We start from the raw sequence: 72,089 nt of genomic DNA, 5'->3' as shown, positions 1-72,089 counted from the left end.
ATGTGGTCCCTTTACCTACCTCCTCCTTCTTTCCTTGTCCCAAGCTCCCTCCCCAACTTTTACTCACCTTATTTCCCCACCTTTCCTCTTCCATCCCATCCCTTCTCGTAACTCCTATGTAAGGAATACACCACACTTGCATACTGCAGTATTCTGTTTTGTAGTTGAAATAAAGACGCAACGGATTGCTTAATCAATTTCATGGGTAGATTAAACAGTTTGGTAAGTACTTTTCTACTTACTGTAAAATAAAAGAAAGAATAAAACTTTTTAAAGTTTTATTTCTCTCTGAATGTCAGCTAAACCAGTCATATAAAAAAGAGCAACTAAAACAAAAAATTAACTATGTATTTTTTTGCCCGAATTGAGATAGCAGCTTACATTACACTACAGAATAAAATATCTCTAAGAAAACGCGTCGATTAGGTTGGAGGTGTTTGCAGAGAAGTTAAGGTATCAAAATCCAGCAAATAAGTGAGGCTGCGGAATGCTTGGTGTCAACAACGAGCTCGATAAACGATGCAAAGGAGTTATATATCAAACTATATCTGCTTTCTTGTCATTTTTGTTTGTTTGTATGTACTGTTGCCATTTGTTTAGAGTTGAACGAACGATCGACAGAGAATCAATCAGTACGGGAGGCAGGAATCATGTAAGCGTAAAATACAAACGGATTCCGACAACAAACAATTTCAAAGGTCTGTGACCTCGAGCCCACTGCTTGAGCTCTGCGCAGTCGGCAATGAAGTTAACTGACATTGTATGAAAAATAGTAACTAACTGCCAAAGTCTCTAGAAATTATAAAACGAGAAGAGTGTGTGTTTTAGTGGTATACTATAATAATGTGCGGTAAATGGTACATTAGGACAATACTGACGCTTATAAACCAGTCAGCAATGTAAATACGTAATGTTTTATCCGCTAGGCGTACTTAAAGTCACACGAATGTCTTTCTGACATAATACAAAACAAAAAGTTTTCTCTGAAGCGGTAGCTTGTTAAATACACCTAGAGACGTAGATAGTAATGAAAATTCGAAACCGTTCTTTAGATTCGATTGATATCACTTGTGAAACACTGTCGCCAATTAAAACTACGTGCGACAATGACATAAGGCCGGGAACTTGCCGTCTGAGACCAAAACCCTGCCAGTTTCTTTAAAATTCTTGCCCATCTCTTGAAAAATGGCTTCTGTTCCTAGCTTTTCCCACCATAGCCTTCAACGTTTTGTTAGAGCGTCGTATGTCGTACTCCAGTGCAACACAACAACGGCATTCCGCTGAGTGCCAAGCTAGTCTCCTCTTCGAAACCCGAGATACTTATTCTAAAACAAACTTAATCGTTTTCCTTTTCTAAAGAAAGCAAGTTTTCTCTTCTCTTCTAAACAAGTCTCCTCTTCTAAAACAAACCAGGCTTCTTTACTGAAACAAATTAGGTTTCTCTTCCAGACCAGGCAACTCTTTCTGACTGCATTCAATCGCAGCTAGGTGAAGTCGAACGTGGGCAAATTGTTGATACTCTTGTTGGGTGGTTCTACACTGAAGCGTCAAAGAAACTGATATAGGCATCCGTACTCAAATACACCGATAAGAAAGTGGTTGTTGTTGTTGTTGTGGTCTTCTGAATCTGCTTAGTGTATTCATCTCTTGGTCTCCCTCTACGATTTTTACCCTCCACGCTGCCCTCCAATGCTAAATTTGTGATCCCGTGATGCCTCAGAACATGTCCTACCAACCGGTCCCTTCTTCTTGTCAAGTTGTGCCACAAATTCCTCTTCTCCCCAATTCTATGCAATACCTCCTTATTAGTTACGTGATCTACCCATCTAATCTTCAGCATTCTTCTGTAGCACCAAATTTTGAAAACTTCTATTCTCTTCTTGTCCAAACTATTTATCGTCCATGTTTCACTTCCATACATGGCTACACTCCATACAAATACTTTCAGAAACGACTTCCTGACACTTAAATCAATATTCGATGTTAACAAATTTCTCTTCTTCAGAAACGCTTTCCTTGCCATTGCCAGACTACATTTTATATCCTCTCTACTTCGATCATCATCAGTTATTTTGCTCCCCAAGTAGCAAAACTCCTTTACTACTTTAAGTTTCTCATTCCCTAATCTAATTCCCTCAGCATCCCTGTAGTTAATTCGAGTACATTCCAATATATTCGTTTCGCTTTTGTTGATGTTCATCTTATATCCTCCTTTCAAGACACTGTCCATTCCGTTCAACTGCTCTTCCAAGTCCTTTGCTGCCTCTGACAGAATTACAATGTCATCGGTGAACCTTGAAGTTTTTATTTCTTCTCCATGGATTTTAATACCTACTCCGAATTTTTCTTTTGTCTCCTTTATTCCTTGCTCAACATACAGATTTAATAACGCTGAGGAGAGGCTACAACCCTGTCTCACTCCATTCCCAACCACTGCATCCCTTTCATGTAACTCGACTCCTATAACTGATATCTGGTTTCTGTACAAATTGTAAATAGCCATTCACTCCCTGTATTTTACCCCTGCCACCTTCAGAATTTGAAAGAGAGTATTCCAGTCTACATTGTCAAAAGCTTTCTCTGAGTCTACAAATGCTAGAAACGTAGGTTTACCTTTTTTTAATCTAGCTTCTAAGATAAGTCGTAGGGTCAGTATTGCCTCTCGTGTTGCGATATTTCTACGGAATCGAAACAGATCTTCCCCGAGGTCGGCTTCTACCAGTTTTTCCATACGTCTCTAAAGAATTCGCGTTAGTATTTTGCAGACGTTACTTATTAAACTGATAGTTCGATAATTTTCACATCTGTCAACACCTCCTAGCTATGGGAATGGCATTATTATATTCTTCTTGAAGCCTGATGGTATTTTGCTCACCATATGGTAGAGTTTTGTCAGGACTGTCTCTCCCAAGGCTGTCAGTAGTTCTAATGGAATGTTGTCTACTCCCGAGGCCTTGTTTTGACTTACGTCTTTCAGTGCTCTGTCAAACTCTTCACGCAGTATCATATCTCCCAATTCATCTTCATCTATATCCTTTTCCATTTCCATAAAATTGCCCTCAAGTACCTCGCCCTCGTATACACTCTCTATATACTCCTTCCACCTTTCTGCTTTCCCTTCTTTGCTTAGAATTGGGTTTCCATTAAAGCTCTTGATATTCATACAAGTGGTTCTCTGTTCCCCAAAGGTCTCTTTAATTTTCCTATAGGCAGTATCTGCCTTACCCCTAGTGAGATAAGCCTCTACATCCTTACATTTGTCCTCTAGCCATCCCTGTTTAGCCATTTTGCACTTTCTGTCGATCTCATTTTTGAGACGTTTGTATTCCTTTTTGTCTGCTTCATTTACTGCATTTTTATATTTTCTCCTTTCATCAGTTAAATTCAGTATTTCTTCTGTCACTCAAGGATTTCTACTAGCCCTCGTATTTTTACCTACTTAACCCTCTGCTGCCTTCACTACTTCATCCCTCAAAGCTACCCATTCTTCTTCTATTGTACTTCTTTCCCTCATTCTTGTCAATTGTTTCCTTATGCTCTCCCTGAAACACTGAACAATCTCTTGTTTAGTCAGGTTATCCAGGTCCCATTTGCTTAAACTCCCACCATTTTGCAGTTTCTTCATTTTAATCTACAGTTCATAACCAATAGATTGTGGTCAGAGTCGACATCTGCCCCTGGAAATGTCTTACAATTTAAAACGTGGTTCCTAAATCTCTGTCTTACCATTATATAACCTATCTGAAACCTGTCAGTATCTCCAGGCTTCTTGCATGTACACAACCTTCTTTTATGATTCTTGAGCCAAGTGTTAGCTATGATTAAGTTGTGCTTTTACCAGGCGGCTTCCTCTTTCATTTCTTACCCCCAATCCATATTCACCTACTACGTTTCCTTCTCTTCCTTTTCCTACTATCGAATTCCAGTCACCCATGACTATTAAATTTTCGTCTCCCTTCACTATCTGAATAATTTCTTTTATGTCATCATACATTTCTTCAATTTCTTCGTTATCTGCAGAGGTAGTTGGCATCTAAACTTGTACTACTGTAGTAGGCGTGGGCTTCGTGTCTATCTTGGCCACAATAATGCGTTCACTATGCTGTTTATAGTACCTTGCCCGCACCCTTATTTTTTATTCATTAATAAAACTATTCCTGCATTACCCCTATTTGATTTTGTATTCATAACTCTGTGTTCACCTGATCAAAAGTCTTGTTCGTCCTGCCACCGATCTTCACTAATTCCCACTATAACTTTAACCTATCCATTTCCCTTTTTAAATTTTCTAACCTACCTGCTCGATCAAGGGATCTGACATTCCACGCTCCGATTCGTAGAACGCCAGCTTTCTTTCTCCTGATAACGACGTCCTCTTGAGTAGTCCCCGCCCGGAGATCCGAATGGGGGACTATTTTACCTCCGGAATATTTTACCCATGAGGACGCCATCATCATTTAACCATGCAGTACAGCTGCATGCCAGCGGGAAAAATTACGGCTGTGGTTTCCCCTTGCTTTCAGCCGTTCACAGAACCAGCACAGCAAGGCCGTTTTCGTTAGTGTTACAAGGCCAGATCAGTCAATCATCCAGACTGTTACCCCTGCAACTACTGAAAAGGCTGCTGCCCCTCTTCAGGAACCACACGTTTGTCTGGCCTCTCAACAGATACCCCTCCGTTGTGGTTGCACCTACCGTACGGCTATCTGTATCGCTGAAGTACGTGAGCCTCCCTACCAACGGCAAGGTCTATGGTTCATGGTTGGTATGGGCATGCATATTCAAATACAGACATATGTAAACAGGCAGAATACGGCGCTGCCGTCGGCAACGCCTATATAAGACATCAAATATCTGGCGCAGTTGTTAGATCGGTTATTGCTGCTACAACAGGAGGTTATCCAGATTTAAGCGAAGGTGAACGTGGTGTTACAGTCGGCGTGCGAATGATGGGACATGAGGTAGCGATGAAGTGGGGGGTTTCCCGCATGACCTCTTCACAAGAGTATTATTAATATGAGGCATCCGGTAAAACATCAAATCTCCGACATTGCTGCGTCCGGAAAAAGATCCTGCAAGAACGGGACCAACGACGACTGCAGAGAATCGTTCAGGGTGCAGAAGTGCAACCCTTTCGCAAGTTGCTGCTGATTTCAATGCTGGGCCAACAACAAGTGTCAACGTGCGAACCATTCAACGAGTCATCATTGATTTGGGCTTTCAGAGGCGAAGGCCCACTCGTGTTCTCTTGACGTTTGCAGACAGAAGGCCGTACGCCTCGCCTGGGTCCGTCAACACCGACTTTGGACTGTTGATGACTGGAAACATGTTGCCCGGTCGGACGAGTCTCGTTTCAAATTGTATCGAGCGGATGGGCCTGTACGGGTGTGGAGATAACCTCATGAATGCATGGACCCTGCATGTCAACAGGGCACTGTTCAAGCTGGCGGAGGCTCAGTAATGGTGTGGGGCGTGTGCAGTTGGAGTGATATGGACCCCTGATACTTCTAGATACGACTCTGACAGGTGACACGAACGTCAGGGCCATGTCTGATCACCTGCATCCATTCATGTCCATTTTGCATTCCGACGGACTTGGGCAGTGCCAACAGGACAATACGACAATCCAGGCGCCCAGAATTGCTACAGAGTGACTCCAGGAATATTATTCTGAGTTTAAACACTTCCACTGGCCACCAAGGTCTCCAGTTTTGTAACGTGCTGTTCAGAAGACATCTCCAACCCCACGTATTCTTACCGATTTATGGACAGCTCTGCAGGATTCATGGTGTCAGTTCCCTGCAGCACTACTTCAGACATTACGTGTTGCGGGATTTCTGCGTGCTCGCGATATGAGGCAAGTGTACCAGTTTCTTTGCTCTTCAGTGTATAACCAGGGGACCCGAAGTGTTTGGTCTTTCAAGATTTGTACCATATACAGAAAAAGCGGGAAACGTGAATTACTAAGTCAAACGAGGACAGAAGTGTGTGTCCAGAGATCGTGACAACCTTTCACTGAAGCGGATTGAGACGAAAAATAAGAGGATTACAGCTGCAAATGTCAATGAGGAACTGCATGTCGCACTCACGAATGTGGTCAGCACTAAGACAACTCGAAGGGATCTCCATAAGCACGGAACAGTAGGGTGACCTGGAATTCCAGAACAGCTCATCAGTGATGCAAATACCCATAACAGGAGAACGTGATGCCGAAGCCGTAAAACTTGAACTGTGAAGCAATGGAAGAAACTCATTTGCTCGGATGAGTCTTGTTTCGTATTGTTGCTAACTTCTGGCCGATTGTTCGTGCCAAGAGTGAAACAGCGCTGGAGTCCGTGATGATATGGGCAGCCATATCGTGGTATTCCATCGGCCCCAAGCACCTTACTGCCGAGAATTACGTGGCGGTTTTGGCTGATCAGGTCTATTCCACAACGTTGTTCCCCAATTGTGATGTTGTGTTTCGAGACGGTAGTTGCCCTCTTCACACAGCTCGCATCGTTCAAGACCAGTTTTTTGAACACTGGGATGAAATGTCCCATCTCCCCTGTCCTCCACAGTCACCAGGTATCAATATTGTTGAGCCTTTGTGTTTTACTTTGTAAAGAAATTTGCATGATCGCTATCCAACTCCATCACCGTTAGCAACACTTGCCACAATTCTGCAAGAAGTATGGCATAAGATTCCCTTGGAAACCATACAGGACCAGTATTTCTTGATTCTGAGACGACCAAAAGCTGTTTGGAATGCAAACGATTTTCCTACATCGTATTAGCACGCTACTGTGCTGGGTTTTTGGTGTTTCTGCATTTTTGTGCAAACACTGTATAGCTTCCTTGGAGCAGAATTGCATTGTTTCACATTCATGGAGAAAAGTACTCGCCTGGAAATATCTTTTCGTTAAGGCTACAGGGGATTTCCATTCTTTTCCTCGTCATCTTCTGAGTTATCCAAGTCCATCCTCACAGCAATGCCGTGATTAGTGAGGCACAGTAGATGTCTTGCCCTGCTCAACGCTTGGCGCCGTAGCTGCAAGTGTTTTCTTGCTGTTGGAGACAATGCGCTGTAGTAATGAAAGGAGCCCGCTGCTGAATTATCCGTTCACGAAACAACATCCACCCGCACAATGATGCAGTGGTTATCAATGCTCTATTGTAGTCGTCAAAGGAGCTGTATTATCCAAACACGAAGCAAGGTCCGCCCTCACAGTTAGGCAGTGGTTGTAGTCATCAAACGGGCCCACCGCTGAGTTATCCAGGTACCAAGGCCCACCCTGACAGTTGTGGTTATGGAGGCACGGTTGAGGTCGTGGCCTGCTCTGCATGCAGTTGACGCCAGGTAGTGTTCTCGCAGTTGTCGAAAGGGCACCGCAGTCATCAGAAGAGACCGCTGCTGGCGCAGCCGGTGTCCACCAGCTATCGACCAGAGCTACGGTAGGTTGTTTGGCCAGGAGCAGCGGAAAGAGCGCGACTTTTTATTTTTACTGTTTTTCGGGAAGTACCGATACAGCAATCTCGACCTTGGATATGTTATGCTACAGGTTGTTTTCGACATATTAGAGAATACATTATTTTAATTCATACCCTGGTACGAAGTTTCGTAGGATTAACAAAACATAGATTCCGACATAAAACAAATTTTAACATACCCATCGAGCAAAGGACGAAAATTTAACACAAGTTACACATAGATACTATAGTATAAGAATTGTAGACGAAAACAACAAGAAGTGGTAAGTCACCATTTGTACACATTTGGGATACTCCCAGTTCAGTTAATATTAATGACTATGTGGGCCTAGCTGAAGTAACGATAAAATAATCATTTGGATGTCCCGTAAGATTGTTTCAGAAGCTGCAGATACGGACTTAAATATTTGTACAGATCTAGAAGTACCATCTACACGAAACATGAGAGCATTATAAGAGAACTAGGCTTAGGTATTACAGTCATACGTATAGACGCACTTGCTGGTACAGAGTGACATAGACGTGTTCCAATAGTCCATTAACATTTGAAAATTGACCAATTCACCAAATAACGTAGGTAGAGAGATAAGACTTGACATATGTACATTAAATGACATCGGGTTTTATTGAAACAAAAATGAATGCGACCGGCAAACGGATGGCATTGGACAGTGTCAGCGTGGCGGCTGTGCGGTACGCTTATCCCATATGTTACACTATTGCATCATACCTATCCTAGCTAATAAACACCTGCCGGAAGGTACGAGTTTTATGCAGGATGGCGTCTCCCTCCCTCCCCCCCCCCCTATTGTCACAGGTGTGAAAAATCTCTTGGGCACATCGTTTGATGAAGATCATGTGCTGATGCACCGTCATGCTTCGCCACTCAGAGCTTGGCCACACAGGTGGCCAGACCTCAGTCCGCGTGATTTTTGGTTGTGGCGTTACTTGAAGTCACAAATCTACCGCGATTGTCCTCATTAGGGATGCTAAAAGACATCCGATGGCAGTTTCTCACTATATCTACTGATGTGTTGTACAGTGATGTTTACAACATTGTCCCTTGGCTAAAGGTAATGTTGACGAATGACGATCGACATGCTGAGCATTTACCACAAACAAAATCGTCTAATTGTGATAATTATTGTTTTAGTACCACAAGGAGCGCCACTGTTGGTCATTTTGCGCACTTTTTTGGTTTCAGTAAAACTGCATGTTACTTCAAGCACAGATGTTGGTGTATAGATTTCTACTTAAATTTTTCCGTAAAGTATTGTATTTTCGAATATTAACGGACTTTTGGGTCACCCTGTACATTTACAGGCTAATCGTTCCGTAGCCTGCTGAATGATACATGGGAAGATAGTCAGTGCTCTTGTCTTCCTCTGGAGTTCTAATTACCACGAACGTTAGATTAGCATAGCATGGTGGTATATCTGACTGTTGATACTATTGACAAACTTGGACAGCATTTTATACGTTACTTTAGCGTTGGACGTTGAGAAGGTTGGTAGGCTGCTTGGGAACTGGCGACCAAGACACCGAAGGTAATTTTCAAATACGTCTATGTGATCAATGTTGATGTGATCTGCGTTCTGAAGACATTGTCGGATTTGGATCTTTGTTCGAGCAAGTAGAGGTGTTAGTTGAACTTTCAAAGATTAAATTTTGGCGATGTTGTGATTGCTATGAAGCTCCTCTGTATTTTTATTAGATCTTCGTACCCCGACTCTTGGGACGAGTTATCGCATACTGACTGACTCTGGTTATAGATATTTGATACATTTCGTTTGCCAATCCGATGACGACCGGTTTCTGAGTATTGGAATCGTATCTATGACAGGAAGTTTATCCTATTTAATAACTCCATGCAAATGTTCTTCATTTGTTACGGCATCTACTTATTCATTTTCAGTTATTCCAGAATGGCCTTTCATCCATATCATCAAGATGCGGAGATAGTTCCTCTTCACCTGCGACACAACTACTATAATTATTGCAAAGAAGGTGTTGCTACAATCATTATGGTGGTTTCTGATCAGTTGGAGGGCCAACGTACTATAAAATACTATTATTGTGTTTGCAGTGACAGTCTGTGCGAGCTCGGCTGTCATAATAGTAGGGTCTAGATCCAGGTTCTAGAGTACTTGCCTTTTGCCTTTAGGTAGCCAATAGACAGAACCAGCGCCGTCACTAGACTTGAACTCATCTGTACACACTACGCACGCACTGTGATAGTGAGACAGGAGTGTTACTGCATTTGCTTTGTTGGAGTGCTGCATTAAATTGTTCTGGCATCAGTCTACAGAGTCCATGTTTCGTATGGTCTGTTGTAGTGCGGTATGACAGGATTCTTCCTTACTTTGCACCTTTATGCACGAATCTCCATATATTCAGCCAACAGGTGGAAGTTGTTACTTATCCGATATCTTACGCACGCATCAGGATGTCAATTCGAGAGGCACTCTTGGAGCAACGGCAGGAGGAAGACGATTGCCAGATGTCGGCTTAGTGGGAGGATACCACGGAGGTAGTGGCAGTAATTTCGCGGAGGATGGACGGGCTATTGTTGTCCTGGTGCCTGAAAAGTCTGTAGTTGGAATGCTTGGGTAGTATTTGTGTCTTGTGCTGTGTTTCCTGTACTCGGGACTCTCAAAGTGAAACACGCTTATTTAACAGCCTTCAGATTTGTTCTTTTGAGAATGACTTGTCTGGATGTTCCAGCTGACAGTTCATGTGGAATGTTATGTACTGTAATTATGTAATTCACGTATCTGTATTGCATTTGTAGTGTAGTGTTGGTTTCCTGATGAAGTTGACGAACATGTTACTTCCATTTTTTTGAAGATCGTCTTGCCTAAACTTTAGCCAATAATCAAACCTTATTTTTATTTTATTATTATTGTTTCCTTGTATGTACAGAAATTCAAGATACAGATCAGTTATGTTTGATAATAAAGTCGTTTTAGCTACTAAAATAATTCCACCTAAAAACGCCAGCCCCTTCCACTACTCAGTCTATTTCTCCTGCAAAATGTGGCCTATCATGGTTTCACTTTGGTCAGTGCCTTCCTCCTACAGACCAAACACACTGAGGTCCTCCTGCATAACTTGCAGAACTAACACTCGTGCAAGGAAGAACGTTGCAAATGAGAATGTTGGTTCCGGTATTCGAACCGGTTCTCTCTGACATGTACGTAGTGTTTCACTGCAACACCCCCATCCTCAGTATATAGTGGTCAATAATTTGGAAGAACTAGTGGTATGCGATATTAGATACACATACATCGTGAAATCTCTGTCACACGAATATCTCAACTATTTTATTGTTTAAATTTCTTTGAATAATTTTCTTTGATTAATTACTGGAATTATTGGAATTATTGGAATTATTATTAACATCTTGTAGATATTGCAGTGCCTCCACAGCATCGTTGGTGGGGAAATCCCGTGCAGTACACTCAACTCACCGTGCATATTGGCTTTTTTCTCCGTGGATCTGTCTGTAATATCTGAAAAGTGTGTGTAGGTGATGACCTATTCACACTTTTTAGATATTACAGACAGCTGCATGATTAAAATGTGTAGAGTTCTATTTGTACTGTCGATAAAGACACGAGAGTTGATTACTCCATTTAAACGTAACCTAAATGTCTTCCCAAGTTAATGTCTCCATCTGATGGGAAGACCACTAGCAACAATGTATTCGCTGATATCTAGATATATGCCACCCATCCTAACTGATAAAAACTAGTCTAACATGTCCTGTTCTGCGCCTTTTTCAAGACGTTGGAGGGAGACTGGGTCAATGCCTCGTCAGGATGTTTCATTGGTCCACTTGTGACTTGGCAATATCATGTGACTGGACCTTAGAATCCTATAGGTGACCTTATTGATTTTTAGGTAGACACTGCCCAGCGTCAGTGACTCGTTGTTAACCAGTGGCATAAAAGCGTCAGAAAAGAAATTACAAGTGGCTAATACACTTGAAGAAGCGAAGGGCTAGGTCGCCTCTAGGGGAAAGATTACGCCTTCTGAGGTATGGAGAGTTGTGACAAAGGGGTTTGTCCACTGAAGATGTGCCTTCTAGATGTGACAACGACAGCGTTGATGGCGACAGCTTAAATTCTTCAGGTCACTGAAAGTTCTGCTAGCACCGGAAAGTGTCATCCGTGGTCGCTCCCTTATATATGAGACTAGGCAACACTGTGGTGGACATCCATCACTGTGTCGACCTTTGGGCCTATTCTATAAGAATGACAGGCTCAAACGTCCTAACGAGACATAGGGACGTAGACGATGCTGCGTGTTTCTTAGTTTCTGGCGTAGAAATGTCTACTGCGGCATTGCCTTTCACGTATGTGATGAAAGGCAGGTTCCAACGACGCGCCGGCGGTGTCAGTCATTAGCTAATAGCACGATTAAATAAAAATTCCATTACCGCCTACTACGGACATAGTTAACGTTTATTAGCCATTTATGTTTCAAACGTTCACACTAAGCATTCTGTTTCGCCATACTGGGCCGAAAGGAATGGACGCCAGATGGCAGATATCGTATTTGTTGCAGAATTCGTGGGAATGTTGAGATTGAACTATGAACTAACTTCTCCAACGGTATTTTATAGCCACTCCACATCTGCAGAAACTTGTCTTCTGCAGTACTTGTCCATATTTGGCAGAAATAATAGACCACATCAACTTTTACCACCCACTGTGATTTTAAAAAAGTGGCTCACAAGATTTAGGTGTGTACAATAGACTGGTTATATAAGGGTTGAAGGACTCTTGTGATGTTCAAGGATTTCGGTGCATCAATTGTTCAATGTTCTGTACGTCTGAATCAACAAATATCGTGTTTGGCTATGTTCTTATATCGCTGTCCCACTGACTAGCTGTATACTGTGAGATGTCGGTTGAACTGTTCAGCAATCCCCTAAGATGTTTCATGCACAGTCCCCAGTGACCTACAGGGAAGGGAAGCTCCCCGTAAGATCATGCAAATTTAAGAGAAACAGAGTCACACAATAGGTAACGTCTTATTGAATGAGAATTAGTAGAGGTGGCCCAGTTAAGCATGACAATATGGATGCCACAGATGACAGAGCTGTATTAATGAAAGGACACATCCAAACACAAAGGGAAAGTGGAAGTCACTATAACCAGTGGCACGGTTGTCTAAGAGCACAAGAGCGCATGAACACCCTAACTTTTGACATCTTGCAGATTTATTGCCTATTTTCTTTGAATGCTGTTGGACGTAATGTGGATGCGGTAATCTGAAATACACGGCACTAAATCTACCGCGTTATGCTACATTGTTCCTCTAGATACTGTGAAACTTTGCACCAGGGTCACGAGCACATCTCCAGTTACACACGTTTTAAGGAGCTTTTGCGCATGCGCGACTGGCGTGACGTATTTGTCTTACGGGAAATACATACAGATTTGAAAAACAAAACAGCTAGCTCTTACTTCTCAACTACAAGTTTACGTCAATGCAGTCAGGTAGCAGCACACTGCAGCAGACTTTTATCCCTATTCACATGGCATATTTCCCTAGATATGCTAATCCACTCACTGTAAAGTAAAAGTAGATCGGACATCAGTATATGTTATAGTTATACTGATAGAAAATCTGTTTTGTAGAATTCTGAGTGAGATACAGTATATTAAGTTTTGGATTTCATTGTATGATAAACCATTTCAGGCGCTGAGAAACATACAGCACGTTGTGAGCCTGTAGCATTTATTCGTGCTTCTGACATCTCTTGATCTTATGGTTGGCCAGCAGGCCCACATTGTACGCATATATGAACATTCATGAAAAGCTGTCTCAATTATTTCTCTGATATTCACTTAAATGTGGAATCGAAAACAGTGTGCTTTTGGCTCTTACGGCTCTCAGCACCTCATTCGTATTCTAGTCAAGTGATCTTGTGGGTGAAGAGAAGTACTTGAATTTAATTATTTACGCAAACGGCAGTTTGAGTTTGGAGTCGGTTGTTCACAATGCAGGAATCGGCTTTCTTTTGCAGTGTTAACATGAACTCTGTCGGATCTGTTTTGAATGCTAAAGGGAAATAAATATGCTTGGAAAAGTTAGCCACAAAGAAACTAAGGCTTCCCAGACCAAATCCGTTGTCCTAGCAAGTGATGAAATTAAATAAACGTGACTACAAGCGAACATTTAACAAATAAGTGTATAATAACGGTAAGTTAGTGTGTCGGTCAAACGTAAGGATGACTGATTTTCAGCCAGGAAGTTAATTTATTAACTAATGCATGTATTCGGGATCTTGAACATTTGTTCGAAAAAATGAAAAAAGCACGAAAACTCCCACTTACACAAAAGTGTGAAACAGGGGCTGGTGAACTTTTAAACATTATTTCGTTCTTGCCATAAACTTTACTTAATTATTTATAAAATAACAAAATTCCACAAAAACAATTCTTTCTTCTTTTCAGACAAGTTATTCCTATCATTTTGTTATGATAACTGTATAAATATATTGATAAGCATAATTATTATACAGCAGATGCTGTTAATTTCACAGTCTCATATTTATCTGAATTTAAAAATTTTTGAACACCCAGAATGTACACTTAACTTGCCGCCACTGACTATAACAATTTAGTTTATTGCAATACGACATGAAATAAGATGGTTTACCAACTCAGTTACACATATAAAAGTTTAATAGCTGGTTTGTAATTATAGATTATAGCCTTGAAAGAGGCGAATGGACACATGAAAACAGAACATGAAACTATATCGTGGATACGTCTAGTAATTGCATAAATGATCAGTGATTTAAGGAAAGAATCCCGGGAAAGCAAGAGGGAACATCAACAGATTCGTCAAAGCACGTGATGGGTTTACTTAGCTGGCTGTGAATGTGAAAGCTGCATAGTTAAACTCCTATGCGATTTAACTAACGACACATCCTCTTCGCCTCGGTGATTGCATCCATGGCTCATTCTTACCAGTCCTAAAGGATGTATGATAGACGGTAGCGGTAGTGGCTGGAAATTCTGAGTGCATCTCGACATGCATGCTGTGCTCTATGTCGGAGACATCCCTCTCTGCAGTTTTCTGCAACAACCTGGAGCAAGCGTTCTCTTCGACGTCTCTACTGCAAGTGTGTTCTGAATTTACTGTCTAAAACTTAGCTATATCTCCCAGTGAATCTCTCTCACTACGATTTCCAATTCTGGACAGTCGAAACCCTTGCACGGAGACATACGCAGGAAAATGTCCCTCCTACAATAAATAACTGCTATGAACCAGTGGCACTCTCTCTTACTCAGATTTAACTGAAATTTCCTGTGTGGCGCGACCGTGACCAATGGCTGGTCACACCATCTCAAGCTCTGAACTTTTCACCTGTCATACAGGTCTTAACTCATCGTAATTGATTCCTTATAGCGTACCACACAATGCAGTTTCGATGGAAAGCAGGTCGCTCGCATTCACAGAATCTGTGCGGCCGCAGGACACTGAAACTTCCCTGTTCCGCACCTACTCATGGGCGGCTTTCAGTGCCAAATATGTTTATAAAACTCTGATCGTTCTAAGTTAGTTTCCCTTCTCGAACTAGCTAAAGAAAGCCACAACCTGCAAAAATAACAGGTCTCGCTGACCGCAATAAAAGAGAATAAAGGAGAAGAAGAAATAATTAGCAGTGTAATCATTGACAGAAGCGAATAATGTCTGGAGTTTTCATGCAGCGTAAAAGAATTGATTGTAGTGACTATTGGAATGTGTGTATTACATTACATGACAGTTTGGGAGTAAACTCTCATCAGCAATAGATTATACTTCATTGCACATAACAGTGCTCTCTTTCAAACTTGCTGAACATGTCACTTTTCTAAGTAAGTGATAGCACACGGTAGTATTTACCGAATATCTGTGACATGACATGGAAAAGTCTATAGCTATTTCGCTGTTACTGTCCAACTTAAATTATTAAATGTGGATAGTGTAAGAGTACATCAACTTTTGTCTAATATGACATTGGCTCCTAGTGTATTTTCTAATTATGTGACCCCAGACGCAGTACCCACTCTGTAAACATTTTGCTGTTCCTTCAGAAAGATTCCTTCCGAAAGGCAGTTTACTCAAAAACTGCTATCAACGATTTGTAATTTGTTAAATGTAATCATATACCATTCAGATGTAGATGATTTTGTTTTACTGAATACGCTATCCTCGAAATGTATCTATGAATTAACTGTGTTGGTCTTGATTGAGAGGGGTTATATACAAGACGCTGCAGAATACTAATGGAATTTCTCCTCCCTAACACAGCATCGATACCATACTCAGAAGCATTAATTGAAAGTAGTATTAACTGTAATATGCGTCAGAAGACATGAGGCTTAAAATAGCTTTGGCTTTAATGTGAGATTTGCCTTGTCACTAACCGGAGATGGATAAGAAATGCTATTACAATATAGTCAGTTTCATGTATATATGCAGTCGACCACCGTGGAATGGTTTTCGACTAGTAGTGAATTTTACCTACACCACTGGCCTTTAGAATTGATACACCACGAAGATGACGTGCTACAGACGCGAAATTTAACCGACAGATGCTGTGACACGCAAATGATTAGTTTTTCACAGCATTCACACAAGGTTGGCGCCAGTGGAGACACCTACAATGTGCTGACATGAGGAAACTTTCCAACCGATTTCTCAAACAGCAGTTGACCGGCGTTGCCTGGTGAAACGTTGTTGTGATGCCTCGTGTAAGGAGGAGAAATGCGTACCATCACGTTTCCGACTTTGATAAAGGTCGGATTGTAGCCTATGGCGATTGCGGTTTATCGTATCGCAACATTGCTGCTCGCGTTGGTCGAGATCCAATGACTGTTAGCAGAATAGGGAATCGGTGGGTTCAGGAGGGTAATACGGAACGCCGTGTTGGATCCCAACAGCCTCGTATAACGAGCAGTCGAGACGACAGGCATCTTATCCGCATGGCTGTAACGGGTCGTGCAGCCACGTCTCGATCCCTGATCAACAGATGGGGACAACTACCATCTGCACGAACAGTTCGACGACGTTTGCAGCAGCATGGACTATCATCTCGGAGACCATGGCTGCGGTTACCCTTGACGCTGCATCACAGACAGGAGCGCCTGCGATGGTGAACTCAGCGGCGAACCCTGGGTGCACGAATGGCAAAACGTCATTTTTCCGGATGAATCCAGGTTCTGTTTACAGCATCATGATGTTCGCATCCGTGTTTGGCGGCATCACGGTGAACGCACATTGGAAACGTGTATTCGTCATCGCCATCCTGGCGTGTCACCCGGCGTGATGGTATGGGGTGCCATTGGTTACACGTCTCGGTCACCTCTTGTTCGCATTGCCGGCGCTTTGAACAGCGGACGTTACATTTCAGGTGTGTTACGACCTGTGGCTCTACCCTTCATTCGATCCCTTCGAAACCCTACATTTCAGCAGAATAATGTACAACCGCATGTTGCAGGTCCTGTACGGGCCTTTCTGGATACAGAAAATGTTCGACTGCTGCCCTGGCCAGCACGTTCTCCAGATATCTCACCAATTGAAAACGTCTGGTGAATGGTGGCCGAGCAACTGGGTCGTCACAATACGCCAGTCACTACTCTTGATGAACTGTGGTATCGTGTTGAAGCTGCATGGGCAGCTGTACCTGTACACGTCATCCAAGCTCTGTTTGACTGAATGCCCATGCGTATCAAGGCCGTTATTACGGCCAGAGATGGTTGTTCTGGGTACTGATTTCTCAGGATCTATGCAGCAAAACTGCGCGAAATTGTAATCACATGTCAGTTCTAGTATAATATATTTGTCCAATGAATACCTGTTTATCACCTGCATTTCTTCTCGGTGTAGCAATTTAAATGGTCAGTAGTGTATAAACGACTTAAATGACCCGAAACTCAGTAAAATTGTTATGATCAGACACTGTACTGAAGGCTGTCAAGTGAATTATTGGGGTTTATTTACTAATACTTGGAGAATGGGGTTTAAAAATTGGACTGTATCTAATAAAATTTACGTTTAAATAACACAAGCATCTCGTAAATGGGAGAAAAGACTCTGTAGATTATCAGTGGAATTTAATTAATTGAGACTGTAACAATAAACGTGATTCACTTGACCAGGCGACACGTTTCGTTTAATTTGCAGTGCAATCTCGATTATACCGTGCCTACAGCAGTCGTAATTATTAACGGCGTCGTTGGTCAAGGTACGAATACATAGGGTCTCGAAGGCGTCATCCGATCTCGCGATGGGCAGGGGTCTTCATGTTTTGCCTCATTATACTGTAGTATGGGGGTTTAAGGGTTTTCTGTGTCCGACACCGGTAGCTGAGTGGTCAGCGTGACGGACTGTCAAACCTAAAGGCCCGGGTTCGATTCCCGGCTGGGTCGGAGATTTTCTCCGCTCAGGGACTGGGTGTTGTGTTGTGTTGTCCTAACCATCATCATTTCTCTCCATCGACGCACAAGTCCCCGAAGAGGCGTCAAGTCGAAAGACTCGCACCAGACGAACAGTCTACCCGACGGGAGGCCCTCGTCACGTGATATTATTATTATTGTAGTCTGTTTCCACAAGAGTAATCAGGTTTACATCGAATTACTAAACCTCGGTTAGTCCATTTCCCCAACAAAGTGGAACAGAAAAAAAACCACCTTAACAGTTATCTTACAAATAACAAAATATTCAAAAAGCCAAATGAAGGGACATTTGGAACAATCAGAAGTCACCAAGAATTCAAAATATAAAAAAAAATTGATGATTTGGATGATTATTACACTGTCCATTACAGAATTTCATATTGAAATTGTTGGCTTTAAATGCCAACAAGACTTAATTTTTGGCAATATGTTGAAGTTAGTCGAGTGAAAGTTAGTTATATACTCAAGACATTAACAACGAGCGTCAGTGGAGGAATTATGAATTGATGACACAGTGTAGATGAATTGTCATTCCCTTCCTCTCACCATTTGTGACGTGTGAAGAGTATATCTGTATTGTGTGTATGGTAGTGATGACTCCTGATATATTTTAGTATATTTTCGGGTTGGTGCAGATGAGATGATGTGAGTGGGTCACATCCAGGGCGGGCAGCTAGACAGTCCTCTTAAAGAGGGTCAACGGAGCTGGCAATTATAGGTCTTCTTGCCAGACACGGCATTTTATGCTTGCATATCAAGAGATGCTAAGAAGACGTCTGAATTTAACCCAGAGTATTAGAGCATAGTCAGCGAATAAGGAACTACACGCCGCCATCTACCTATGTTTGCTGTTACTGCTTTCAAAATGTCTTACAGTTCTATGGTTAAAACCGCCCCAGTAAAGCGCTAACTCATAAGCAGGCCGTGGCGTTTTTTTATACGGAGGCAGAGAATGTTTGCCCTACAAAATAATATTTTGCATGAAGTAAGCGAGAACTGAGAAAGAATGGATTATGCATCAAGAAGAAACAGATCCAGAAAGACTCCCATAAATCAATTGAGATTATGGCAGAAAAGTTAAGTGTGCACATGGTCAGTACATAAAAAGACGAAGCAGATATATTTGACACATCTCATGTGATTTTACCCCAGGGTATTGCCGTTTTGCTTCAGTATGAATGTATTCGGGACGCTCACTAATGGTTATTTAATTCTGCGTTACTTTAAAGTTACGAACAACACGATGAAAAAGGTTCAGTTTGTGTATTGATTTATTTCCTCCGGAAATAGTGTATACTGTTTTCTATGTTTTCTGTGTCCTATATAAAAATTCTTCTATTTCTGGAAAGAAGAGCCAGAAACCTTACTATTTTACTGTCTGTTTACGTCCTTCAGAAGACGTCATCTACAGGAAAAAGTTACTGCTGCAGTAGAAAGTCTTTGCGAACTTTCTCGACACAAGAGCGGGTTGCGAAAAACTGGAGTGAAAGCCTGCACTATACGGTGGACGCTTAAACTTCGAGAAAAGTAACTTCAGAAGCGTCTGTTCCAGCGCTGCTCATCTTCTCTCCGGACAAAAATTTATTTACTTTTCGTCGTGCAAGCAGAAAACGTCTCTTCTATAACACAGCCTGGTAGATATCATAAGTAGCCGCTGCAGAGTGCATGTTTTATTGTTTAATGTCACCGTACTCATCTTTATTGCTTCCAGCTCAGAAAATGCATGTGATTTGTGATGTAACTTCATTCTAACATTGGTCTTAGCCCGAGCTGTTTAAGTTGTGGGTGCTGTTAGAACTGCCTGATAGTGACCTGCTAATAAGGTAATCATAATGCAGTTTTGTTTGGAGGATGTAAGTAATGAACGGTGATGTGAAAGTAACTGTTGTCAGCAACGCCAGTTTCTAACAAACAAACTGTGTACTGGGATCAGGTAATTGTATCTCAGTATTCATACTTTTACGGTACGAATACTATGTGTAGCTCGATGCTGCGAAATGCAATTGAAGTATTTTCTATAAAACTAATTTTTCGAGGTGGTCTGTGTAGGGTCACTTAACACTGACAGTTGACATGAAAAAAGAGTGTTACTCAAAACATTAAACAGTTATTCGTATAACAGTGAGCAACAAAAATCGAACCCCTAATAAATTCGCTACTCGACAATATTTTGTGAAAGACTCCTACACAACTTTCACGACTGGCAGATGTACACTAAGGGGACAAAAGTCGTGGTATAGCGATATGCACGCCAGCCTTTGTAGCCGAGCGGTTCTAGTCGCTTCAGTCCGGAACCGCGCTACTGCTATAGTTGCATGTTCGAATCCTGCCTCGGGCATGGATGTGTGTGATGTCCTTTAGGTTAGTTAGGTTTAAGTAGTTCTCCGTCTAGGGGACTGATGACCTCAGATGTTAAGTCCCATAGTGCTTAGAGCCATTTGAACCATTTTTTGAGCGATATGCGCATATCCAGATGTCGGGAGTATCGCGCACACAAGGTATAAAAGGGCAGTGCATTGGCGGGGCTGTCGTTTGTACCCTGTATATTCACGTGAAAAGGTTTCCAACGTGATCATGGGCGCACGACGACAATTAACAGACTTTGAACGCAGAATGGTAATTTCAGCTAGATGCATGGTACATTCCGTTTCGGAAATCGTTAGGGAATTCAATATTCCGAGATCCACAGTAGCAAAGAAGTGCCGAGAGTGTCAAATTTCAGGACAGAGCGGCGAAATTTGGCGTTAATGAGCTATGTCAATAGACGACCGAGGCGAGTGCCTTTGGTAAGAGTACGCCATCGCCTGCAGAACTTCTCCTGGGCTCCTGACCATATTGGTTGGATCCTAGACGATTGGAAAACCTTGGCTTGCTCAAATGAATTCTGATTTCAGTTGGAGGAGCAGACGGTAGAACTCAAGTGTGGCACAGACGCTTCGAAGTCTTGGACCCAGGTTCTGAACAAGGAACGAGCAAGCTGGTGGTGACTCCATAATGATATGGCTGTGCTTACATGGAATGGACGGGTTCCGTGGCCCAACTGAACTGATCGTTGACTGCAAATGATTATGTTCGCCTACTTGGTGACTATCTGCAACCATACATGGCACTTATGTCTCCAAAGAACGATGGGAGTTTTATGGATTACAATGCGCCATGTCACCGGGCCACAATTGTTCGTGATTGGTTTGAAGAACTTTCTGGACAGTTCAAGAGAATCATTTGGCCATCCAGATAGCACGACAAGAATACCATCGGAAATTTATTTGACACAATAGGGAGGTCAGTTCATGCACAAATTCACAATTATGGACGGCTATAGAGGCAGCGTGGCTCAATATTTCTGCAGCGGACGTCCAACAAATTGTTGAGCCCAGCAACGTTGAGTTTCTGCACTACACCGGCCAAAACAGGTCCGACACGATGTTAGGAGGTATCGCCTGACTTTTGCCACTCAGTGTATGCTGTACTACTGACTGTTGCTCCCTTTCGTGAGATGGTTATCTAGCAGAGCAGTATACGTTTCACTGCAGTACAGTACTGTAATGCAACTGTGCTTGTGTAAAATGCCTTATATAGTCTATGAGATGGTATCTAGAATTGATACCTATATCCTTTCTCAGTCTTTTGAAGAAGCACTTGGAAGTTTTCGTAGAAAAATACGCGATTGCCAGTGCCCCAGCACAGAGCAGCATAATCGGTTCAGTTAAAACAAGTGATATAACAGCCGCTAGAAAATCGTTAATAATTTCAACAACTAAAATGTCACAACGTGTACCAAATTCTTTAGCTTTGTGCACACAAGTTCAGGCACGATAAATAGTAAGAGAATCAGTTCTAACAAGTGCACAAGTTTCAATACAATAAATCTCAAAAGATCTTAAATAAAGACATTTGATTACAAATAGTTCGTCAATTAAACCAAGCACGTTGTGGTAACTCAGACGTCGCTCGGTCGCTTAAAATCTAAAACACACAGAGAGGAAACACTGAAACGACATAACTACAAATCGCACACCAAAAGATCTTCCAAGGCCCTTAAAAATTTAACTAAACAATACAAGTTTGCATACCTCTGTACAGTAATTTTTAATTGAAAAAGCACTGTAGATACTTAAAAACATACAAAACGATTGCCGGGTTTAACACATGGACCATTAAACGAAAAAATAATTTCTTGTAAATGAATAAATGCGGAAATGAGACTTCCACAAAACTATCAACATTAAAATATAAAATTTCATTTGCCTTTAACAAGTAGGCTTAATAACCTGGAATGTCCGCTCCGAGAGCTGAATAGTCAGCGTGACGGATTGTCGTCCAACGGGCCCGGGTTAGATTCCCAGATGGGTCGGGGATTTTCTCAGGTCAGGGACTGGGTGTTGTGCTTTCTGCATCATCATTTCATCCCCATCTGGCGCGCAGGTCGCCCAATGTGGCGTCGAATGTAATAAGACCTGCACCAAGACGGCCGGAACTGCGCCGCAAGGGGCATCCCGGCCAATGACGCCAAACGCTCATTTCTACACTAACTTGGAACATAATTTTTCATACAGAATACTGAACCACATAAAAGCCTAAGACAAATTTTATTGTTACTGATGAAGCTAAGCAGCATTATACGATAGGAGCTAAACTGATTTTGGTGAATGGAAAACAAATTTCGCGATTGACAACAGCCTTTCCGGCCCTTTAGCAGCACGGAACGAATGTACTCATCGCTTTCTTGGTATGCCTACGTTTGACTGTAAGTAAATACTGGCAGCTCAGCATCCACAACCAACGCAGCAGAAATGAGAACCAAGCTGACTCTGAAGACAAAAACCTCCGACCATGAGGGCAGAGGGAAAAAATAATTCCGTAACTGTTGTATGCACACTATTTACACCGCCACCAGTAACACGACGAATGGGACATCAGTCCTCAGTGAGCGACTCCAGTTATTGTCATAAATGGCAGACAAACATTCTGAGCAGGAAGGAGTGAGCACGTGGTTAAGGGGACTTGGCGGGCAACTAAGCTCACCCTGATAACGTTCCGGCAAATGTATCACTTGAGAACGACGAGCAAAGAACATTAATGACCGGGAGATATCGATTCTAACGCATTCATGGCTCAGGGGGAGCCGCACTATTAGTGACTAAAATCCAGATATACATTCTATTTAGACTCGGAAATAAGCGCGGCCGTGTTTCGTTGATTGAAAAACCTTAACACCGTCTAACATTCTGCGTGGCGTCTGTTGTTCTATGTCACGTCTCCCTACCACGCTCAACGACGCTCTGAGCGTGTTTTTTAGGGAATTGACTAGTTTGAACCTGGGACCTGTTGCTGGTAAGGAGACGCCAGATCACACATGACATATAGAGTTCAGAAGAGTTCAGTGAGACTAGCGATGACATAACCAAATACTTAATGATTTCAACGTCAGCTCCACTGCACTCCCTGTAAAAGAATCTTAATACTAACTAAATTTAGTGGAAGGGGTTCAAGGCTTTCCTATTATTAGTTAGCTGGTAAAATAACGTCGAAAAAGCAGTTAAGTTTACCATTGGAAATTTTATTCAACTCACAAAACATTGTTTATAAATTGCACTATTGATAAAAGGAAATGTTTTAATACAGGTTGATAAAAACCACTTGCGTTCAACAAAAATGGGAACGAATATTCCCTGAATGGGTTTCCAAGTTCTACAATGGATCGAAGGATGACCTATGCCATATCACATCTATAATCTAGGTTAAAATTAAGTTTCACAAAAGAGAAAACTATCAAAATGGTCTACAGTGACCCTCAATTATCTTTAATTACTTATCTAACTTGTCGTAAATTACAGTGGCTGATGTGACTTCTCAATAATTATATAACAGAAAAATCATCGCGTTTCAGATTTTAACTTACGTAGCAAATGTGAATACCATGAGCTTCAATTGACTATCGACACTAGTATTACGTAAAAAGGGGATGTAACAGATGAGACTTCTGCAGTTCTGAGTGAAGCCTTATGCGCTCAAAAATGCGGCATCGCATGCGTTCATTACCTTGTCGGTGTTCGTCAGGGGGCGGCGGACGGCACAGCTCCCCGCACCTCGCCGTCTCGGAAGCAACTCTCTCCTAACTTCTCCTTACTACAATTTACCGAAGTTGGTTAAAAAAAAACTATCTGGCTGTGTTTTCATCTGACCAATCAGGGTCTCAATGTTAACCTTAAGCTCTGCCTACAAAAATTCTGTCCATCCAATTAGAAACGTTATACTTTTCGTGGTGTGGCAATGTTTTTAAAGTTTGCAACGTAACAGAGACGCTAAAAAGTCTCACACTAAAACTTGCAGCTGGTGTGGTCCTTTTAGTGTTATCGTAAGATCTATACTGTTCTTCTGGAAGGCTCTATCTCTTAAAATGGGCTGGGGGGGGGGGTAGTCCTGGCGGTTACTTTTCGTGGTGGGGCAATGTTTTTAACGTTTGAAACGTAACAGAGTGGCGAAAAAGTCTCACGCTAAACCTTGCGGCTGGTGTGGCCCTTTTTGTGTTATGGTAAGATCTATACTGTCCTTCTGGAGGGCTCTAATTTTAATATGGGCTGGGGGGTGGTCCTAGCGGTTACGTTTCGTGGTGGGGCAATGTTTTTTAGGTTTGCAACGTAACAGAGACGCGAAAAAGTCTCACGCAAAAACTTGCGGCTGGTGTGGCCCTTTTAGTGTTATCGTAAGATCTATACTATTCTTCTGGAGGACTCTTGCTTTTAACATGGGCTGGGGGGTGGTCCTGGTGGTTAGCTGCCGACGTGGGTGTCCATCGCTTATCGTAGGGCCTTCTAGCTTAACACGGTTCTCCTCTCGGCTTCTGTTCTCGTTTCTCCCCTCGGAACTGCATCTGTCTCACGGTGGTAAGGTATGACCTGCATTTAGGCATTCTTGTGTTAGTCTGTGGTATTCCATTTGCTCACTCGTTACTCGTATTACTTTGGTTAATTTAATGTCACGATTTATTCGGAGCTATGTGACATACTACTGTATTTGCTTATCATGTCAGCGTTTTCATGGAAGGTGTAGGATTTGCCTGACACCTTACAACCGTGAATGAGGTATGTTCATGGAACAGTGTCTTGTTTTACACTGATGTAAGTTCAGATGCATGGACGAAACTCTTGGTCTTCCCAAGTGTGTAACTTCGTTGATATTAGTAATTAATGTCTAGCAGTGAGACAACCATATACTGCTCTTCTCATAGACTAATATATTCATTACACATATTTCAGAAACGCCGTGGCTTTGTATGGGACTGTGATTTCGCATATTATGAACCCAATAGTCTGTCTCGTGGGCCCCTACCACCACGGCAAAGCGCGTCCCCAGGTTGCTGATAGGGGATACGGCCCTTGATATGAAGGGTTGCTGCGAATACAAAAAATAAGCAATCGTGGACAGCCGGTGGGGAGCAGGCTATGACGTGATGAACCACCCCTGTTTCTTCTTCTCTTACTATCAAATCAAGAATCAGCAACATTAATGGGCATGGGTCCCGTTGAAGTAAAATATTCCGAAGGTAAACTAGGTCCCCATTCGGGTATCTGGTTAGAACCTACTTGGAAGAGATTCAGGCCGAAAGGAACTTTCAGGTTGGGAACATGGAACGTCAAAAGTTTGAACAGGCCAGGAACGTTCCAGACATTATTAGACGAATTAGATAGATACGATGTAGACATTACAGCTATTCAAGAAACTCGGTGGCAGGGGGAGGATAGCGAAAAGAGGGGTAACTATACATTTTTCTATGGAGGTGCGGAAGCTCACAGTTTCGGAACAGGTTTCGCAGTACAGAGGATAGTGCTTCACGCAATCAGAGATATAAGGTTCATTAGCGACCGACTATCAGTTATAGTGTTGTCCGGCAGGTGGAATAGACTAGTAATAATGTACGCGCACCAACTGAGGACACTGAAGAGGTTGTTGAAGACGGCTTTTATGAAGAACTAGATCAACTGCGGGATGAGTTCTCCTAGTACGATACAAAATTAATCAGAGGTGATTTTAATGCGAAGATAGGGAAGGAGGAAGTATTCCGGCCTACAATTGGGAAAGAAAGTTAGCATAAAATTTCGAATGATAATGGCACAAGCGTGGTTAATTTTGCTGTTTTAAAAGACATGAGTGTTGAGAGCACATATTCCAAAAGGAAGGACATTCATAAAGCAACTTGGGTCTCTCCGGATGGACACACCCGAAACCAAATTGATCATGTTCTTGTAAATCGGAGATTGCACAGTAGTATAGAAAATGGTAGGACTTTCAGGGCAGCAGACTGCGATTCTGATCATTTTCTTGTAGTTGCCAAAGTTCACCAACGGCTATCTACAGCAACATCAAAGTGTCACAATGCAGAACTTGTTAGGTTCGACACTGACAAGCTAAATTATGAAAACTTTAGAAGAAGGTAAATGATAGAAATTTCAAATAGGTTTCTTGCTCTCAGTACACACACTATCAAGACGAGGATGTAAATAAACAGTGGATCACTGTGAGGAATAATATCAAAGAGGCAGCGAAGGTCACAATAGGTACAACTAAGAAGAACAGGAGGAGAGACAGAGGCGTAGATGGGAGGACAATGTGAAGGCTGATTTGAGGAGTCTAGGTATTGAAGGTGAATGGAAGAAAATAGCCCAAAACAGGGACAGATGGCGAAAATACGTTGCTGTAATAATGGATTCTTGAGTCCGGTATGACCAGTGAGTGAGTGAGTGAATAGTCTGAAATATCGGTTTTTGAATGACTATTTACTAGTGATATGCATGCCACACGTAATGCGTATACGTAAGTCGTAGAGGCACAGCGAGGGAAGGTGAAATTACGAGATTGCAGTCATTTGAAAGCGGTCGTATAGAAAAACATTTTATTATATAATACGGAATGGAGAGATTTGGGAACAGATGAGAGAATGAGCTGTCGGAAAATCTGTGTGTAAGAGCACTTACGTTAGTAATACGTCTGGAAATACATCTAGAAGCATGGAAATCTAATCAATTAGGTGTCAGTAGAAGAACATCGAGTCCGCAGCTCGTGGTCGTGCGGTAGCGTTCTCGCTTCCCACGCCCGGGTTCCCGGGTTCGATTCCCGGCGGGGTCAGGGATTTTCTCTGCCTCGTGATGACTGGGTGTTGTGTGATGTCCTTAGGTTAGTTAGGTTTAAGTAGTTCTAAGTTCTAGGGGACTGATGACCATAGATGCTAAGTCCCATAGTGCTCAGAGCCATTTGAGCCAAGAACATCGAAAGCTTAATCATACCAACAGAATCATGTGTGACTGCGAAAACTTAATTCTATACCTGGCCACTGCTTCAGTTTTCAATTGCGCTTATAATGTTGCTAACAATGGCCTAACTTAAAATCCTTTTTCTGTTTCAGAAGGACGTGAAATCGATAGACATTTGAATGTATATTTTCATATCCGGCCATACTGGCTCAGAATCGATCTGTTTAGAACAGCGTACGAGACTTTGTCTTCTGCCGAAAAAGTGGTTGAAAGAGATGGAGTTACGCTTTTCGAGCAGTACGCATAAAAGCAGTTTAATTCTCTCTGAGGAAATGCGCAATCTACTCGTAAATGGTCCAGATGAGCAAACTCTCCTTTCTTTTTCCTTCCATCTCTCTTCGCTCTTGTGTTAAACGGATTTCTAGTTTTCTTTCGAGAGTAGGTCAACAGCGACTAATTAATTTCCTTATCTAATCACTTTTTCTATATACTGCAGTACCAGAAGCAATGATCTAAACTATGCAAATGGGGAGGAGTTAGTAAAAAAGTAAATTAGCTCTAAATCTTACTGAATGTAGTATAAGACGTACTTTTAGGGACTTATTCAGCAGACAAAGAACTGGTGCATCTTCGTTAATGAGATGTGAATTTTCCATTGGGAGTATGACTTGCATATGTCAAACGCTTCGTAAAAGAAGTGTAGGAAACAGCTATTTAAAAGAAGAAAATAGGTAGGGAGGAGATGAAAGGGAACAGAAATTAATGTTTAATACGTTTATTGCGTTATCGAATGAAACAAGAAGTTCAGTATTAGCACAATGCGTTTAAACGTTTGAACCTCCATCATAGGTAGTTTTATTTGGATTAATATGGCATGTGTGTGTAGTGTTAAGACGGTGTATATACAAACAAAATGTTATTTTAGTACATGGCTCGTGTTTTTATGGAAGCCTTTGGCTAAAGGATGGACGGAAATATGAATATGAAAGTAAAACAAATACAAGAAAAATATCTCCAGTGGTCACAGGCTACTTCCCCTGTCGCGATAGCCGGCCGAAGTGGCCGAACGGCTTTAGGCGCTACAGTCTGGAACCGCGCGACCTCTACGGTCGCAGGTTCGAATCCTGCCTCGGACATGGTTGTGTGTGATGTCTTTAGGTTAGTTCTAAGTTCTAGGGGACTGATGACCTCAGCAGCTAAGTCCCATAGTGCTCAGAGCCATTGGAACCAACCCTGTCGTGATACGGTATATACACAATCACAACCTGTAAACACTGAGTTTACAAAAATGGCCTCCACAAACTAATAAGTGCAAAGAATAACTATTTCGGAGGAAGTTTCAAAGCGTTGTGGAGATCTTTGGTTGCGGAGAGGAATGGATATGGTGTTAATATCTCCAGTGCTCACAGATTCGCTTCTGTCAATTTTACATAACTTACTACATTTGACACATGTAAGTGATTCCACATATAAGTAATTACTTAAATGTTTTACAATGTAAAAGTTATGCCTCTTACCCTAAAGTAATAAAAGAAAAACGACTCCACACCTTAGACTGCAACTGGTTCTTTTACCGCAGATAGTTCCCATACAGCCATACAAATCACATAACCACATCGTCTGTTATTGCGGCCTACTTCATCAACTACCTTCGAAACCATTTTTCGATATAGCCTCTGTTACTCGTTCTGTCTCTTAGTACCAACTACCATGTTTACCACTTTCACGTCCATTATATTTATTTAGAATGTTACGTAATCAAAAGTAAGAGCAAACTGCTTCATAGGTAATTACCAAAATCTGTTACTATTTCCATTATCATCACCATGTAATGAATAGTTATGATTTTCAGTGTTTCTATTATTATTATTATTATTATTACAGTTACAATTATTATTGTTACTATTCGCTAAATGGACACACACCCGGAAAAAATTCGGCTGTTACACCTAAAGAACCAGTGAATATGGATTGTCTTTTACGACTGGCTTTGTTGCGTTGAATGATGCAGAGAAAGGCTGTTTTTCTACACGTAATGGATCACAAACGTAACCGAATGCTTGTTGATTTCAAGCAAGCATCATACTATCTGTGAACCGTCAATCATTCGTCATCATTCTATTTCGCCTAAAGCACTTCCGAAATGTTCAGGAAATCTTTACATTGTTGGGTTTTTTTTAGAGAATGCGCTAAAATTCAATGCTAATCTTCATAACTACACATGTAAAAATACTATCAAAAACAAATTGTAATAGGTTTGATGTGCGTTAGGGAGAACGGTCCACTTCGACGAATGAAGTGCTTAAGTGCTTTTCCACAAATATGGAATATGGAAGAACCGGTAACACTTCTATTCTGCTCTTGAAACTGTTGATGCAGCTATGCTGCAAAGAATTCACGAAGCATGTTCCAGAAAGTTGTTACATGTTCAGAGATGCAGTGGGGTCGCTTTGAATATGTATCTTTTGTGATGGACATGCTGCCACTCATAGTATATTTCATATATTTCAGTCGGCTGATCTTACTGAATGTAGTAAATATGATTAACATCTCTGAAGTGCTTTGTAGTTATTTCTGTGCTATGAAAGATTATTCTTCATAAATATTTCTGCCATGACTGGTCAATAATTGTTGTGTCATACATTAAAAGTTGTAGGAAATGTATTTGTTGAGGTTACAGTGCATATTTGACTGTGTACTCGAGTACTCTGAAGCTAAACTTTATCCACAGTACCTTCTTTTAATCCACTTGATATGCTGCATGAGAAAAGGTACAACGCCCTGCTATACCCAGCTGAAGTGAGACCGCTTTTACACTGTTGCAAATGTATCACCTTTCCAAATTTCAAAAAGAAGTATTCTTATGCAAATTCGGTTGTCTAAGCTAGAGTAATTTTTGGCTTGTAACTTCCGTCATCCGAAAATAAAATTTTCGTTTGAAATAGATACAACTAAAGATGAGATTTCTAGCTGAATTATTTATTAGTCTAGTAAAATTGGTATGTAATGTGTTTTAAAATCATGTTTTGTTTAGCTAAATATTTATTAGTTTATTTTAGGGAATATAACAATGAACAAACAAGAATCTTCTCAAGTGTTAAAATTTGTTTCCCTTATATTTCTATATTTCTTCTTTTATGGTGTTCCCTTCTCTGTCTTGCTTCTGTCCTCCAACGGGTTGTCTTGTTCCTATATTTTAAAATTTTATTTCCAGCATGTTACCGTATATTGCTGAAGTTTTCCATCTTATTACGTCCACGTTGTAGCTGCTTCCTGTTCAAGAGAGTAACGGCTATGTAGCTAGTTTGGAGGTAGAATTCCTTATCACGTTTGAGTTGGTAGATAATTTCGCATTCGTTGAGGTTTGTTGTGTATTCCCTGGACATTCATTTAACAGAGTTATTAATCTTGGGGAACAACGCCAATGCGTTTCTGTTGTTATGAACAAGTTCAGGCCCACAGATTCCTTCGATTTGCCTAGAGTGTTATATGACTCCTTGAATATGGTTTCCTTCCAGACGTATCTGCTTGTCAGCCGCGTTATTGTGTGTTCTAGAATTTCTGAAATAGGAAGCAAATGAGCAACACAGCATACTTTCGACAACATGTAAGTGTTGATAAGAGTAATTTTTGAAAATTGGAATAGCGGGGGCAATCATTTTCCACAATCGCACTTTGCATTTTGTTTGTTATAGAACCCCAGTTTTTGGCTCTCACCTTCATAGAGCATCTTTCTAAACTGCTTTTTGATATTACGACTCGTGCCCAAGATACATATCGGTTGTCAAATACCTTAATGTTTGGCATTAAATATTATGAGTCATTGAGTGGCTACACCGATGCAAAGTACACTACACACAAAAAAGTAACGTATTAGTTTTTAGAAACAACATAATTGTCTCCCATTCCATTCATAAGTCTGAAATGTGGCTCAAAAGTGCCTACAGCGCGTTTGAAATGTGGTACACAGGTGCATACAACCTTCCTCTATAATGCTGCAACAGCGTGGCACCCTGCGACATCAACCTCGGTCACGCTTCAGACGGCAGGTGTCCACACATGCGAAAATAAAGGTCGCAGCTCAGAAGTTCATGTAAGGTGTGAGGTGGGTTAATGATACCACATTGGCACCAAACTTCACGAAAATTCATCACATATGATGTGAAGATGGCCACATCCCTTCTTTTGACGTCCATGCAGTGGAGATCAGAACCGCGAATCCCAGTACTGAAACCACGCAGTTGGCCGCGAAAAACTTTTCAGACACAGCACTGCTCAGAACCGATACGAAAAGCCATCGAGAGGTGGCGTTGATATGCACCAGTTTGATGAGCAACAAGACAACTTTCTTGACAACGTTAGACGCTGCTCGCAACCCCCAGACTATTCAGTTCTACTGGAAAGATGTTGTGGAGGTGACTAGGACCTCCCATCGGGTAGACTGTTCGCTGGGTTCAAGTCTTTCGATTTGACGCCCCTTCGGCGACTTGCTTGTCGATGGAGATGAAATGATGATGATTAGGACAACAGAACACCCAGTCCTTGAGCGAAGAAAATCTCCGACCCAGCCGCGAATCGAACCTGGGCCCTTAGGATTGACGTTCTATCGCGCTACACCACTCAGCTACTGGTGGCGGACTGTTGAGGGGGTGCAACTCCATTGAACATACTCTGACCTCTTTGGAGTGTAGTGCGACAGGAACTGTTTCACCTGTACAGAGGGTGTAACCATTAGGGACGGTTCAGAACCATTCGACGGCTTCTGAACGTGACAGGAAGCAGCAGAGAGTGTTTCTGCTTGTTCAGCTTCCTACTTCGCGCCTTCCAGTCGAGTGATCACTCAGGTGTGCAACATTGACATGTGCACGAATAAAACGGAAAAGGGTCGCTCAAAAACCACCTAGATCGGCAACACCTTTGTTGAGAAGGTTAAAATGTGCCTGTCAGAGACTTCGACGCCCAGTGAAGCTGGGTGGTACCTTCCGAGTATTCCAGCGCCTTAAGGCAGGCAATCCCACCTAAGTGTTGTTGAATGGGATGCCTACCCTCAGGCGTTAAAACAGTCATGAGGCACCATCCATCTCAATAAGTGTCGGTCTCCAACAGGTATACTTTTAAAGCGCCCAAAAAAGATGTGAGGGTGGCACCGAGGGTGTGGCTGACAAAGGAACTCTTTGCCGTATTACTCACGCATTTGTCAGTGCTGCAGTATACTGTGAGAAACCCTGCTAAACCCGCAGGACAGGACATGTAGTTTGAACTGTGGAAAGGGGCCAAAATGAGCCACTGTCAGTTACACTCGAACACATAACTTCATTTATTTGACCAAACATTACAGTACAAAATCTTGAAATTAGTTTTTTGCTGAATACGCCACACTATCTTATGCCTTAGGGGCACAACCACTTAAAAAAAAAATAAAAGAACGGCTAAAAGCCATTTACTCAAGATTCAGACACCAAAGATAATATTTAGAGGGCAGAAAGACTCACGTTAAGTAACTTCTACCATTTGGCTGAGGGCGGAAAATCTAACACTTGAAGATGAACAACCTTAATTTCAAGATGGCTGAATTCCCATGATTTAAAACTTAAAAAGATAAAATTAAATAAAAAGCACAAGGCAGAAGGTCTTCAGTTAGGCTGAAGTCCACAAACAGACTGATGCTTGAAAGACAAAGATCTTTAATTTAAAAACGGCTGAAGGCCCCATGACTTAAATCTATCTTCCTATCTATCTATCGCTTGATCTTTGTCACGCAGTTACGCAGGGTCAGCCATCGTTAATCGTATCTGGCATGTTAATTGTTAAGGGGTGGCCAGATGCGCTTCCTGCCGCCACGCCGTACCCCCAGGGAGGGACTTAGTGTACCCCAACTGTCTGCATCAAGTGTAGTCCATGGAATAGTGCGAATGTGTTCAGATGTCTGCGAACCGTATAACTGAGGCGGAACATGGGTCCAGCCTGGTATTCACCTAGTGGGATGTGGAAAACCGCCTAAAAACCACATCTAGGCTGGCCAGCACATCAGCCCCCATCGTTAATCCGCCGGGCGGATTCGATCCGGGGCTGGCGCGCATACCTGAGTCCCTGGCGGGTTGGCCCATGACTTAAAACTCAAGGTAAAATAAATTTAAGCAACAAAGCCTTGTCTTAAATTAGGATGAAGGCCCCTAACAATCTAATACTTGACAAGCAAGGAGCTCTAATTTAGAACAGCTGAAGGCCCATGACTTAAAACACAACAAAATTTCTTTTTTGTAGGCAGAAAGCCCAAGGCTTTATCTTTAAACGATACATTAATCAGGCTGAAGACCCAAACAATGTAACACCTGACAACAGGGTACTAGCACAAACAGGCAGCCTGGGTGGCTGACTAGAGGGATAATAATATCTTGTAGAACAAAGTGGCAATTATATCAAAACGTTAGAAACAGTCAAAATCTAAATGCAGCAGCCCATTACAAACAGTACTGTAAGGTGCTTAAAAATGTTATTAGGAAGGCAAAAAGTATGTGGTGTGCAGATAGAATAGCTAAGTCTCAGGACAAAATTAAAACCATATGGTCAGTCGTAAAGGAAGTTGCTGGTCTGCAGAGACAGGTCGAGGATATAGAATCAGTGCGTACTGGGAATGTCCGTGATACTGAGAAGTCGCATATATGTACAGTATTTAATAATCACTTTCTGAATATAGCAGGTGAACTTAATAGAAACCTAGTCCCAACAGGGAATCATATAGCGCTCTTAGAAAAACGTGTTCCGAGACTGTTACCTGAAATGCTCCTCCATGATACTGACAAGAGGGAGATTGAGTTAATAATTAAATCACTAAAGACCAAGAACTCTCATGGATATGACGGGGTATCTAGCAGAATACTGAAGTATTGTTCTATGTATGTTAGCCCAGTTCTCAGCCATATCTGTAACTTTTCCTTTAGGAAAGTACTCGGTAGTGAGAGCACTTTATAAAAAGAGAGACATTGATAATGTTGACAATTTTAGACCTATTTCTATGCCATCGGTGTTTGCTAAGGTTATCAAGAAGGTTGTATATACAAGGTTACTGGAGCATTTAAATTCGCATAATTTGCTGTCAAATGTTCAGTTTGGTTTTAGAAATGGTTTAACAACTGAAAATGCTATATTCTCTTTTCTCTGTGAGGTTTTGGACGGTTTAAATAAAAGGTTGCGAACGCCAGGTGTTTTCTTTGATTTAACGAAGGCTTTTGACTGTGTTGACCACAAAATATTACTGCAGAAGTTGGACCATTCTGGAGTAAGGGGAGTAGCTTACAATTGGTTCGCCTCTAAGAACAGAAAGCAGAGGGCAATTCTCCGCAATATTGAGAGTGGTAGTGATGTTCAGTCCCAATCGGGCACTGTTAAGTGTGGCGTTCCCCAAGGGTCGGTGCTGGGGCCACTGCTGTTTCTTATTTATATAAATGACATGCCTTCTAGTATTACAGGTGATTCAAAAATATTTCTGTTTGCTGATGACACCAGCTTGATAGTGAAGGATCTTGTGTGTAATATTGAAACAGTAACAAATAATGTAGTTCATGAAATAAGTTCGTGGCTTGTGGAAAATAATTTGATCCTAAATCACAGTAAGACTTAGTTTTTACAGTTTCTAAGTCACAATTCAACAAGAACCGATATTTTGATCAGACAGAATAGGCATATTATAAGCGAGACGGAACAGTTCAAGTTCCTAGGCGTTCGGGTAGTTAGTAAGCTGTTGTGGAAAGCCCATGTCCAGGATCTTGTTCAGAAGCTAAATGCTGCTTTATTTACCATTAGAACAGCAGCTGAAATAAGTGACACTTCAACACGAAAAGTAGTCTACTTCGCATATTTTCATACGCTTATGTCGTATGGTATTATTTTTTGGGGTAATTCTTCTGATTCAAAAATGCTATTTTTGGCTCAAAAACGGGCTGTTCGAGCTATATGTGGTGTAAGTTCGAGAACCTCTTGTCGACCCCTATTCAAAAATCTGGGAATTCTGACATTGCCCTCTCAGTATATATTTTCTTTAATGTCGTTTGTTGTTAGCAATATTAGCCTATTCCCAAGAGTTAGCAGCTTTCACTCAGTCAATACTAGGCAGAAATCAAATCTGCATGTAGAATGCACTTCCTTGACTCTTGTGCAGAAAGGAGTGCAGTATTCTGCTGCATCCATTTTCAATAAGCTACCACAAGAACTCAAAAATCTTAGCAGTTGCCCAAACTCTTTTAAGTCTAAACTGAAGAGTTTCCTCATGGCTCACTCCTTCTATTCTGTCGAGGAGCTCCTGGAAGAGCTAAAGAATTAAGTAGATTCCAGAGTTACATTGTTGATTTTCTTCATTTAAACTTACGACTTGTCACCTGAATATGTTTTTTTATATTTCATTTTATCTGTTTCTAGCATCGTGTTATAATTTCATGTATTGACTCGTTCCATGACCCTGGAGACTTCTCCTTAATTTGGTCCCACGGAACAATAAATAAATAAATAAAGCAAGAAACTTTTAATTTTAAAACAGTGAAGGCCCATGACTCAAAACGCAACTACAATAATTTTTAGTAAGCAGAAGTCCCAAGGCTTTATCTATAAACAATATTTTACTCAGGCAGATGGCCCAAACAATCTAACACTTGACAAGCAAAGAGTTTTAATTTTAAAGCGGCTAAAGGCCCGTGACTTAAAACACCACAAAAAAAATTCAACTTTAATTCACAACCATCGGCTATGAGCCATACAAATACACACTACAGAAAATAAGAAAAGGCAGTGCAGCTAACAGCGCACAGAAGTTTCGGGGAGTCGGCAAGCACTTGAAATACTATCGTTCACTTAGGTGAGACAGGAAGTCGGCCCAACCATTCTCGATCCGCCAACCAACAGACAGTCAGCAAACCCACCGACAAGGTAATTTGCGCTCCACTCGACCAGCACGCAACCAGGAGTTCAATGCAAAACGTAAAAGATATGGACGCCCACAACCAAGCTGTCAAACTACACACTGTGCTGGACAGCGACAACACGGTGAGGAAAGGACACTGTCTGAATTTACGTCAATGGCCAGGGCAGGTAACCGGAACGTTAATGATCACAACGCAGGAAATTCCGCTGGTGCACTTCAATTGCAAGTAGCCAAATACCGTTAGACCCCACCGGACGGTGGCTAAACCTTCGCCAACCCGAACACACATGTTGTTGCAAGCGAGAATGTCCCAAAAGTCAACAACGATAACCAGATGGCACAATGTGAGCAGTCTTGACTTGATGATAAATTAAATTCAAACTCAACTTTCGTGTCCAGGGTCAGCGAACCACGGACCTCGTAGCAATGGGAATAGCCTAACACACTCCGACACTGTGTAGAGACTGCCAGTGGGCCCAGCCAAACTACGCCCTGCGGCTATTTCCTCGCTGCTCCACGCCAAACGACCGACTGCTCGCACACAGCATAGCCGTAAACTATAAGCACATAAGCACCAGATCAAAGATAGTACAAGGAGCGAATATCGATACACACTGCCACTGCCTCTCACGGAGAGGGCGAACAACAGGATAATCGCAATAACTGCGGGAAACCAAACACAGAATAGTAACCAAGTTTTAAACCAACTCATAACATGAGCCCAACAAGGCTCAAACTGCAAAAAAGCCACAGTAAAGCGCAAGACAGAAGGGCTGGAAAGCTTAACCACCATTTTCTGCTTTGGATCACGTTCAAATTTCGTCGAAGGGTTTTCACGTTCCCTAGTGTTTCCCCGCTGTATACCAGAGCAATAACTCCAGTCGCACTACACTCCAAACATCGATTTCAATGGTACTGCAGCCTGGCAACGTCTTTTGAGTAGGGATGAATCGTTCGGGGGGGGTGTCACCCATGTCAAACAACGTTGCAGAGAACGTCGCTCCGTTGCTCATCACACTGCGAAATGTTGTTTTATACCGCCAAAATAGGAGTGCGGGTAAGCTACTACAAACAGCATAGTGAACGCATTATTGTGGCAAAGATAGACACGAAGCCCATGCCTGCTACAGTAGTACAAGTTTATATGCCAACTAGCTCTGCAGATGATGAAGAAATTGATGGAATGTATGATGAGACAAAAGAAATTATTCAGGTAGTGAAGGGAGACGAAAATTTAATAGTCATGGGTGACTGTAATTCGAGAGTAGGAAAAGGGAGAGAAGGAAACATAGTAGGTGAATATGGATTGGGGGGGGGGGGGGGGGGGGAATGAAAGAGGAAGCCGTCTGGTAGAATTCTGCACAGAGCATGACATAATCACAGCTAACACTTGGTTCAAGAATCATAAAAGAAGGTTGTATACATGGAAGAATCCTGGAGATACTAGAAGGTATCAGATAGATTATATAATGGTAGGACAGAGATTTAGGAACCAGGTTTTAAATTGTAAGACATTTCCAGGGGCAGATGTCGACTCTGACCACAATCTATTGGCTATGAACTGTAGATTAAGACTGAAGAAAATGCAAAAAGCTGGGAATTTAAGAAGATGGGACCTGGATAAACTGACTAAACCAGAGGTTGTAGAGAGTTCCAGGGAGAGCGTAAGGGAACAACTGACACGAATGGGGGAAACAAATACAGTAGAAGAAGAATGGGTAGCTCTGAGGTAAGGCAGCAGAGGATCAAATATGGTTCAAATGTCTCTGAGCACTATGGGACTTAACATCTGGGTCATCAGTCCCCTAGAACTTAGAACTACTTAAACCTAACTAACCTAAGGACATCACACACATCCATGCCCGAGGATCAAGTAGGTAAAAAGACGAGGGCTAGTAGAAATACTTGGGTAACAGAAGAAATATTGAATTTAATTGATGAAAGGAGAAAATATTAAAATGCAGTAAATGAAGCAGTTAAAAAGGAATACAAACGTCTCAAAAAGGTGATCGACAGGAAGTGCAAATTGGCTAAGCAGGGATGGCTATAGGACAAATGTAAGGATGTAGAGGCTTATCTCAGTAGGGGCAAGATAGACACCGCCTACAGGAAAATTAAAGAGACCTTTGGAGAAAAGAGAGCCACTAGTTTGAATATCAAGAGCTCAGATGGGAACCCAGTTCTAAGCAATGAAGGGAAAGCAGAAAGGTGGAAGGAGTATATAGAGGGTTTATACAAGGGCGATGTAATTGAGGACAATATTATGGAAATGGAAGAGGATGTAGATGAAGATGAAATAGGAGATACGATACTGCGTGAAGAGATTGACAGAGCACTGAAAGACCTGAGTCGAAAGGCTCCAGGAGTAGACAACATTCCATTAGAACTACTGACGGCCTTGGGAGAGCCAGTCCTGACAAAACTCTACTATCTGGTGAGCAAGATGTATGAGACTTGCGAAATCCCCTCAGACTTCAAGAAGAATATAATAATTCCAATCCCAAAGAAAGTAGGTGTTGACAGATGTGAAAATTACCGAACTATCAGTATAATAACTCACAGCTGCAAAATACTAACGCGAATTCTTTACAGACGAATGGAGTAAGTGGTAGAAGCCGACCTCGGGGAAGATCAGTTTGGATTCCATGGAAATGTTGGAACACGTGAGGCAATACTGACCCTACCACTTATCTTACAAGAAAGATTAAGGAAAGGCAAACCTACGTTTCTAACATTTGTAGACTTAGAGAAAGCTTTTAACAATGTTGAATGGAATACTCTCTTTCAAATTCCGAAGGTGGCAGTGGTAAAATACATGTAGCGATAGGCTATTTACAGTTTGTACAGAAACCAGATGGCAGTTATACGAGTCGAGGAGCACGAAAGGGAAGCAGTGGTTGGGAAGGGAGTGAGACAGGGTTGTAGCCTCTCCCCGATGTTATTCAATCTGTATATTAAGGAAGAAAAAGAAAAATTCGGAGTAGGTATTAAAATCCATGGAGAAGAAATAATAACTATGAGGTTCGCCGATGACGTTGTAGTTCTGTCAGAGACAGCAAAGGACTTGGAAGAACAGTTGAGCGGAATGGACAGTGTCCTGAAACGAGGATATAAGATGAACGCCAACAAAAGCAAAACGAGGATAATGGAATGTAGTCGAATTAAGTCGGGTGATGCTGAGGGAATTAGATTAGTAACAGAGTTTTGCTATTTGGGGAGCAAAATAACTGATGATGGTCGAAGTAGAGAGGATATAAATTGTAGACTGACAATGGCAAGGAAAGCGTTTCTGAAGAAGAGAAATTTGTTAACATCGAGTATAGATTTAAGTGTCAGGAAGTAGTTTCTGAAAGTATTTGTGTGAAGTGTAGCCATGTATGGAAGTGAAACATGGATGATAACTAGTTTGGACAAGAAGAGAATAGAAGCTTTCGAAATGTGTTACTGAAGATTAGATGGGTTGACCACGTAACTAATGAGGAGGTATTGAATAGAATTGGGGAGAAGAGGAGTTTGTGGTACAACTTGACAAGAAGAAGGGATCGGTTGGTACGACATGTTCTGAGGCACAGGGGATCACAAATTTTGCATTGGAGGGCAGCGTGGAGGGTAAAAATCGTAGAGGGGGACCAAGAGATGAATACACTAAGCAGTTTCAGAATGATGTAGGTTGCAGTAAGTACTGGAAAATGAAGAAGCTTGCACAGAGTAGCATGGAGAGCTGCATCAAACCAGTTTCAGGACTGAAGACCACAACAAGAACAACAACAACCACCAAATGTGTGGGAATCAACGCCACAAGAAAAGGGGTGATTTCATTGGCGCCCTTTATGCCACTCCTGACGTCTTTTCGTCTCGATTCTGAGCAGCGTTGTGTCTGAAATATTTTCCACGGCCACTCATACGAAAATCGCGTGATTTCAGTGCTGGGGATAGCAGTTCTGACCACCATCGCAGAGATGTCAGGAGAAGTTGCAAAATGTGGATAAGTGGGTGAGTGATGGCTTCCCATCGTGTGGCACGCCACGATGGTGATGGACGGAATTGTGGTGAAATTTGGAGCCAATGTTGAATTGTTGACTGATACATCATATGAATTTCTCAGATGAGACTTCTTTTCGCTTATGTTGACAAAATGCTACTTGAAGCGTCGGCGAAACTGAGAGTGACAATGCCGGGCACGACACCTTTGCGGTGTTACAGAAAAAGCTTGCAGGCACCTTTCAGCCAAATTTCAAAAACTTCTGCATCGCAATCAGAGAGAATTAAAGAGTTTTGAGAAAGTGATACATTTTTGTGCAGTATATACACACACATCAAAAAAGTTTTGCATAACCTCAGTTCCGAGAGTTCCGGAACCTGTACAGAAAATAGGAATAGAGATCAAAGAAAACTTCATTTCCGCCCTTTTTATTGCTCATGAAAACCACACACTGCATGTTGCACCAACATACAGCGAGACCTTCAGAGGTGGTGGTTCAGATTGCTGTACACACCGACACCTCTGATACCCAGTAAACGTCCTCCTGTATTGATACAGGCCCGTATTCGTCGTGGCGTACAATCCACAAGTTCATCAAGGCACTGTTGGTCCAACGGCGATTCGGCGTAGATCCCTCAGAGTGTTTCTTGGGCCACGTCGTCTATGAACAGCCCTTTTCAATCTATCCCAGGCATGGTCGATAGGGTTCATGTCTGGAGAACATGCTGGCCACTCTAGTCGAGCGATGTTGATATCCTGAAAGAAGTCATTCACAAGATGTGCATGATGTGGGAAGGGGTGGTGAGGGGGGGGGGGGGGGAGCGGAAGCCAATTGCCGTCCATAAAGACGAATGCCACACCAATATGCTGCAGATATGGTTGCACTATTGGTCGGAGGATGGCATTCACGTATCGTACAGACGTTATGGCGCCTTCTCTGACCACCAGCGGCGTACGTCGGCCCCACGTAATGCCACCCCAAAACAGCAGGGAACCTCCACCTTGCTGCACTCGATGGACGGCGTGTCTAAGGCGTTCAGCCTGACCGGGTTGCCTCCAAAAACGTCTCCGACTATTTTCTGGTTGAAGGCATACGCGACACTCATCGGTAAAGAGAACGTGATGCCAATCCTGAGTGGTTCATTCGGCATGTTGTTCGGTGGCCATGGGTAACAGGAGTGAAGTTGCGCATCATGAAGCCTATTGTGCACAGTTTGAGTAGTAACACGACGTCCTGTGGCTGCACGAAAAGCATAATACAACACGGTGGCGTTGCTGTCAGGATTCCTCCGAACCATAATCTGCAAGTAGCGCTCATCCACAGCAGTATTAGCCCTTGGGCGGCCTGAGCGAGGCACGTCATCGACAGCTCTTTTGAGTAGATTTACTTTCATGCCGATTGATCCGTTGATATGTAGTGAGGAGGTCCTCCAGGATACAGACATGACAAATATTTTCAACTAAAATTAGCTAATGTACCTTCCACAGGACCCAAGTGGAAAGATCATCTCTCTTCCTTTTTTTTCTTTTAACTAACACTGTATGAAAGGATCATTTTACAACACTCATTTGCTAAGATCACATTAATGCAATGAAATTAAAATTTAAAAAGAATGTTTTTTTATTTATAAATTAATAAACATATAGTAGAACTATACAACACTTATGTACAATGAACACATTACTGCAGTGAAATGGTGCGGAAGTTAGATTAGTTGGTTCTACTGAGAAATTCATCAATGGAGTAGAAGTAGTTGGCCACCAATAAATGCCTTAGGCTTCTCTTAAACTGAGTTTCATTTGTTGTTAAGCTTTTTATGGCTGCTGGCAAGTTATTGAAAATGTGTGTTCCTGAATAATGGACACTTTCTTGTACAAGAGTAAGTGACTTTAAATCCTTGTGAAGATTATTCTTATTTCTAGTGTTGATTCCATGAACTGAGCTGTTGGTTTGAAAAAGTTATATATTTTTAGTGACACATTTCATAAAGAAATAAATATATTGGGAAGCTGTAGTTAGTACCCCTAGTTCCCTCAACAGGCTTCTGCAGAGCGTTCTTGAGTTCACACCACATCTTCTCCATGTCCTAACAACATTGGTTTTGTTCACTCTGAGATGCCTAAACACGTCCCTTGTTCAGAGCCCTTTCTGGCACAAAGTAACAATGCGGACGCGATCAAACCGCGCTATTGACCGTCAATTCAAGGTTAAACTACAGATAACACGAGCCGTGTACCTCCTTCCTTGTGGAATTGCTGGAACTAATCGGATGTCAGACCCCCTCCGTCTGATAGGCACTGTTCATGCATGGTTGGTTACTTCTTTGGGCGGGGTTAGTGACACCTTCGAACAGTCAAAGGGACTGTAGCTGTGACATGTCACGTGTGCTGGACTGCTGTTGAAATTGCTCGTCATGTGTTATAAAGTTTTAGTTTTCAGTTAATTATTTTAAACCATCAGGTTACCTTCCATTGGGAAAGCTGTTGCACTCAGCGACTGTTTTATTGACATGTAAATTATAGATTTCAGCGATCAGTAGTCCTTTTTAAATTTTATTGGCAGATCCAGATTTCAGCGAGAAGCTAGCCATTCTCAATGCACTATTATTTATACTCAGTGCGTGTAATGCCTGTTGGTCGGGCTTCATCCACAGTTCATTGAATACTACTCAAATATTCAATGAACTGTGGATGAAGCCCGACCAAGAGGCATTATATGCATTGAGCATAAATAATAGTGCATTGAGAATAGCTAGCTTCTAGCTAAAATCTAGATCTGCCAGTAAATTGAAAAAGGACGACTGATCGCTGAAACTATTTAAAAATTTATTTGTGTTAATATTTGCTGTAAAAGTAACTTATTAGTGGATTTTCATTAATCTCAGTCTTTCTTCCTGTGTTACTGACTCAAGTTGTCTGTTATTCGTCTAAAACTCATGCCTCAGTAGTGTTTTTACATTTTGCGGCATGCAATGCAGCTGCAGCGGTTATAAAGCTAAGTACTGACAAATTTATTTGTACACTGTTATATAGTTATTAAATTTAATAGTTTTCAGCAGTGTTTCGTGCTGTTTGTGGAGAAATAACGATTTAATTACCTTTTGAGAAAAATTCGTTCGCTTTGTTTCTTACAGTTTTTTGTGCGTTGAAGTCGTTTAGTAAATTTCGTGCTTTAGTTTTCAGTTGACGTTTCTTACTGTTTCTAGTGAAATATTTCAGTAAAATTTGCATTCAGTGTTTTAACTTCGTTCAGTGTTCCAGTGGCCGTTTGAATGTTTTGTTTTAGCTAGTATATTTGTGAAGTTTTGTTGGTATTGGTATTAGCTGTGGTGTAGTAGTATTAATACAGGTAGTTGCTTTCTTAGTAGACAGAGAATTTCGATACCGCTAGTGTTAGTACTATAAATAGTTGTACTAGTGTCACTGAACTTTGGTAACGTAGACGTATAGTTTGTTCAGTAAATGTAATATTTTACCGTGAGTGAGAAGTGTGGGCTCTGTCGTAGGTTTATGAGTAGTGGGTTACGGTGTGGGATTTGATCAAAGTATTTTCATTGGGTGGAATGCAGTGGGGAAGCCAGTGTGTCGACAGTTGCAGGAAGTATTGTGGATTGAGTACCAGGTCACCAGCATTGTGAAGCCCAGTGCAGGGTTGGTTCAAGTGGCTGACAGCATAGGGGAGTTATGTAGGAATTCACGAAGGAGGATCAGTTAGTGATAGTGGATGGAACAGAGAACGGTCTTGATAGGGACGGGGAATATGATGTAGGTGGTGACCTGGTAAAGAAAGCTACTCAAACTGGTGGCACTAATGTGCATTTCGTGCAACTGTTTCAGCGTCATGATCGACCTCTTCGTAATACGGCTGTTAGGTGGGTTAACATGGGGCAGAGGGCATGAGTCACATCTCAGTGGTGCCAGTTGGGTCTATCAGTAGATCGGGTTTCACTAGGCAAGGCCTGCACCTCAGTAGGTATGGGAAGGGGAGGCTGGCAAATCTTATAGGTGACAGTGTAGTCGGTGGTGGTGATGGTGATAGGATCACTCATGGAAAAATTCCTATAGTAGTTGGCGTTAGAGCTGCATCGTTTTTAGACTAAAGTCAGCTCATAGGTATACCTGCTTAAAGGAAGTACCTCTAACTAAGGGCTGACCTTCAGAGGATGCAGTGATTCCAAGTAGAGAAGGAATTACCATGTTTCATCAATATATAAGAGGTATTAGAGATAAAGTTAGTGAACTGGTTATAGATGATGACAATGAAATTATTGGAACTTCAGAGCACTACTTAAATAATTTGACAATTTGGTATCTGAAACAGTCCTTTGTGTTACAGACACGAGGGAGATTGAGTCAATAATTAGATCACTGAAGACTAAGGAGTCTCATGGTTATGATAAAGTGCCTAGCAGAATATTAAAGTACTGTGCTGCACAGGTTAGTTCTATATTTAGCCATATTCGTAACCTTTCCTTTAGGAATGGTCATTTTCCTGAACGATTAAAGTACTCAATAGTAAAGCCGCTTTATAAAAATGGATAAAGGGATAATGTAGATAATTTTAGACTTCTTGGTAAGCCATCAGTGTTCGCTAAATTTATTGAAAAGCCTGTGTACGTAAGAATAGTTGATCATTTTATATCACACGATTTGCTGTCAAATGTACATTTCGGCTTTAGAAGTCTTTTAACAACTAAAAATGCTATATTCTCTTTTCTCTGCGAGGTACTGGAAGGGTTAAACAAAAGGTTTCGAACGCTAGGCATATTTTTTGATTTAACTAAGGCGTTTGATTGTGTTGATCATAAAATATTGCTCCAGGAGTTTGACCATTACGGAATACGGGGAGTAGGTCACAACTGGTTCACCTCTTACTTTAGGAACAAACAGCAAAAAGTTATTATTCACAAAGTTGAGAATGGCTGTGATGTGGGATCTGAGTCAGGTACGGTCAAGTGGGGGGTGCCCCAGAGATCAGTGTTCCTTAATTATATAAATAATATGCCCTCTAGTATTACAGGTAATTGTAAAATATTTCTCTTTGCTGATGACGCTAGCTTGGTAGTAAAGGACGTTGTATGCAACATTGGCTCGGTTTCAAATGGTGCAGTTCCTGACCTATGTTCATGGCTCGTAGAAAATAAACTAATGCGAAATCACAGTAAGACTCAGTTTTTACAGTTTCTAACACACAACTCAACAAAACCTGACGTTTTAATTTCACAGAATGGGCATATGATTACTGAAACTAAGCAGTTTAGATTTGTAGGTGTTCAGATGGATAGTAAGCTATCGTGGAAACCCGCGCTCAGGATGTTGTTCAAAGATTTAATACTGTCATTTTTACTATTCGAATGGTATACGAAGTGAGCGATCGTTCGACACAAAAATTAGTCTACTTCACTGATTTTCATTCTCTTATGTTGTATGGTATTATATTTTGAGGTAACTCTTCCTATTCTAAAAGGATATTCTTGGCTCAGAAACGGGATGTGCGGGCAATAAGTGGTGCAAGTTCCTTACTCTTTGGCGACCCCTGTTGACGAGTCTGGGTATTTTGACGTTGGCCTCTCAATATATATATATTTCTTACTGTCATTTCTTGTTAACAATATTAGCTTATTCCCAAGAATAATCAGCTTTCGCTCAGTTAATATTCGGTCGAAACCAAACCTGCATTTGGATCGGGCTTCCTTAAGTCTTGTGCAGAAAGGTGTGCAGTATACTGCTGCATCCATTTTCAGTAAGCTACCACTCGAATTCAAAAATCTTACCAGTAATTCATGCGCTTCCAAATAGAAACTCGAGTTTCCTCATGGGTCACTCCTTCCATTCTGTCTAGGAGTTCCTTGAAAAATTAAGCTGATTCTTGTTAGTGTTGACTGCGTTTACTTTAACTTATGGACATAGACATTTATTTTTATCTTTTATTATTTATATGTTGTAATTTCATGTACTGACATGTTCCATGACCTTGGAGATTTTCTCCTCAGTTTGGTCCTACGGAACTTGACGTGTAAATAAATAAAAATAAATAAACAGTCAGCGAACATCTTCAGGAGTTCTGGGAAGCGGGGTGATGCAAAACCTTTTTTGAAGCGTGTATTTGTCAGTGGCTTGTTTCATTAATGCTACCTCCAACTAACTATCTATGTCCTAGAGCAGCAATGTCGTCAGCATCTAACGACTCGTGTTTGATCAGACATGGACATACCTGCTTTTTTTAAAAAGAAAGACCGTAGCAACGGCTCCAGCGACTGCATGAAAAGAAGCATAGTGTGTGGTCAGCCCTATTGCACACATCACGGAGATGCTGCTAATGTTCTATTAACTTGTACCGTTGCCGATATGCCAGTGATCATATTGTGAACGACTTTTATTACACTCTCTTCCAGACGCAATTTCTCCATTATTCTCATAATGGGCTGCTGGCTCACTTGACCAAAGGCTTTATCGGAACTGATGAAAAGGAGGTCACATTTTATATTGGTTACACCAGTTGTGGTAATTACATCTGTAGTTTCAGAAATATCTTTTTTTGTTACTATTTGTTAAACAACAGAGTCATTCCAGTGTTAATAGCCCTGGCGATTGTTTTGTATTCATAGTTCATTAGCGTAACAGACTGCAGAATTTCGAAGTTTTCTTTTTGTTCTTTCTTGCAACGAGGACAATTTTTCTTTCGTTTTCATAGTCACAATCCAGCCACTAATTTTGTCTTTTAAAATTTCGTTAAAATTAGTCTCAGTGATGTCTCAGAATTTTTTATAAAATTTTTGGGATTTCCGTCCTGTCCTGAGGCTTCTTGGCTGTTGATTTAACAGTTATTTACATACTTCATCCATGCTAAAATCAGCAACAAATTTCCTATTGCCCTCAGTGATTTCTGAGTTTAGTACTTGTACAGCTTCAGCTATCAACTCCTCACTGGTGAGTATGTCATTCACCATCTCGTTTTGGTGAGAGCACATTCTTATACTGTTTTCTCAATCTGTCTTGGAATGTGCGTGTACTGTTGGTTTGACCTTTCTTGAGGCGATACATCGGCGCTGCCTCGGCTTCTACCATGTATCGCGCTTTGGGTGTGATTTTCAGGCCATCTAACTACTTTCTTCCGATTTTACTGAATTTTACTTTAATTTTACTTATCTGTTGATGTGCTAGTTTGTAAGGTTGGATATTTCGTACAGTTTTCTAAGGACGGAGAAGTAAAATTTCCCGAACTTCCTCTAGTCGTTAGTTTTGTGTCTTCCGATGGTTATTAGGCATTATCTTGAGGATCTATTAGCAAGTCTGGCTCACCAGTCGGCTACTGATGTGAAATTATTGAGTTGCTCCATTACGTTCTCACAGTGTCACGTGTTTTCCTCAACCATGTGGGAAGCCCTGAATATACATTGCCCTCCATACCTTTTTTTCGGGATGATTGTCCAGTTTTAACGTCACAGGTGATGCACAATGGCCTGAAGATGGTGTGGTTGTTGACATCTGTAGTGAGCACCCAACGACAAATGTACCTGTTACATACCATATACACTCCTGGAAATTGAAATAAGAACACCGTGAATTCATTGTCCCAGGAAGGGGAAACTTTATTGACACATTCCTGGGGTCAGATACATCACATGATCACACTGACAGAACCACAGGCACATAGACACAGGCAACAGAGCATGCACAATGTCGGCACTAGTACAGTGTATATCCACCTTCCGCAGCAATGCAGGCTGCTATTCTCCCACGGAGACGATCGTAGAGATGCTGGATGTAGTCCTGTGGAACGGCTTGCCATGCCATTTCCACCTGGCGCCTCAGTTGGACCAGCCTTCGTGCTGGACGTGCAGACCGCGTGAGACGACGCTTCATCCAGTCCCAAACATGCTCAATGGGGGACAGATCCGGAGATCTTGCTGGCCAGGGTAGTTGACTTACACCTTCTAGAGCACGTTGGGTGGCATGGGATACATGCGGACGTGCATTGTCCTGTTGGAACAGCAAGTTCCCTTGCCGGTCTAGGAATGGTAGAACGATGGGTTCGATGACGGTTTGGATGTACCGTGCACTATTCAGTGTCCCCTCGACGATCACCAGTGGTGTACGGCCAGTGTAGGAGATCACTCCCCACACCATGATGCCGGGTGTTGGCCCTGTGTGCCTCGGTCGTATGCAGTCCTGATTGTGGCGCTCACCTGCACGGCGCCAAACACGCATACGACCATCATTGGCACCAAGGCAGAAGTGACTCTCATCGCTGAAGACGACACGTCTCTATTCGTCCCTCCATTCACGCCTGTTGCGACACCTCTGGAGGCGGGCTGCACGATGTTGGGGCGTGAGCGGAAGACGGCCTAACGGTGTGCAGGACCGTAGCCCAGCTTCATGGAGACGGTTGCGAATGGTCCTCGCCGATACCCCAGGAGCAACAGTGTTCCTAATTTGCTGGGAAGTGGCGGTGCGGTCCCCTACGGCACTGCGTAGGATCCTACGGTCTTGGCGTGCATCCGTGCGTCGCTGCGGTCCGGTCCCAGGTCGACGGGCACGTGCACCTTCCGCCGACCACTGGCGACAATATCGATGTACTGTGGAGACCTCACTCCCCACGTGTTGAGCAATTCGGCGGTACGTCCACCCGGCCTCCCGCATGCCCACTATACGGCCTCGCTCAAAGTCCGTCAACTGCACATACGGTTCACGTCCACGCTGTCGCGGCATGCTACCAGTGTTAAAGACTGCGATGGAGCTCCGTATGCCACGGCAAACTGGCTGACACTGACGGCGGCGGTGCACAAATGCTGCGCAGCTAGCGCCATTCGACGGCCAACACCGCGGTTCCTGGTGTGTCCGCTGTGCCGTGCGTGTGATCATTGCTTGTACAGCCCTCTCGCAGTGTCCAGAGCAAGTATGATGGGTCTGACACACCTGTGTCAATGTGTTCTTTTTTCCATTTCCAGGAGTGTATTTTATCAATACGGCCAGCAGATGTCGATATTAGAATGTATGTTCCACAGTAATCGGTATTTCAGTTCCGGTGCTTCCTTGAGCTGCGAGTTCCTGACAAGGTCAATTCTTGACAGTAATATTCCCTCGCTGGACTTTCGCTTGAAGCACACACTTTAAATCGTCTCATGTTAATTGATCAGGCCGCTTTATTTCACCAGATACATTATTTCGTCTTTAAAGAAAGTATCTTGTTCATCTGTTTGCTATTGCCTGACGTGACTTAAACGTTTGAATGAGTGGCATCGTAATTTTCTCACGCCATATATCTTCCGAATTCTAATTCCTAGTTATCTCTGATAGGGATACCTTCATGTAAAAGGACGGAGGATGGCCTGTGTTTTCTTCGAGTGTGAAATCCACAATTGTTCGAAACTGAGGTACGATTAAGTTTATTTTACGTTACTTCTTGTAAGAGCATAATGTCTGCTTCAGACTCATATATGATCTGCTGCAGTGCAGTTACTTTTAAGTCTGTGATTCATCTAATGTTCAGAATGAGAACTGTGAATGCCGCGATTTTACTTAATTGGCTTGTTTTGCAGTCGCTCTGATTATTTTAATCCTAGGACCACCCCACTAGAGTGTCTTTTGCAATGCCACACTCGTGACTTCCTCTATTTTGGGCTTTGCGTGGTTTATTTTTTGGTGACTTTTGCTTTGTGTTGTACATTTTTACACCTACGTGTACTGATACTTTCTCGCTCAACAAATAAAGGTCACGGAAGGCTTATATTGGCATCCTGTTCACTCACCTCTCCTGTTACTTCGCGCATAGGTAGCTCTGGTGGCTTTTCCTTCAGCTGGTTGGTAGGACTTTTACTTTCCTCTTGGAATGTGAGGATATTTGGGGAATGGAATGGCTTGGCCATTTCCCAACTTAAATACTATAAAACATGTCATGGGAGGAGGTGTGGAGGCTTAATGTAGCATGCTTACACACCCTGACGAGCATCTTTCCACCTGATATACCCCACTTATCTCTGTCCATCTGTTTCTCTGCTCTCACTCAGTCCATTTGCTCTTCCGCCCTCTGTACATCTGCTCCATCTCCTCCTCAGCCCTCTAAGTCAATTTCTTCTTCCATTGGTCCTTCCGCTCTCCCTGCCCATCTCCTCTGCCCATTTCGTTCTCCCCATCTCTCTGTCAATCTCCTCCTGCCCCCTTTCTCTGTGTATGTCCCCTTTTTCTTTCAGTATATTTCCTTGTTCGCTGTGAAAATTTTCTCCTTCCCTCTCTCTTTGTGCATTTCCTCCTCCCCAAATTTCTGTCCAACTCGACTCCCCCTTCTCTGTCCATCTCCTACTCTTCTCTCTGTCCATATTCTTCTCCACCCTCTCTCTCTGTGCCTCTAATTCTCCCTCCTCTCTCTGACCACCTCATCCTCGCTATTCTCTGTCCGCATCCGCCTTCCTCCTTTGAGTCAAACTCTCTTTCCCCCCCCCCTCCCTCTCTTCTCCTCACTCCATCCATATCTTCCTCTCCCCATGTCTGTTCACTTCCTCCTCCACCTCTCTGTCCTCCTCCCATTCTCTATCCATGTTCTCATTGCCCTCCCTCTTTGTCCATTACCTTCTGTGTTCCCTCTCTCTGGCCATGTCCTCTCTTTTCTGTCCTTTTCTTCTACCCCATCCATCTGTCAGTCATCTCCTCATTCCCACAGTCCATCACCCTCCCTCTCTCTGTGTCCATCTTCTCCTCTGTGTTCATATCTGTGTTCATCTGCTCCTTCGCCCTTTCCATAAGTCCATCTCTCCCTCCCCATTCTTCCTCCATGTTGTCACCCCAGCTCAATAGGAGGCTGCTGGTGTTAAACCGACAGAATTAACTTCCAGGTAGTAAGTAACATGTGTACCAAGTTTGGCTGAAATCTATCGAGGGGTTCCGTGAAACATGCTTATACTAAAAACACATAGAGGGCCAACCAAGGTCGCAAAACTTGCACACAGGAATAATTACAAGTTGCACGTTCATTAAAGATACACAAATGATTAACATAACTGTTAAATAAGAAGGGCTAGTAATAACTCAACCAATAAAATGACTTACAGAAACGCCAATATGAACAAGGTGGCCTCACTTAACTAGCGGATTTAATGAGTCATAATGATTCCCCAATTGCACTTAACTTTAGAGAACAACGTTAAGGCCCATAGCAGTGTTTCGAAGCAATAACGCTACGAGCGTTCACTCCCCACGGCTTGAGCACAGGGTCACATAGCAGGCGGTATATATTTATATATAATCCGACCGGCCCCACAATGAGCGGTCCTGACAAGAATCCATATCCGCTCCGACGCCAGGGAACGAGCAGTCTTATCAAATGGCCTGCACCACAAATAGATTGCAATGAAAATAGCCACACTGGAATATTTAATAAGTACTCCCCAAAATTCTTAAGGAGCAATACTCTCACATTACCCGTCTCCCAGTAAATTAGCAGGAAACTTAGAGATCATTTACAGTTACCTTAAGGCACTTTCAACATTAAATAAACATACCAAATGATGCCGTGGCAAATGATTACACCATTAACTCTACGGCTGCCCGGCACGTACACAACCGCAGCCAGTCCCAAAGCGGACAATATGTCCTAAAAAAAAGTTAAAATTTGCCTGGAAACCACTTAAAAGACACACCCCAGGGATGATCAGAAATGGAATGAGGGACATCAGCCTCCTTAAAATAGCCACTGTGGAACTTAGTTCAGAACCATGTCCGGCAGCTACCCATGCCACAATAAGTTTCAACAATCTTCTTAGTTAAACACAGAATAAAAGTCATACGTGCTTGTATATTACGAGCTGGGAAGCTGTTCAACGTGAGACGACGAATCCACCACAATTTTGCACGTCAAGGCGCCCAATGATCGGCACCGTACATCCGGCACGCGCCAAAAGACAAGAGCACCGAGCACGGCGAGGCCCGTGCACCACGGTTATGTACGCGGGCTTGCTTTCAACACCAGTTGGCTCGTTGGACGCCGACTGAAGACTCGCTTGTCACACGTTCACCAGGAAAAACCGCCGGGGGAACAGTCAAAGATAGCAGGACAGCCGAATATCGATGTCAGCGATGTAAGTCGAACACCCTAGTGCCAGCCGCTAAAGCTCAGTACTATTCGCTATCTGGACTGTAAACGTGGCTGACGGTACCTGCTTGTTACTGACACAATGCAGCATCCTGATTTTCTGCCATCACAACACGGGACTTTAGTCTGCCAACTAGTCACCTATAGCTCGTTCTTCTTTGGGAAGAAATTCTGGAAGACTCCATTTCCCCTCCTTAATCCGCTCTACGTTTTTCTCGGCTGGAGGCGTGCTCTGGCGCTGCCCGTGTGAAGGTCCAAGAGAGGTGAGGTTGCCAGCATCGTCTGTGACCCCGTGCATTGCTTTTCACGAAAAGGATGTCCTTCCGTATTCTTCAGCCCCGACGCTCTTTCTCCTGGTACACTATTCCGAAATCTCTTTGTCTCGCCATCCACTCTGTCACCGCTACGGAGGATCCGCGGTCTCTAGCAGCATAAACCACCACCGCCACCCTTTGTTCTCTTGCAGGGCAATGAAATGTCCTCGTCTGCAGAATACTATAAGATGCTTCGCAGCCCCTCCTTAGCCAATAGCGCCCTCTGAGGAATGAGAGGCCACATGGCCCTTTCTGTCGGTGCGCAGCCTTACTTAACTCCCAGACATGTAGTACCACAGAAATTGTTAGTATGTGTTGTTAGCCGAGGAACTGATGGAACCGATTTTGCATCGTACATATGATTTAATTTAAATATAAATGTACAAGTATTTTAAATGTATCGCTGCAAAATCTTGCCGCCTTAAAAACTGATGGTAGCTTAATATACTGTATCTTGTCTGTTCTAACTGCTCTATTTATTTTCTTGAGAAAGGGCAGTGGCCGATGTGTAGCTTGGTATTGACTGTGTGTTTTTGAAAGAGGACGCAAGCTGAATAACTTATTATACAGTGGCTTATAGCATTGGAACGTTTGCTTTTTATGTACGAAAAACATATTTGAACCATCAGCTATTTTCCTTTTTAACCCAAGTATGTACCGGTTTCAGTCTTGGACCATCTTCACGGATTGGGGTTAGTCATTACTTAATATGTGTTGTGCATGCCATGAGTGTAAATATATGACAGAGGACTTTAAAAGCAAACATACGAATAATAAATGTATACATAGCAGTACTCACTGCTGTACTGATGCACTACACATTTTAAGTAATGACTAATGCAATATGGTGGCTTAAACCATCTTAACCATAATCCGTGAAACTGGTCCAAGACTGAAACAGGTAGATATTTTGGTTTAAAATAAAAACAGCTGATGGTTCAAATATGTATTTTGTACATTACTTAACAGCTGTTGACAGTCACCTTCCTAAAATGTTTTGATTGTTTTACGATAAAAAGGGTAAGGTCGATTAACTTAGTACATTCCGTTATATTTTTTCTGTATTTTTAAGTTGTCAGATAATTCTCGTAAGAAGAGGCAGAACCCGATGTTTAAGTTAGTATTTGCAGTGTTTTTAAGGGTGACGTCCACTAACCTAATTAAGTATTACTCGTTTCCAAGCTCTAGTTATTAGGTGGTTTCGCTAATTAAGGTCTAGTGCCCAGTGTGTAGTGTCTGCTGGGATTAGAGTCTTTCCTGAGGTACGGTTCATCATCGGTTGTTAGGAGGGCATGTGGGCGCGCAGTAATACATGTTTTAATAGTATTTTCGTAAAAGAGTCACGGCCTGTGATTAAATATAAGCCTTCCCTATCTCTTGTGTACCTCTTACGTAATTTGACTGTGTACGTAATTTGTTAAAGAAAGACAGTGTGTGAGTTCTAAAAAGAAAGGCAGTGCCCGAGTTCTAAATTAGTCGTTCTGTGGAGTAATTAACAATTCTACAGCATTTTAACAAAAGAGTGTCGGCCCTTGATTAAGTGAAAATCTCATCGATTCTCTGTGTATCTCTTGCGTATTTTAACTGCATAAATCATTTTTTAAAGAAGGGGCAGTGTACGATGTCAAAGTCAAGATTATAATTGGAATTATCTTGCCGCCTAAGGCAGTTTCTATAGTATCTGCTAAATGAGCAAAGGCCCACTGACCTAGTGTACGTGTTATTAAAATTGTCCTTACTTGTGTCTCTGTCTGTGCCTTTGTAAAGGTTCAAATGGTTCTGAGCACTATGGGACTTAAGATCTCAGATCATCAGTCCCCTAGAACTTAGAACTAGTTAAACCTAACTAACCTAAGGACATCACACACATCCATGCCCGAGACAGGATTCGAACCTGCGACCGTACCAGCAGCGCGGTTCCGGACTGAAGCGCCTAGAAACTCTCGGTCACAGCAGCCGGCCTGTGAAAGGTATTGGTTTGCTAAAAAAATACAATATCACTGTGCTTTGCAGTTTCCTGTCACTGTCCTGAAGGTCTCACAAAGATATACGACTATCGATGTGTTCAGCCCACCAATATGTCAAGGATATCCTAATACTCTGAAATTCGACTGACTATTGTACGAACTGCGATTTGCATTACTTATTTGCAATGTAGTTCAAAGTGACAGAATAGGGCTGTGACAAGGGTGGTCCATTGATAGTGACCGGGCCAAATATCTCACGAAATAAGCATCAGACGAGAAAACTACAAAGAACGAAACTCGTCTAGAATGAAGGGGGAAACCAAATGGCGCTATGGTTGGCCCGCTCGATGGCGCTGCCACAGTCAAACGGATATCAACTGCGATTTTAAAAATAGGAACCCCCATTTTTATTACATATCCGTGTAGTATGTAAAGAAATATGAATGTTTTGGCTGGACCACTTTTTTCGGTTTGTGACAGATGGCGCTGTAATAGTCACAAATGTATAAGTACGTGGTATCACATAACATTCCGCCAGTGCTGACAGTATTTGCTTCGCGATACATTGCCCGTGTTAAACTGCACCATTTACCAATTAAGGAAAAGGTCCATATCGTGTTGATGTATGGCTATCGTGATCAAAATGCCCAACGGGTGTGTGCTATGTATGCTGTTAGGTATCCTGGACGACATCATCCAAGTGTCTGGACCGTTCGCCGGATAGTTACGTTATTAAAGGAAACAGGAAGTCTTCAGCCACGTGTGAAAAGTCAACCACTACCTGCAACAAATGATGATGCCCAAGTAGGTGCTTTAGGTGCTGTCGTGGCTCATCCGTACATTAGTATCAGACAAATTGCGTGACAATCGGGATCTCAGAAACGTCGGTGCTGAGAACGCTATATCAACATCGATTGAACCCGTACCATATTTCTATGCACCAAGAATTGCATGGCGACGACTTTGAACGTCGTCTACAGTTCTGCCACTGGGCCCAAGAGAAATTACGGGACGATGACAGACTCTTTGCACGCGTTCTATTTAGCAACGAAGCGTCATTCACCAACAGCGGTAACGTAAACCGTCATCATATGCACTATTGGGCAACAGAAAATTTACGATGGCTGCGACAAGTGGAACATCAGCAACTTTGGCGGGTTAATGTATGATGCGGAATTATGGGAGGAAGGATAACTGGACCCCATTTTATCGTTGGCAATCTAAATGGTGCAATGTATGCTGATTTCCTACGCAACGTTCTAGCGATGTTACTACAAGATGTTTCACTGCATGACAGAATGGCGATGTACTTCCAACGTGATGGATGTGCGGCATATAGCTCGCGTGCGGTTGAAGCGGTACTGAATAGCATATTTCATGACAGGTGGATTTGTCGTGGAAGCACCTTACCATGGCCCGCAACGTTCACCGGATCAGATGTCCCCGGATTTCTTTCTGTGGGGAAAGTTGAAGGATATTTGCCATCGTGATCCACCGACAACGCCTGACAACATGCGTCAGCGTATTGTCAGTGCATGTGCGAACGTTACGGAAGGCGAATTACTCGCTGTTGAGAGGAATGTCGTTTCACGTACTGCCAAATGCATTGAGGTTGACGGACATCATTTGGGCATTTATTGCATTAATGTGGTATTTACAGGTAATCACGCTGTAACAGCATGCGTTCTCAGAAATGATATGTTCACAAAAGGACATGTATCACATTGTAACAACCGAAATAAAATGTTCAAACGTACCTACATTCTGTTTTTCAATTTCGAAACCCTACCTGTTGCCAACCGTTCGTCTAAAATTGTGAGCCAATCGTTTGTGACTATTACAGCGCCCTTTATCACAAAGTCCAACTAAAACATTCATATTTCTTTACGTACTACACGAATATGTAATAAAAATGGGGGTTCCTATTTTTAAAAACGCAGTTGATATCCGTTTCACTGTGGCAGCGCCATCGAGTGGGCCAACCATAGCGCCCTGAGAAACATAGAAACAATTTTCACAGAAACACAGATTAAAACAATGATACAGAAAAATCCCAAGGCCCCCATCCTAAAATCATTGCCTAAAGTCACAAACTCGGAATACCCATACGTCAATTAATAAACTTCACCAAAGCACCAACATACCACTCAGCCAAACACACACACACTCTGCTACAGACAATATACAAATACACGGACAAAAGAAGTCTAAAGAACTCAAGTGACTTAATAGAAAAAATAAGAAATGAAAACACACCAGACACAGCAACATTGGTTTCATTTCATATAATTTCAATGTACACACACATCCCAACAGAAGAAACCATCAACATAATAGAAATAAACCTCCAACTGCAAGGAAACATACCCACAACAAACATACAAGAAATATTAGCCAAACTCAGGCTCATCACAGAACAAAACTACTTCAAATTCAACAACAGATTTTACTCTCAACGAGATGGACTACTCATGGGATCCCCAATCAGTGGCCTCCTAGCTGACATTTTCCTCAATCAGATAGAAAAACAAATCTTTGACAAAATAGTAATACCAAAACAGTACAAAATAATATGTTGGTACAGATACGTAGATGACATAATTTGCTTAATAGATGATCCACTGCCTCGCATAAAAGAACTTCATGACAACATAAACTCCATCCACCCACAGATACAATTCACCACAGAAACACAAACAGATGAAAAACTTAATTTCTTAGATCTCACTATACACAAGAGAAACAACAAACATGAATTCACAATCTACAGAAAACCCACACTCACCAGCACCATAATTCATAACCAATCCAATCACCCCATAATTCACAAAGAAGCCAGCTTCAGATATTTACTTCCTAGGCTGAACAAAATACCCATGAACAAGCATCACTACACACAAGAACTGAACACGATACAACAAATTGCACAGGAGAATGGATATGACGCAAAGAGAGTAGACAAAACAAACCGCAAAATACAAAAACAAACAGCACATAACCGTGAAACACATACACTTACAAACATAACTCATCACACAACAAATCAGCAGCCAGTAAGCAACAAATGGCACATAATGAGTTACAACAACGAAGTCACACACAGGGTGGGTAATATACTAAAGAAACAAGGACTCAACATAGCATACAGAACCAACAACACAATACAGAGCAGATTCGGAAGAACTACCACCAACACTGACAAATAAAGCCAGTCCGGCATCTACCAACTTACTTGCAACTGCTATCAATCTGTATATGTGGGCCAAACATGTAAGACCTTCAGAACCAGATATAATGAACACCTCAGAGCACTGAAAAGCAATGGTACACACTCAACATTTGCAGACCACCTAGTAGCACACAACCACCACCCAACAAACATTGAAACTGACCTTCACATCCTAAAAACTAGCAGCAGCCTATACCAAAAATTAACTATAGAAGAAAACTACCACATCCAAAAATCAATGGCCCAAGGAAAGAAAGTACTCACATCACTGTGCAACAAAACCCTCTTCGCCACAATAGAAGAACTATACAAGTAATACACACACACACACACACACACACACATAAAATCCTTTCTCCCTCTCTCTCTCTCTCTCTCCCTCTCTCTCTCTCTTCTTTCTTTCTTTCTTTCAGTCTCTCTCTCTCTGCCCCAGTACTCATCACACACACGCAAACCCACACAAACCACACACCACTAACACCAAATACAATTCAAACTTCGCGCGCCTCACCCAGCAGAACACGCTACGAAACAAATGAACGCCACACAGCCACAACAACACGTAATGGCAGCGAAAACTTCGCCTATGTTTTGAGTAATCGAAAAACTGCATTGCCACGCGAACATAGGCAAAGAAGTTAGCCTATTTACTTAGCCAACAACACAGGAAGACGTACCACAACTTCAAAACTATAAGTTACAGAAAGAAAACGTGATACAGTCTTACTTCCCTTCGTAAATGCATAACAAACAGAATATAAATTACGTTTTGCTGTTTGCAGATGACAAGTTGTATATTGTGTAGCAGAACAGCTACCAAATAAGTGGACAATAACATCATATAAGTTATGTCACTTATGATTACACCCACTTTTCACCAATTAAGTTACAAATGCATCTTTTAAATAATGTTGTAAACGAAACAAATGTTAATACGTTAACAACATATTTGCAGTTAAAAAAATAAATATAGAACCCACTGACGATAGCACAAAAGTGCTGAAACATGTATGGGTGAAACAAAAGAAAAAAGGTGTCTTGCATAAGGTGAAACTTCTCATCCCATCTTACTGCACATTTTGTGCCCAGAAAACTTTAGCTTGGCTTGATGAATTACCCCAAAAAATAATCCCATATGACATTATAGAATGAAAGTAAGCATAGTATGCCAGCTCTTCATTTTTATATCTCCTATTAGCATTGTAAAAAGAGATTTGTTAAGACGCTTCACCATTTCTGTGGTGTGCTTCTCCCAGTTGAATTTATTATCAAGCTGTGATCCCAAGAATATAGCGCTGTCCACTTCTTGTATCTGCTTATCATCGTATGTTAGGCATATACTCATGGGACACCCCTTACAAGTTCTGAACTGCATGAGTGTGTTTCTTTCGAAGTTTAGTGCAAAGCATTCGCTTGGAACCAATGATTAATGTCCACAAATATTTTACTAGCCGATCATTCCAAGACTACAATTGATTTGCTATTTATTGCAATGTTTGTATCATTGTCAAACAAATATAGTAATGTTGCTGAAGAAAGGTCATTGATATGCACAAGAAAAAGTAAGGGCCCTAAAATGGGACCTTGGTGGACCCCACATGTAATTAGTTCCCATTTGGATGATGCCTGATAGCTTAATACATGTCTCTTTCCTAATAACACCTTTTCTTTCCTACCAGAGATATAAGATTTGAACCATTTTGCAGCATTTCCTGTTACACCACAGGATTCTAATTTACTGAAAAGGATATTGTGATTTACACTGTCATATGCCTTTAACAGATCACAAAATGTACCAGTTGCCTGTAATTTTTTGTCTAATGAATTAAGTACATTTTCACTGTAAGTGTAGATAGCCTTCTCAATATCAGAAGCCTTTATAATTCCGAACTGCGACTTTGACGGTATGTTATTTGAGATAAGATGGTTATAAAGCTGATTGTTCAATACTTTTTCTAAAACTTTTGAGAATGCTGGCAAAAGTGAAATTGGACGGAAATTTGATGCTATTTTCTTTATCTCCCGTCTTAAACAGTGACTTAACTTCAGCATCCTCCTTACATGAACCATGGACCTTGCCGTTGGTGGGGAGGCTTGCGTGCCTCAGCTATACAGATAGCCGTACCGTAGGTACAACCACAACGGAGGGGTATCTGTTGAGAGGCCAGACAAACGTGTGGTTCCTGAAGAGGGGCAGCAGCCTTTTCAGTAGTTGCAAGGGCAACAGTCTGGATGATTGACTGACCTGGCCTTGTAACAATAACCAAAACGGCCTTGCTGTGCTGGTACTACGAACGGCAGAAAGCAAGGGGAAACTATGGCCGTAATTTTTCCCGAGGGCATGCAGCTTTACTGTATGATTAAATGATGATGGCGTCCTCTTGGGTAAAATATTCCGGAGGTAAAATAGTCCCCCATTCGGATCTCCGGGCGGGGACTACTCAAGAGGATGTCGTTATAAGGAGAAAGGAAACTGGCGTTCTACGGAACGGAGCGTGGAATGTCAGATCCCTTAATCGGGCAGGTAGGTTAGAAAATTTAAAAAGGGAAATGGATAGGTTAAAGTTAGATATAGTGGGAATTAGTGAAGTTCGGTGGCAGGAGGAACAAGACTTCTGGTCAGGTGACTACAGGGTTATAAACACAAAGTCAAATAGGGGTAATGCAGGAGTAGGTTTAATAATGAATAGGAAAATAGGAATGCGGGTAAGCTACTACAAACAGCATAGTGAACGCATTATTGTGGCCAAGATAGATACGAAGCCCACACCTACTACAGTAGTACAAGTTTATATGCCAACTAGCTCTGCAGATGACGAAGAAATTGAAGAAATGTATGATGAAATAAAAGAAATTATTCAGATAGTGAAGGGAGACGAAAATTTAATAGTCATGGGTGACTGGCATTCGAGTGTAGGAAAAGGGAGAGAAGGAAACGTAGTAGGTGAATATGGATTGGGGCTAAGAAATGAAAGAGGAAGCCGCCTGATAGAATTTTGCACAGAGCACAACTTAATCATAGCTAACACTTGGTTTAAGAATCATGATAGAAGGTTGTATACATGGAAGAACCCTGGAGATACTAAAAGGTATCAGATAGATTATATAATGGTAAGACAGCGATTTAGGAACCAGGTTTTAAATTGTAAGACATTTCCAGGGGCAGATGTGGACTCTGACCACAATCTATTGGTTATGACCTGTTGATTAAAACTGAAGAAACTGCAAAAAGGTGGGAATTTAAGGAGATGGGACCTGGATAAACTGAAAGAACCAGAGGTTGTACAGAGTTTCAGGGAGAGCATAAGGGAACAATTCACAGGAATCAGGGAAAGAAGAACAGTAGAAGAAGAATGGGTACCTTTGAAGGATGAAGTAGTGAAGGCAGCAGAGGATCAAGTAGGTCAAAAGACGAGGGTTAGTAGAAATCCTTGGGTAACAGAAGAAATATTGAATTTAATTGATGAAAGGAGAAAATATAAAAATGCAGTAAATGAAGCAGGCAAAAAGGAATACAAACGTCTCAAAAATGAGATCGACAGGAAGTGCAAAATGGCTAAGCAGGGATGGCTAGAGGACAAATGTACGGATGTAGAGGCTTATCTCACTAGGGGTAAGATAGATACTGCCTACAGGAAAATTAAAGAGACCTTTGGAGATAAGAGAACCACATGTATGAACATCAAGAGCTCAGATGGAAACCCAGATCTAAGCAAAGAAGGGAAAGCAGAAAGGTGGAAGGAGTATATAGAGGGTCTATACAAGGGCGATGCACTTGAGGACAATGTTATGGAAATGGAAGAGGATGTAGATGAAGATGAAATGGGAGATACGATACTGCGTGAAGAGTTTGACAGAGCACTGAAGGACCTGAGTCGAAACAAGGCCCCCGGAGTAGACAACATTCCATTGGAACTACTGACGGCCTTGGGAGAGCCAGTCCTGACAAAACACTACCATCTGGTGAGCAAGATGTATGAAACAGGCGAAATACCCACAGACTTAAAGAAGAATATAATAATTCCAATCCCAAAGAAAGCAGGTGTTGACAGATGTGAAAATTACCGAACAATCAGTTTAACAAGCCACAGCTGCAAAGTACTAACACGAATTCTTTACAGACGAATGGAAAAACTAGTAGAAGCCGACCTCGGGGAAGATCAGTTTGGATTCCGTAGAAATACTGGAACATGTGAGGCAATACTGACCTTACGACTTATCTTAGAAGAAAGATTAAGGAAAGGCAAACCTACGTTTCTAGCATTTGTAGACTTAGAGAAAGCTTTTGACAATGTTGACTGGAATACTCTCTTTCAAATTCTAAAGGTGGCAGGCGTAAAATACAGGGAGCGAAAGGCTATTTACAACTTGTACAGAAACCAGATGGCAGTTATAAGAGTTGAGGGACATGAAAGGGAAGCAGTGGTTGGGAAGGGAGTAAGACAGGGTTGTAGCCTCTCCCTGATGTTATTCAATCTCTATATTGAGCAAGCAGTAAAGGAAACAAAAGAAAAATTTGGAGTAGGTATTAAAATCCATGGAGAAGAAATAAAAACTTTGAGGTTCGCCGATGACATTGTAATTCTGTCAGAGACAGCAAAGGACTTGGAAGAGCAGTTGAACGTAATGGATGGTGTCTTGAAGGGAGGATATAAGATGAACATCGACAAAAGCAAAACGAGGATAATGGAATGTAGTCGAGTTAAGTCGGGTGATGCTGAGGGTATTAGATTAGGAAATGAGACACTTAAAGTAGTAAAGGAGTTTTGCTATTTGGGGAGCAAAATAACTGATGATGGACGAAGTAGAGAGGATATAAAATGCAGACTGGCAATGGCAAGGAAAGCGCTTCTGAAGAAGAGAAATTTGTTAACATCGAGTATAGATTTAAGTGTCAGGAAGTTATTTCTGAAAGTATTTGTATGGAGTGTAGCCATGTATGGAAATGAAACATGGACGGTAAATAGTTTGGACAAGAAGAGAATAGAAGCTTTCGAAATGTGGTGCTACAGAAGAATGCTGAAGATTAGATGGGTAAATCACATAACTAATGAGGAAGTATTGAATAGGATTGGGGAGAAGAGAAGTTTGTGGCACAACTTGACCAGAAGAAGGGATCGGTTGGTAGGACATGTTCTGAGGCATCAAGGGATCACAAATTTAGCATTGGAGGGCAGTGTGGAGGGTAAAAATCGTAGAGGGAGACCAAGAGATGAATACACTAAGCAGATTCAGAAGGATGTAGGTTGCAGTAGGTACTGGGAGATGAAGAAGCTTGCACAGGATAGAGTAGCATGGAGAGCTGCATCAAACCAGTCTCAGTACTGAAGACCACAACAACAACAACAACTTCATCGTATTCCAACCATTCAGAAAATGTTCCACTGATAAACGACTGGTTACACAGATAGCTTAATATGTTACTTAATTCAATACCACATTCTTTAATTAACTTTGTTGATGTTTCATCATACCCACTACATGTTTTTGGTTTTAAAGATTTTGTGATGGACATTATTTCTGTTGGAGTAATGAGGGTAACATTCATATTTTGGAAGTTACTTAAAATATTAGGTGTGAGGTATTCCATAGCAGCATCTACAGAACTTGACAACCCCATCTTTTCAGTAACAGTTATAAAATGTTTGTTAAAAACTTCTGCAACACTATACACATCTGTCACCAATGTATCATTTACTCTTAATGCTATTTAACCCTCTTCATATCTGGTTCTACTGGTCTACTCCTTCACTGTATCCCATATTGTCTTTATTTTGTTATCTGATTCCTTGTAATATATTTGCTTTGATGTTCGTATTACAGTCTTTAATATTTTGCAGTATTTCTTGTAATGTGCCATAGCATCAACATCAGAATTCCTTCAGACTGACAGATACAGTTTTCTTTTTGTTTTACAATATACCCCTATTCCTTGAGTAATGCATGGCTTCTTTGTAGACTTTGTTCTAACCTTGATTAGTTTTGGGGGAAAACAGTGTTCAAATAAGGTAGCCACTTTATTAGCAAAAGTGTTATATTTTTCATTCATGCCATTAGCACCAGTGAATGTTTCTGAGGAGTGTCCCAAAATAATTTTTGGCTTATTGATTACCCTCTTGAGCTCAGATTTAACAGATTTTGTATCCTGTTCAGTGTTAACATTTAACAGAAGGAACTGCAAGTAATGGTCTGAGAGGTCATTGACTATTGGTTTTGCAATATAATTTGGTTCATTGGACTTTTCTGTAAAGATATTATCAATGGCTGTTTGGAGCAATTGGCTACCCTAGTGGGAAACTTTACTGTGGGTGTTGAGTTGAATGATAGTGTTACTAACTCAGGTAAGTTCTTATTGGGAGAGTCTTTAAGGAAATCTACATTGAAATCACCAGCAACCACTATTTCTTTGTTTTCGATTGTTAAGTGGGGCAGTACAGCTTCAAGGGGGTATATGAACAGATTAAAATTACGTGTAGGTGCTCGATATACACTTAATATTATGTAGGACTTTTTGAGAAATTCTACTTCTGTTGCACATGCTTCCATATGCTGTTCTAGGCAAAATTTATGAATGTCTATGTTCTTAAATTTATGACAGTTCCTGATGAATGTGACAACTCCTCCTTTCTCCATTTTCACTCTACAAAAGTGAGATGCTAACCTAAATCCTGAAACACTTCAAAGTTCTGTACCAGTGGTCACATGATGTTCAGAGAGGCAGATTATGTCAGCTGGTTTTGAGGATTCTAATTCATCTATGCAGATAACTAATTCATTAATTGTATTTCTCAGTCCTCGAATATTTTGATGCAATAAAGATAGCTGACATTTGTCATTGAATGAGTTAAGATTGGGTATCGTTGAAATATCTGATGATTGTTGAAAATTTTTAACCAATAGCTGTTTATGCTGATGTAATAAGCTAGAATTATGTTTTTGGTTTCTTTCTCAAACTGAAGGTTTGTCTCAGTCCTAACCTCTTTTGAAATTTTGTTTCTTTATGTCCTCCCTGCCCTAAAAAAGGGTCTTTTCTGAACCCAATAACCACTGGTATTTTATCAGTCATGATAGTGACTCCCCTCTTTAACTTTCCTGCTATTTTCCAAACCAGTATACCCTTCCCTTTCCTGTTGAGATGAGGGCCATGCCTAGTATAATCCCACCTATTCAAAGAATCAACAGGAACCACACGAATGTGTGACACTGCACCCAACTCCAAATTGACTTTCTTGACAGTAGAGTTCAAATGTGGTCGGTCATGGCGCCCAAGAACAGATACAAACTCAACACTAGTATGCTTTGATGCTGATGCAGTCTTTGCCAGGTCACACTCTATACTGTACCCAAGATCTCAGTCAGTACTATTACCTGGCCCACACACTATAACCACAGTGTCTTTCTTAGTGAAAACTTTGCAAATTGATCCTACATCCTGTGTCATCTGCTCCAGACCAGCACTCGATTTAAAAAAATTGGTGACCTGGTATTCTGATCCTAGTCCATCCTGCAAAAGTTGGCCAACACCTCTTCCATAGGAACTACCTAACAACAACAACACCTCAATAGGAAAGGGAAAGGTAAACTGGCAGGGCTGTTAACGAAATCCATAAGGTGGCATAGTAGTACTCATGTATTTACCTCTTTTTTATACTAATATCAGTGTCCAATGAGAAGTTCAGGCGGGCATGTACTAAAGAGGTCCAAAACTCACAAGATTCTCACAAAAGGGAAGTAAATGATAATTTTACCACATGTAACCAAAGTATTGGTGGATTAAAGAAAAAAGTAGATTCTCACAAAAAGTAAAAAATAATGTTACCATTTTTCACCAAAATATTCCGGGATTAAAGAATAAAGCAGATGAGCTCCTGGTTTGTTTAGATGACATTGAATTTGATAATGTAATAGATATACTATGCCAGTCTGAGCATCACATTGTGTCTGATATGAAAAAGGTAAATATCGGTTGTTATAAACTAGCTGCACATATCAATAGAGAGAACCAGGTGAGAGGAGGAGTTGCCATATATGTGAAAAGTTATCACTGTGTAGAAAGCTCAGATACAAAAAAGTTTTGTCTAGAGCTACGTATAGAAGCATGCGCCTGTCAATTTAAACTGAAGGAGGGCTCTTTTATAATTGTAACAGTATATAGGTCCCCTTCAGGAAATTTCATTTATTCCTGGGAAACTTGGATGCCTTGTTGTGCTATCTGTCGGAGAGGGGAGAGCAAATTATTATTTGTGTTGACTTCAATGTTGATTCACTGAAAGAGTGTAATAGGAAGAATGACCTGGAAGTCTTGCTTGGTTCTTTCAATTTGACATCTGTCATTAATTTTCCTACTAGGGTAGTAAAGGACAGCAGAACATTTATAGATAACACTTTTATAGACCAAGATAGGTTTAAAAACATAAATTCTTGTCCTGTTGAGAATTGGCTTTCTGATCACGATGCTCCATTCAGTAATTCAAAACTACCCTCCAAAGTTGTGTGTTCAATTAATGACTCAACAAATAGAAATTTCAGAGAAAATCTTCAGCAGTTAGACTAGGATGAGGTGTACAATGAACCCAATGCTAATTTAAAATATAACTTACTTCATGATACAATTGTAAAAGAATTTGAAAACTGTTTCACCAAGAAAGTAGATAAATCTAATTATAAGAAACCATGCAAAAAACCTTGGCTTACTAAAAGAATAAAAATATCTTCAAAGCACAAAAGGGAACTGTATCTAACAACAAGAAAGAGTAATGACCCAGAAACAGCCAAACATTATAAAAACTACTGTGCTACATTAAGAAAGGTTATTATAAAGTCCAGAAGCATGTGCATCATGGCTGAAATTAATACCTCTGATAACAAAATCAAAACAATTTAGAACATTATTACAAGGGAGACAGGGCAACCAAGAGCTCAGGATGACAGCATCACCATCAAAGCGAATGGAAACTTGATAAACATCAAGCTAGGAGTCGAAAACATTTTGAATAATCATTTTTTAAATATTGTAGAGAAAATAGGATCTAAATGTTCATTAGAAGAAGCAAGGCAGTTAATGGAAGAGGCCTTACCCACATCATTTGATACAATTGAAATTCCACCCATCTCTCCGTCTGAAATTAGGAAGATAATAAAATCTCTCAAGAATAAAAGCTCACTTGGAATTGATGGCATTTCCAGCAGGAAAATAAAAGCTGTTCCCAAGAAACCAGTTGGATTCGAGTATTTTCCCAGATAGACTGAAGTATGCCATTGTTAAACCACTGCATAAAAGAGGGGATACTTCTGATGTCAACAACTACCGCCCAATCTCTCTTCTGACTGCCTTACCCAAAATTCTTGAAAAAGTAATGTATTCCAGAGTAGCTTCACACCTTTGTAAAAATGAAGTTTTATCAAAATGTCAGTTAGGTTTCCAGAAGGGTTTTTCAACGGAAAATGCTATATATACTTTCACTAATGAAATATTAAATGCACTAAGTAACTGGAAGTCACCTGTTTGGATTTTTTGTGATCTATCAAAGGCTTTTGATTGTTTAAATCATGGAATACTTCTAGATAAGCTCAAGTACTGTGGTATGGATGGGACAGTGCTCAAATGATTTAAATCATACCTTACTGGAAGAGTGCAGAAAGTTGAAGTAAGCTGTTCACATAACATGCAAAAAACTGGTGATTTCTCAAACTGGGGAGCAATCAAGGATGGGTGCCACAAGGTTCGATCTTGGGTCCTCTGCTGTTCTTAATATGTATTAATGACTTGCCATTCTATATTCACGAAGATGCAAAGCTGGTACTTTTTGCCGATGATGCAAGTATAGCTATCACACCCAACAGACAAGAATTAACTGGTGAAATTGTAAACGATGTTTTTCAGAAAATCATTAAGTGGTTCTCTGCAAACAGGCTCTCATTAAACTTTGACAAAACACAGTATATATAGTTCCACACAGTAAATGGAGTGACACCATTAATAAATGCTGGCCCGGATGGCCGAGCGGTTCTAGGCGCTACAGTTTGGAACCGCTATGGTAGCAGGTTCGAAACCTGCCTCGGGCACGGATGTGTGTGATGTCCTTAGGTTAGTTAGGTTTAAGTAGTATTAAGTTCTAGGAGACTGATGACCTCAGAAGTTAAGTTCCATAGTGCTCAGAGCCATTTAGCCATTAATAAATATAGACTTCGATTAGCAATCGATAGCTACCGTAGAATATTCAAAATTTCTAGGTATCTGCATTGATGAGAGGTTGAACTGGAAAAAACACACTGAGGATCTGTTAAAACCTTTGAGTTCAGCTACTTATGCTATTAGGGTCATTGCATATTTTGGCGATGTACATCTGAGTAAATAAGCTTACCACACCTGTTTTCATTCTCTGCTTCCATGTGGCATCATATTCTCGGGTAACTTATCATTGAGTAAAACAGTGTTCATTGCACAAAAGCGTGTAATCAGAATAATTGCTGGAGCTCATCCAAGATCATCCTGCTGACACTTGTTTAAAGAGCTAGAGATTTTCACTGTAGCGTCACAATATATATATTCACTTATGAAATTTGTTATTAACAATCCGAACGAATTCAAAAGTAATAGCAGTGTACATGGCTACAACACTAGGAGAGAGGATGATCTTCACTACTCAAGGTTAAATCTAACATTGGCTCAGAGGGGGGTAAATTATGCTGCCACAAAAGTGTTTGGTCACTTACCTAATAGCATCAAAAGTCTGACAGATAGCCATATAGCATTTAAAAGGAAATTAAAAGACTTTCTTAATGGCAACTCTTTCTACTCATTAGATGAATTTTTGGATGTAGTAAGTGGGTAATTTCCCCTACACTCACAAAAAAAAATGTCAAGTAATATTTTGTGTAATGTAATATCTTGTATAGACACCTTTTATTAACCTGACATGTTCCACATCATTACGAAGTGTCGTATTCATGATCTATGGAACAAGTACTAATCTAATCTAATCTTCCTCTTTACTGATTTCCCTACATTCTTACTTTTCAATTTGCTGCTGAAAGTTTGTTGTGTCCTGTCTACACCTGCAGATGCTTGAGACCCACCAGCTTCTAACTGAAGGAACAGGTCAAATCTATATTCCACATTCACCACGAAGCTGTCGGACAAAGTTCTAGGCCTGCTCCTCCTGTTGCCACTTCCCAACTCTCGTTACCCTTCTCCCTCCTTAACCTGTCAAGATCTCCCCCGGCCTTGTCTAACTCAGCCTGAAGGGCGGCAATTTCACCCTCCTGTTCTAGTATCTTCCTATCTCTACTACAAATCCTACAAAACCACTTATGAGTCTCATTTACTTCCCCTATTCCCACGACACTACAGTCACCCACATGGAAAAAACTACAGCATCCGCCCCGACCTAACAGTTCTACGGAAAGTCAAGCACATTTCGCTCATGATAAACGTAATAGTTTATTAAGAATAAGTCAGTTAAATTGCAGATAAAACGAAAATATGATTTCACAAATTTGGCTTATATGCAACTGGATGCAAACAAAAACAGTGCAAAATTTCTGAAAGTCCTTTGGTACAGGAGACCCGAGAATTGTTATTTTCACAACTGAAATTGGTAGTGTTTAACAAAAATAAAGAATACCAGTTGTATATTACACGATGTAGCTTTCACCTTTATCAAAGCCGTCCAGCACCAACTACACTAATAATGTACATTAGTTCTTCAATAACCACCAGTAAATGCCGTGTTAAGTTCTAAGGTATACGTACGTTAATAAGTGTCCATTCTATTTCTTGAAGAGACTTCTAAAAATTCAAGGATTTACCACGTACTCATTCTGTCACTGAACAGGGACAGTCTGTGTAATTCGATTGCTTATCATCATGACTGAGTCTGCGTCTCCGAAAATCTAAAAGTAATGTAATGCTAGTTCTTTTACAGCCTATCGAAAAAGCTTCCTGGTGTTTGTGGAGTACGGGCGGGGGGGGGGGGGGGGGGGGGGGGAGGGGGGCGTTAGTCGCTTGCTGTAGTGTCGCTGTGAAGTGGTACCTTACCAAATTGCATGTCAGCCATTTTCACGCTATATGAGCTGGGCGTTAGAGTTCACTGAACTCCCACGTAAAACAATGCCGTACATTAGGCCTGTTGGAGCAGCCACTGACACTGAAATATTGTACTGATGTAGACGTAGAACACGGTAACGAAGAGAGGTGCTGAATATGATCCAGTTTCTACTCCCACTTCTTGAATTCGATGGCAGCACAAATAAGAGTCCAACGCGACACGGGGTAAGAGCAAGCTCTGCGCTGTAGCGTTGGTTTTCATTGGACTTGGAAGGAGTCGGCTGTCCGGGAAGTTCTGACTGACGATGATAAAGGGCTGTTGCCTGCATTGAAAGCTATGTGTTACTTCAGAGCGCAAGTAATTATGACATCAGTAACGTCTTGGGAGAGGGGCTAATATGCCGAAGCGTTCAAGTTCTGTCCTAAGGCTGCCGAATTCCCTGCATAGTGCTCAATCTGCAAGCGAGTTGCTTTGACTCCGTGTGGAAGCGTGCGGTATGTTACATACTGGAGATATTGCATACTGGAGAATTTTCGTCACTGAAGGAAAAACAAGAGAACATCTTGCCACACGGAACTGAAAGCGCCAGATGTGTTCAGGAAAACAACTCTGAACAAATTACTGGGTTCCCTTCTGTCCATTGCCTCATGAGCCATCTATAGAGGTTTACCCTTCCACTACCGACGACGGAACACTAACTGGTCCTCAGAGATGGAGTGTTCCGCTTGAACGTGCCGCCGCCGACTCTGTAAGCTGCTTTTTCCTGCGTCATCAGTTATCTGATGGTTTTGACGCAGTACGTCACTAATACGTCTCTTGTGATAGCCTTCACATCTCAGAGTAGCACCTTACGTTCTCAGTTTTCTGTTCGTTGCATTCCAACCTCCGTCTTCCTCCACAGGTTCTATTCTCTATGGCTCCCTCCCACCATGCCAATTATTCCCTGATGACTTAAGAATGTCGTGTCATCTCGTCCCTTCTTCTTATGAGTATTTTCCATACGTCCCTTTCGTCACCGGTTCTGCGGAGAACCTCCTCATTCCTTACCTTATCGGCCCACCTATTTTTCATCATAGCTTTGTAGCACCACATCTCAAACATTTCGATTCTGTTCTGTTCCCGTTCTCTGACAATTCATGTTTCACCGTTGTACAACGCTGTGCTCCAAACGTATATCGTCAGAAACTTTATCCTCAGACTGACGCCAATGTTTGGTGCTAGTAGACTTCCCTTGGCCAGGAGTGCCTTTTTCGTCATGGGTTATTCTGCTTCAATGGTGGCAGAATTCCTTATCTTCGTAGCCACCAATTTTTGTGTTAAGTTTCCAGCTAATCTCCGTTGTGCAGCTCCTCATTACTTACTCTCAGTCTGTATTCTCACCCATTAGACTGTTTAGTCCATTCAACAGGTCCGTATTTATTCTTCAGTCAGTTTCACTGAGGAAGACAGGGGGAGCTGACATCCCTTCGGCCTGAATTTCTATCCCTATCTTGAAACGTTCTTTTACTTCCGTTAACACTAAAGCGATGTATAGATGAAACAATAGCGGCGAAAGACTGCGTCTATTTCTTACGACCCTTTTAATCTGAGCACTTTGTTTTTGATCTTCCATTCTTATTGTTCCCTTTTAGTTTAACATCTACGTCGTTACATCTACATGACTACTCTGCAATTCAAAAGTAACTGCTTGGCAATGTGATCATCGAATCACCTTCAAACTATTTCTCTACCGTTCCACTCTCTAAAAGCACGCAGGAAAACCAACATTTAAATTCTTTCAACAGAGTTCTGATTTCTCTTAATTTATCATAATGATCATTTCTCCTTATGTAAATGGATATCAGTTAAATATATTCGCATACAGAGGAGAAAAGTAGTAGGAAATTTCGAAAATATCTCGCCGGAAAGAAACGCATCTTTGTTTTAATGATGGCCACCCCAAACTTGCATAGGCTTATCAGATGCGTGACACTTTCTCCCCCTTTCGCGATAGTACAGAACAACCTTCCACTTTTCGCACCACACGTATTGTATATTACCTGGCTTAGTCTGAAGTTTACTCCTATTTCATTCAGAACTTCGATCGTATAGCACCATTTTAAATCCTCGAATCTTTTCTCTGAGTTGACAAATACTATGATGTTTCTTGTTTCTTTTACTAAGAGCAATGCCAGAACAACTTCGCTGGTGCCTTTTCTTACGGAAAGCCAAAGTGATTGGCATCTAATGGATAATCAATTATCTTTTCAATTATTCTGAACTTTAACTCTTGTCGAAAGCCAAACTAATCATCATCTAACGGGTTATCAATTATCTTTTCCATTCTTCTGCATATTAACCATCGCAGTACAAACGCACTTCGCA

The sequence above is a fragment of the Schistocerca americana genome, chromosome 1 (assembly GCF_021461395.2).
Source record: "Schistocerca americana isolate TAMUIC-IGC-003095 chromosome 1, iqSchAmer2.1, whole genome shotgun sequence".
NCBI lineage: Eukaryota > Metazoa > Arthropoda > Insecta > Orthoptera > Acrididae > Schistocerca > Schistocerca americana.
The sequence above is the reverse complement of the archived record's forward strand: the minus strand, read 5'-3'. Positions refer to the sequence as shown.